The 72,089-nt window shown below is 44.5% G+C and overlaps 1 protein-coding gene across 1 annotated transcript; it reads right to left on the bottom strand.

Moving 5' to 3' along the window:
• Nucleotides 1–8,879: 8,879 nt before the first annotated feature.
• Nucleotides 8,880–39,349, bottom strand: LOC121276329 (anterior gradient protein 3-like). Its single transcript, XM_041184604.1, has 7 exons — nt 39,091–39,349; nt 30,767–30,830; nt 28,260–28,312; nt 27,096–27,172; nt 18,158–18,221; nt 14,516–14,599; nt 8,880–9,453 (listed from the first exon to the last, which is right to left on the bottom strand). The coding sequence occupies exons 1-7, from the start codon at nt 39,188–39,190 to the stop codon at nt 9,404–9,406; spliced, it is 492 nt and encodes a 163-aa protein (XP_041040538.1). The 5' UTR covers nt 39,191–39,349; the 3' UTR covers nt 8,880–9,403.
• Nucleotides 39,350–72,089: the final 32,740 nt, after the last annotated feature.

Consider the following 72,089-nt stretch of genomic DNA (forward strand, 5'->3'; position numbering starts at 1 on the left):
AGCTTGCCTTTGCAGCTCCAGCGACTGGGGTATGACCAAGTCCAGAGGCTCCCCATCTGACTCAGACTCAGCAAATTTTTGGCCTCCAGCAATCCTCCAAGTGCTGGAAACCTGGCAAGTCCCTGCTGCCATCTGCTGGCAGATCGGACAGTGCAATATGCTCACCAGATTGTGACCCCTACTCTAGGCTACTCTAGAACTGGGTCCCACCGAGATGTGCACTGGTGGAGGGTGTGGGTGAGCGTTATGATGGGACTTCAATTAGGGCGTCATCAGATTCCTCTTCTGAGGTGCCTTCAGAGATTGAGTCGAGGACCTGGATCGTGGACCCCCCCCCCCCGCCTCTCGGCTACTTCCCAGATATGCCTGCAAAAGCAAGGAGAGATAATTAGTGCATGGCAGTGGACTACAGAACAGGGGAACTCACTCATGGCATGGTTGTCTGACGGATGTTGTACTGCTGGATCATCACTTGGTTGAGCTCCGTTGACCATACTGTCAGCACATGAACGGTCCAGATCTTCACCTGCCAGCTGGATGACTCTCTTTTCAAAATCTCTGAGGACCTTACATAGAAACATAGAAACTAGGAGCAGGAGTAGGCCATTCGGCCCTTCGAGCCTGCTCTGCCATTCATTATGATCATGGCTGATCATCCAACTCAATAGCCTGCTCCCGCTTTCTCCCCATACCCTTTGATCCCTTTTGCCCCAAGAGCTATATCTAACTCCTTTGTGAAAACATACAATGTTTTGGTCTCAACGACTTTCTGTGGTAACGAATTCCACAGGCTCACCACTCTCTGGGTGAAGAAACTTCTCCTCATCTCAGTCCTAAATGGTCTACCCCATATCCTCAGACTGTGACCCCTGGTTCTGGACTCCCCCACATGTCAGGCATTCCTCCACCAGTCTGTGACCTCCCCCTTTTGTTCTGTGCTAGCTTGTCCTGCATGAAGACAGATAGAGAGAGTGTAAGCAGGATGCCTGCCAGACCAGATAGGAAGGATGCCTGGCATGTGTGGGTGGTGAGTGATGCCATGGACGGGATGAGGACATGATCCACAGAGCAGTAGACGGTGTGTGTGAGAGTGATGGTGATACCCATTGAACTGGCAGTAAGTGAGATACCTTTGGATGTGTGATGGGTTTGTGAGTGTGTGAGTTGAGAGTGATGAGAAGAGTGACTTATCCTGGCAGAATGGAAGAGATCATTCATTCTCTTTCAGCACTGGGTGGCTGTCCACTTGGGTGTTGGCGCTGACCACATAAACATACGTACAAGCATATGAAATAGGAGCAGAAGTAGGCCATTTGAGCCTGTTCCGCCATTCAATAAGATCATGGCTGATCTGTTTGTGTTTCTAGTTCTACATGCCCATCTACCCTCGATAACTTTTGATTCCCTTGCCTAACAACCTTTGCCTTAAAAATAGTCAGTGACCCTGCCGCCTTCTGCCAGCCAGCCAATAATCTTTCCATGCTAATATGTTACCCCATATACCATGAGCTTATATTTTCTGCAATAATCCTTGAAGTGGCACCTTATCAAATGCCTTCTGGAAATCCAAGTACAGTGCGTCAACAGGCTCCCCTTTACCCACAGCACATGTTACTCCTTGGTTAAACATGATTTTCCTTTCGTGAAACCATGCTGATGCAGGATGAAGGCCACCTGGGCCTGGGGAATTGTCATCCCGCAGCTCCAGTGGGGAGGGGCGGGGGGGTGGTTTGCTTAATACCACTTCCACAGTGATTGTAATTTCACCAAGTTCCTCTCTCCACTCCACTTCCTGATTTGGAGCTATTACTGGAATGTTTTTGTATCCTTTGTAGTGAAGACAGAAGGAAAATATTTGTTCATTTTATCCACTATTTCCTGTTATCTACTACTAACTCCCCATTCTCACTCTCTAAAGCACCAACACTCACTTTACTTACTCTTTTCCTCTTTAAATACCTGTAGAAACTCTTGCTATCCATTTTTACATTTTTAGCTAGCTTCCTCTCATGCTCTAATTTCTTCCCCCTGATTAACCTTTTAGTCATTCTCTGCCATTCTTTATATTCTGAATGATCATCTGACCTGCCACACATCTATGCGCAGGTATATGCTTTTTCCTTAAGTCTGATGCTTTCCCAACTTCTTGTGTTAACCATGGATGGTGGGTCCTCCGCTTAGAATTTTTCTCTACAGTAGGAACATACATATTCTGAGTATTCTGAAAAATCCCCTTAAATGCCTGCCACTACTTCTCTATTGATCTATTCCCAGTTTACTTCATCTACCTCAGTTTTCATGCCCACATAGTTACCCTTATTTAAGTTTAAGCACTAGTTTTAGACCTTCTCTTCTCCCTTTCAAACTGGATGTAAAATTCAATCATATTGTGGTTGCTGCTACCTAAGGGTGTCTTCACTCTGAGGTTATTGATTAATCCTGTCATATTAGACAAAACCAAGCCTAATATAACTTGCTCTCTGGTTGGTTCCAGGATGTGGTGCTCTAAGAAACTATCTTGAAAGCATTGTATGAATTCTGCATCCAGGTTACTAATCTAATTTTCTAGTTTCTATGTAGATTAAACTCACCAAATATTATTGCTGTCTCTTTATCACCAGCACCCAATATTTCTTCTTGTATACTTTGTCATACATTGTGTTTACCATTAGGGGGCCTGTAGACCACTCCCTCTAGTGACTTCTTACCCCTACTATTCCTCATCTTCACTACATCCTGACCTCCTGAACCAAGGTCATCTTTTACTATTGCACAAATGCCATGCTTGATTAATAGTGCTATCCCTCCACCTTTACCTAGCTTTCTATTCTTCTTGAATGTCATATACCCCTCAACATTCAGGACCCCATTCTTGTCATCCTGCAGCCACCACTGCCAACATCTTCCATGCTAGATTAGTGACCTTGCTTATTGGTCTTTGCCCAGAGAGGGGGGGTAGAAGATTTCATGCCGGGCCTCCATTGCATCCAGTAGGCACCCGAGGAAGGCGTCACTAAATTTGGGGGCAGCATGTTTCCTCTCTTTGGCAGCCTTGACTTTGCAGCAGCTTCCGATCCCTTAGAATATGCTGGCTCTGTGCAGGATTGGCCTTTAAATATGGTGCCCGTATTACAGAGGTAATGACAGGGCAGGCGAATCAGAGGTTTCCACACCATCAATCTGGTGTGTTCTGCAAAGCGGTCGCCCAGTTTACGTTTGGTCTCTCCAATGTAGAGCAGACTGCATTGGGAGCAATGAATGCAGTAGACTAAGTTAGGGGAAATGCAAGTGAAATGCTGCTTCACTTGAAAGAAGTGTGTGGGCCCTTGGACGGTGAGGAGAGAGGAAGTGAAGGGGCAGGTGTTGCATCTTTTGCGTGGGCATGGGGAGGTACCATAGGTGGGGGTTGAGGAGTAGGGGCTGATGGAGGAGTGGACCAGAGTGTCCTTGAGGGAACGATCCCTACGGAATGCCGCTGGGGGGTGGGGGCGGGGGTGTTGAAGGGAAGATGTGTTTGGTGGTGGCATCATGCTGGAGTTGGCGGAAATGGCAGAGGATGATCCTTTGAATGCGGAGGCTGGTGGGGTGATAAGTGAGGACAAGGGGGACCCTATCATGTTTCTTGGAGAGAGGAGAAGGCGTGAGGGCGGATGCGCAGGAGATGGGCTGGACACAGTTGAGTGCCCTGTCAATGACCGTGGGTGGGAAACCTTTGTTAAGGAAGAAGGAGGACATGTCAGAGGAACTGTTTTTGAAGGTAGCATCATCAGAACAGATGCAACGGAGGCGAAGGAACTGAGAGAATGGGATGGAGTCCTTACAGGAAGCGGGGTGTGAAGAGCTGTAGTCGAGGTAGCTGTGGGAGTCGGTAGGCTTGTAATGGATATTGGTGGACAGTCTATCACCAGAAATTGAGACAGAGAGGTCAAAGAAGGGGAGGAAAGTGTCAGAGATGGACCATGTGAAAATGATGGAGGGGTGGAGATTGGAGCAAAATTAATCAATTTTTCCAAGTCCCGACGAGAGCATGAAGCAACACCGAAGTAATCATCGATGTACCAGAGAACGAGTTGTGGGAGGGGGCCGGAGTAGGACTGGAACAAGGAATGTTCCACATACCCCATAAAGAGACAGGCATAGCTTGGGCCCATGTGGGTACCCATAGCCACACCTTTTATTTGGAGGAAGTGAGAGGAGGTAAAGGAGAAATTGTTCAGTGTGAGAACAAGTTCAGCCAGATGGAGGAGAGAAGTGGTGGATGGGGATTGTTCGGGCCTCTGTTCGAGGAAGAAGCTAAGGGCCCTAAGACCATCCTGGTGGGGGATGGAGGTTAGAGGGATTGGACATTCATGGTGAAGAGGAAGCGGTTGGGGCCAGGGAACTGGAAATTGTTGATATGACTTAAGGTATCAGAGGAATCACTGATGTAGGTGGGAAGGGACTGGACAAGGGGAGAGAGAATGGAGCCAAGATAACAAGAAATGAGTTCTGTGGGGCAGAAACAAGCTGACACGATTGGTCTACCGGGACAGTTCTGTTTGTGGATTTTGGGTAGGAGGTAGAAGCAGGCCGTCCGAGGTTGGGTGACTATCAGGTTGGAAGCTGTGGGAGGAAGATCTCCAGAGGAGATGAGGTCAGTGACAGTCCTGGAAACAATAGCTTGATATTCAGTGGTGGGGTCATGGTCCAGGGAGAGGTAGGAGGAAGTGTCTGCGAGTTGACCCTCAGCCTCCGTGAGGTAGAGGTCAGTGTGCCAGACAACAACAGCACCACCCTTGTTAGCAGGTTTGATGACAATGATGGGGTTGGACCTGAGAGAACGGAGTGCAGTAAGTTCAGAGAGAGACAGATTAGAATGGGTGAGAGGAGCAGAGATTTCGGACGCCCTGCTTCTACCTCCTACCCAAAATCCACAAACAGAACTGCCCCGGTAGACCGATCGTGTCAGCCTGTTCCTGCCCCACGAACTCATTTCTCGTTATCTTGACTCCATTCTCTCTCCCCTTGTCCAGTCCCTTCCCACCTACATCCGTAATTCCTCTGACACCTTACGTCACATCACCAATTTCCAGTTCCCTGGCCCCAACCCCTTCCTTTTCACCATGGACGTCCAATCCCTCTGCACCTCCATCCTCCACCAGGATGGTCTGATGGCCCTTAGCTTTTTCCTCGAACAGAGGCCCGAACAATCCCCATCCACCACTTCCCTCCTCCATCTGGCTGAACTTGTTCTCACACTGAACAATTTCTCCTTTACCTCCTCTCACTTCCTCCAAATAAAAGGTGTGGCTATGGGTACCCGCATGGGCCCAAGCTATGCCTGTCTCTTTATGGGGTATGTGGAACATTCCTTGTTCCAGTCCTACTCCGGCGCCCTCCCACAACTCTTTCTCTGATACATCGATGATTACTTCGGTGCTGCTTCATGCTCGCGTCAGGACTTGGAAAAATTTATTAATTTTGCTTCCAATCTCCACCCCTCCATCATTTTCACATGGTCCATCTCTGACACTTCCCTTACTTTCCTTGACCTCTCTGTCTCAATTTCTGGTAATAGACTGTCCACCAATAACCATTACAAGCCTACCGACTCCCACAGCTACCTCAACTACAGCTCCTCACACCTCGCTTCCTGTAAGGACTCCATCCCATTCTCTCAGTTCCTTCGCCTCCATTGCATCTGTTCTGATGAGGCTACCTTCAAAAACAGTTCCTCTGACATGTCCTCCTTCTTCCTTAACCGAGGTTTTCCACCCACGGTCATTAACAGGGCACTCAACCGTGTCCGGTCCATCTCCCGCGCATCTGCCCTCACGCCTTCTCCTCCCTCCCAGAAACATGATAGGGTCCCCCTTGTCCTCACTTATCACCTCACCAGCCTCCGCATTCAAAGGATCATCCTCTGCCATTTCCGCCAACTCCAGCATGATGCCACCACCAAACACATCTTCTCTTCACCCCGCCCCCACCCCCCCCAGCGGCATTCCGTAGGGATCGTTCCCTCAAGGACACCCTGGTCCACTCCTCCATCACCCCCTACTCCTCAAACCCGCCCATGGCACCTCCTCATGCCCACGCAAAAGATGCAACACCTGCCCCTTCACTTCCTCTCTCCTCACCGTCCAAGGGCCCACACACTCCTTTCAAGTGAAGCAGCATTTCACTTGCATTTCCCCCAACTTAATCTACTGCATTTGTTGCTCCTAATGCGGTCTCCTCTAAATTGGAGAGACCAAACGTAAACTGGGCGACCGCTTTGCAGAACACCTGCGGTCTGTCCACAAGAAAGACCCAAACCTCCCTATTGCTTGCCATTTTAACAATCCACCCTGCTCTCTTGCCCACATGTCTGTCCTTGGCTTGCTGCATTGTTCCAGTGAAGCCCAACGCAAACTGGAGGAACAGCATCTCACCTTCTAGCTAAGCACTTTACAGCCTTCCGGACTGAATATTGAATTCAACAACTTTAGATCTTGAACTCCCTCCTCCTTTTCCAATAATGTATATAGATTTTTCTTTTCCCACCTATTTCCATTATTTTTAAATCTTTTATGCCCTGTTAGTCTTTCCACCCCACCCCCACTAGAGCTGTACCTTGAGTTTCCTCCCATCCATTCTTAATTAGCACATTCATTTAGATAATATCACCACCTTCAACACCTCTTTGTTCTTTTGTCTGTGACATCTTTTGATTATCTGCTCCTATCACTGCTTGCTTGTTCCAACAACCACACCACCCCACTCCTCCCCACTTCTCCCCCCCGCCCTCCCCCCCACCTTAAACCAGCTTATATTTCAACCCTCTCCTAATATTCACTCAGTTCTGTTGAAGGGTGATGAGGACTCGAAACGTCAACTCTTTTCTTCTCCGCCAATGCTGCCAGACCTGCTGAGTTTTTCCACATGAAAAAATTATGTTTTTTCAGCCGAAATGTCGACTTTCTCACAAGTGTATATTTGGGTATATGCATATGAGTGGATATAGTAATCTGATATGTAATATAACTTTAAGACAACTATTGTAATGTAAGGCCACATGATCTTAATATACAATAGCAGAGCAGTCCGGGACACCTCTATGTAGGAGAGTCTTCAGTTTTGAGACACTGATGTGTGAAGACAGAGCGTTATGTTGTGAGCACACAAGTGTAGCTGCTGAGTTTAGTTTTTAAATAAACAGCATGTGTTTATTCTAACAATGATCTCTGGATGTTCCCTGTCTCTGTACCAACTTGGTCACTTTGAAACAAATGTGCAACCCGGATCCTTTAGCCTCAACAAACCAAGGGCACTGGATCCAACAGTGGATTATATCCGCATTGTGCTTTCTTCACAGGGTGCATGAAACAGATTTATTTGCAAATCTTATTTTTGCAGCCTTTCCTTAGCCTCAGTTATATTTTGTGATTGACATTTGTCACTGGCTGACTTTGCAGGCAGCCCAGCAGTGTAATGGAAATGAATATGGGTGTATTCCTTGAATATACTCATCCTAATGTCAATTCAGGGACAACAAGATCCTTTCAAATGCTCCTCCTTGCCTAACAGTATTGTGGCATGAGTCAGAAAGTAAATCAGAGATATCAGTTTCTTTGCAGTGACTGAATTCCCACAAGTGTACCATGTCATTGATGCCAGCATATGGCTATAAAGGCTCCAACTAAACCATAATATCTCCAATATCCTCTTTGTGAGGAGATAGTTAAACACATGAATCACCATGCACCAGGATAACAGGAGGCCATCCTACAAAAAGACAAATATTCCAAATTGCCAGAAATGTATGTTTACTACCACCTAGATTTTCAGGGTCAAAAACCAAAGTATAATCCAGGAGATGTTAATGATTTGATTTCATTATGAATGTATACATACTAATGAAAATGACTTTTGCTAAATAAATGCTTAGAAAATTTGTGGTTGATCAGTGCTTCCCAAACCTTTTCTCAGTGTGACCCATTTTAATGTCTCAGACTTTGTGCGACCCAGCGTTGTTGAGAGGGAAGGGGGCGTGGGGGGGTGGCTGGCAGATTTGTGAGGCACTGTTTTAGCTCCTGAGAGGTTGAGGTGGGGAGGGGGTGGGGATGAAAGGGAGATTGGGGTTTAGCTCCTCAACAGGGAAGGAGAGAAAAGCTCAGCATGGTGGGAATTGTTTAAGCTGCAGTTTTTTTTAAAGAAAAACAAACACCGACATTGTCACAGGCTTTTGTTGCAGCAGCAATCAGGCCTCAAATAAAAAAATGTTAGATAATTATTATGTTTTTTTGGTGTAGCTGGTTTTTACTTTATTCCATTGCGATGGTCTTTTTTGGCATTCACTTGGGCCCAAATCAAGCATGCATGTCAACCCCTCGAAAACATTAGCCTCTTAAAAGTCCACCCCGTGACTTTTAGCTTATAAAATTGGCCTCAAAAACTTGACTATTACATGAGTATATATGGTAACTGTAGCAGCATGCATAATGAACAAGGTGAAGCATTTGGGGAAAGTGTATTAATATTCTGAGATTATGTACTGTTCTCAGTTTTTGATATTCACAACAGGTCACTTCATTTGATTGGTGAAATGAGAATGTTGATGTGCAATAGAGTTACCTTCTGCCCCTTACAGGGTATTTTTGTATTGGGAATGAAGTGCAATTAAATAAGTGAAAGCAATCCATTGTACATTTAACAGCACCACTGTTGTCAAGGACTAGGTAAATGGGGTTTCTGACCTATTTCCAGTGAGATTACTGTAGTAGAGTGAGAGCAGCTCTGAGGATAACTCCAGCTGTAGTTCCAAGAGATTTTTAAAATCCCTTTTCCTGGCTTTACTTTGGAAAAAAGGACCAGCAAATCTTTGGTAGTTTCCATAAGATAAGATAAAAAAGAGAGGCATTTTCATAAAACTTTTATTTTTTGTTATTGATAATTCTAACTGGACATTTTCAGACATGATCCCTGATGCATGGAGAGACGTATGTTAAACTCATAGTGCAAACAAATATATACTATAAAGCAACCCAATACTTTGTAAACATGCTTATTCAGGGTCATTGCAACATGGGCAAGGAGTTTCATTTACTTAATACATTTTTTAAAAAGTGTAGTAAGAGTGCAGTATTAATTCATTGTAAAGAGGATAACATTTCTAGTGTTTTATTATTGCACATTGGACATGAAAAAAATAATCAAACATGATCAAAATTAGATTATTCCAAAATATTTATTTATTAATCCACCATGTAATTGAATATTGATGAAAGCAAAGAAACATGTGGCAAGATTTAGATAATTCCTTGCATATTGATTTTGGGCAGTAGAGGATGTGGATTAAGTCATTAAATGGAAACTGTAAAAGTGAAAAAATTAAATCCCAGTGCCTCTCTCAAGTAAAAACAAGTATCGCTGCTGCACTTCATTATAGCTCAGATGGCAACAAGTGTTTTGATTTCTTCATGTTTTCAATCACTGGAAAAGAAGAAAGACGCTAAGAGATATCTGTCGATTCAATTCAATTCAATTTAAAAATATTACAGCAAGAAATTAAATATTTCTCCACAAATACATAAATTGTTATTTTTATGCAATGTGGTGATTCTATTTTTCTGTATCTTGATAGGTAAATAATCTGATTTTAGCTATGTCCTCGACCTGAAGCGTAAAATGACCAAACCATGACCTTTATATATGAGACCTATAGGTCTTTGTCTTATTAACTATGTCCAGAATTATAATTACGAAATTAACTTCCATGGGTATGAAGTTTGCCACTACATTCCTTTCTCACTAGGACAAATGTTAGCCTGAATGCTGGTCATTTAATCTTTAGAGTATGATAGACTAGCTGGGTAAACTGGGATAATTCCAAATGAATTTGGGATGGAATCATCCCAAATTTGCACTAAATCTGGTAGCAGGCATGAAAAAAGTCATTTTGCCTGTCAAGCACAGTGGCGGGCGACCCCTTCCCAGCGCACCCCACCTCATTGATAATGCATTCACAGGAAACACACCAGATCGCTGGCAGGTGGGCTTGGATTGGCCCACCATGTTGTGACTTCAGCGCTGATTTGAAAATATATCCACTTTCACTGAATAATGTATAATTTCAGCTTCATTGGCAAGCTTCGCAAGTCCTCCCACTGCATCCCTCCACCACTAGTAGTTCGGCTGCACATATCCAGACCATGAATATTTCTGGAGGGAGAAGTGTGTGTATGGATCAGGACACTCTCCCATGCATGTGGAGCCTTCATCCATCACACTCATCTCAGTGCCCTGAGCATTTTCAATGCTGCCCACCGGGGTTCTCTTTCTGTTGACCATCTGAGTTGACCTTCATCTTCGCCCACCCATTGATACACTGCCCTGCAGCTCCTTCATTGAAGAGCTGGAAATAAGCTGAAAATCAATCACAGCGCTTACCCACACCCTCCATCAGCATAGAGACATACACCTCGGTGGGACCTACATCTAGAGCAGGCTCAGGTTAACACTCTGGTAGTCACTGCACAGACAAATGTCTGCAGCAGGAGCAGACAGGTTCAGCTGAGCCCCTGGCCCTCAGAGGACTGCAGAGGCATCTGTGAGGTCCAAGATGATAAGCCTCTGGATTCGGCCTTCCAACTCATCGTGGAGAGTCAGCAGAAGGCAGGGGAACATCATGCAGAGCTGCTGGAAGCCCTCGACAGATTGGCACTTGAGTTGGAGGAATGCGTCAGCCTGTTCTCTGATGAAGGGTGCCCACTTGTGCATGTCTGGAGGTCTCCATGGGAAGGATGGTGGAAACAATGGAGACCCTGGTCCAACAGAACATGGAGATGCACGCAGATCTGCACTCCATTGCAGTAGCCATGGGTGAGATCCTGTAGTGGAGACGTGAGAGGGAAAAGGGCATCTTGATACTCCTCCAGGTGCTCCTTCCCCTCAAGGAGTTAGGGCTGAGGGCCTTGGGCACCTGAAGGGAGGAGGAGTGGCAGCTGGACACCCCTGGGTCATCCACTCAGGAATCTCAGAGACTGTCTGCTCCCTCTGAGTCCCCTTTGCCTGTAACCCTCTCAACCTTGTCCTCTGTCACCGCTGAGGGAGCAGCTGGCCCACAGGAGGACAGCTAAAGGAATCCAAGGCCCTCAAGGCCTTGGATCTCCAGAGGACGCATGCCGAATCATCAGAAGCAACATGGCCAACCATTGCGCAGGCTGTCTCCACCCCTGCTGCGGATGTCTGGGCGGCACCTAGAAAGAGTGGTAGGCCTAGAAAAGTTAAGAAATTCTGATCACAAGTGATTGCACGGGTGAACACATTTTGTCACTTTATAATCTGAAAATATATTCACTTTCATTGAATAATTTTAAATTTCAGTTTCATTGACAAGCTTCGCGAGTCCTCCCACTACATCTCCCCCACTTCTAGTAGTTCCGCTACACACAGCCAGACCATGAGTATTTCTGGAGGGAGAAGTGTGTGTATGGGGCAAGGTCTGTCAGGGCCTCATGTAAGCACTCTCCCATGCACGTGGAGCCTTCATCCATCACACTCATCTCAGTGTCCTGAGCATTTTCAATGCTGCCTGCTGGGGATCTCTTTCTGTTGTCCATCTGAGATGACCTGTATCTCCATCCACCCACTAATCACACTCACATGCAGCACCTGTGCCCGTTCAACACAAGGCTCATGGTCAAGTATATCGTCAGCTCCCCCATCCTTTCCCTTCCCCCAGTCACGCATTTCCTTTCCGCCATCACTGTCGACCCTCATGGCATCACCTTTCTCCTTTCCACCATCACCTATCGACCTGAACCCTTGTATTTCCAGGATGCCTAGATGAATGTGCATGTTCCCTACCTTCCTGACAATCCCACCACCATCTACATTGACCTCCCCGAATGCCTCCTTCCCATTCTCAGGGTCCGTGTCTGCCTCTGAGTCCCGGCCAACCTTCTACCACCACCAATGCACCCTCACCTTCTCACCCTACTGGCTCCCTCTGCCCCTCTTGCACTCACCATTCCCTCCTACCACACCCACCCTCAGTTCGCTCCTCAGGAGGTAGTCATTGACTCCACAGGTTCCCTCCTTGCAAGTTTACCTGGACTTGGGCGATCCCCCCCAATCCCTCCTCCACCTTTACTCCCTCCCTCACCCTTACTCCCTCCTACCTTCAGACACCTTTCCCTTCCAAACTCCCTCCTTTACACCTTCCTCCCCTCTTACACCTACGTTCCTACTTGCTGCATTCTCCCCTTTACACCCTCCTCCTTCTGTACTTGCTCCTCTCCCTCCCAACCTCACACCCTGACATCTTCTTTCCCCCCACCCCCCGCCCACATCAACCCCCTGACACCTTCGTAACCCCCATCCCAACCTCATCCGTGCTGGTACACCTTCTTCACCCAGTCACATTTAGACCTTACGCCCCCACCACTCCCTGGTACATCTTCCACTCCCACTCACAGCTAGACTGTCATCTCCCTCTTCCTCGCCGATCATTTGTAGCAGCCCATGGCTAAGACTGTGATGTTCCAAAGCAGACCCGAAGCATCAGTGAAGACCTCCCACCTTCCGTGAGATTCTTTGCGGTGGAGCTATGTCCATGAGAATCCACCCAGCATGCAATGCACATGTTCCTCTAAGGCCCAGTATCTATAAGGCTGCAGCATCTTCTTTTCCTTGATGTCCATGATCCGAGCAAAGCCCTAAAGGCGAGTCCCGACTTCTGCACATCTCGCTTGTCCAGATGTGTTCTGGGCAATCGCGTAATGGAAAATTGGGCTTGGGGAGATAATTCCGGTCGGGACCTACTTTGCATCGCGTTAGTGGGATGCAAATCAGGTTCTCACCGACTTCCAGCGGGATTGGCATTCTGTTCTGGTGTGAAACCCATGTTTGTGCCTCATGCCAAAATCCCACTCCTGCCCGCCATGGTGCCCATCACCAATGGGACCAGATGATCCTGGCCTTGGTTTTGACAAATGCATGCAAACTGTGTAATATTTAAAATGGACTGTGATAAAATAAATTTGTATAACTCACAAAGATAAAGATTACTGTAGGCAATATTATTGTGTAAAGCGCTTACCAAATGCCTCTGTTATTTTAATGGAGCCATTAAGCATTTGGACATATCTTGGCTGGTATTTCACCGATAGGAGTGAAATCCCAATGCTGGCACTGGGAAAGCGAGCTCTGAGCCTGCATGGGTGAATGATGAATGGCAGCCAGTTAAGAGGCTGAATCTGGGACTGCTGTCCTTCCTGGCAGTACCACTGATAGAGGTAACTGCTGCTGAGGCAGTAGGGATGCCTCCACGGTGAGTCGCCATCAAAAACAGACCAAGGATTCTTTTCAGTGTGCTGGGGTCAGGCAGGCAGGCCCCGCTGATTGAAGGGTGAGCCTTCCTCCGTCAGCATTGGAGCCGCACAGTGGCCATTGCCACCAGGGTGTCCTTCTGTGAAGTGGGCAGAAAGGAAGACACCCTCCCAAGAACTGACTGGAAGGCTGCTACAGTTTCCCCAACAAAATCTGAGCGGTGATGGAAATGGGCCCCTTATTGGCCAATTGATTGAATTAACTGGCTGCTTGCCTCCAGCAAGCAGGCGGCCATGCCTCTACCATGCCCGCTTCTGGGACTATCTTGTGGCAGCGGCGGGAAGACATTTGGCTTCTCTCTTGATGGTTTCTGCTGCCATTTTATCAGCCCTCCCACCTTCCACCTCCCACCCCATCTCCAGAGGGCTAGTCAAATCCAGCATTTAAACTGTTCTATCATCTTTATTGGTTAATTCCAACTGGAATATTTTCAGGGAATATGTCTGATGTACATACGAATTAATGAACTTGGTAATAGTGTGTAAATGTTCAAACAATATATCACTGATAACAATGTGCAGCTGACAGTGGATGCAGGTTTACAAGCTCTTTCAAGAACATAAATTAGAACAGGAGTAGGCTACTGTGGCCTCTGAGTCTCCTTTCTTATTCAATAAGATTATGGCTGATCTTCTACCTCAACTCTACATTCATGCCCGATCTCCTCCTCCCTTGATTTCTTTAATATTCTATAATCTATTGATCTCTATACTCAAGGATTAAGAATCTATCGCCTTCTGGTGTAGAAAATTCCAAAGATTCACAAACCTTAGAGAGAGGAAATGTCCTCATCTTAGTCCTAAATGCCCATATTCTGAGATTTTTATTCTTTGCTTGAGACTCCACAGCTATGGGAAACATCCTCCCAATACCTACTCCATCAGGCCCCTGAAGAATTTTATGTTTCAGTGAAATCCCCTCTCATTCTTCTAAATTCTGTGGGATAAAGGGCTGGGTCTACTCAGTCTCCCCTTTTCTGGCTATGCAAATTTGAAGTTTTCTGTAGTCTATTTGAAAACCTAGAACCATTTTGCAAAATAATTTGCAAATAACCTTTTGTAACAAATTGCAGAGATTTGTCATCAAATTGTCAAAATGTTCTTGAATTGAGACATGAATATTCAATAAATTCAGAAATTCCACCAAGGTGCTTCACACTTACAGAGCTGAATATTTTGTGGTTCATATGCATAGAGCCGATTTGAGTACCTTCCGACGATATCTGCTCTCACAGTCAAAGAAGGATCTGCAGCAACACAAAATAAAGAGCAATAAAACATGAAACCTTCTTAGTTCTGAACTTACTTGGGGTTGTTTGAATATGTTGCCTATGCTTAGTGCTACAAAACCAGGACATTAGTTTTGGTTAAAAATTAAACAGCAAGAAATGTAAAAATGTTGCTGACATTTTGCAATGTGGGGCAAACGGAAAATAATGATAATTTCATAAAAGTAGCTCCTGATGAAAATGGGCAAACACTTGGCAAAATTTTTTCTCTCAGAGGGTTGTGAGTCTTTGGAAATCTCTTCCTCAAAAGGCAGCGGGAAAGCAGTCTTAGAATATTTTTAAGACAGAGCTAGATAGATTCTTGATTAACAAGGGGGTGAAAGGTTATCGGGGATAGGCAGGAATATGGGGTTGAGGTTACATTCAAATCAGCCACGACCTTATTGAATGGCAGAGCAGGCTCGATGGGCCAAGTGGCCTTCTCCTGTTCCCAATTTGTATGTTTCTACGGAAAACATATAATTTGTGCATTATTTCATTTTAGATAGCTCTAGTCAACACATGGTTGTATTGGCATTTTATTCCTGTTTTATAATTCTTTCTGGGTGTTTCTGTTTATTACCACTAATCTTCAGTGACTCTCCTTTTAGATTTCCAATTACCTTAAACTATAAACTGGATCAAAGAATGGGTTTGAAGGTCAACAGGGCAACTGAAGAAAACTCCAGGTACTAACATATAAAAGTTCTGCTGTGTCACTTCAAATGCATGCACAGAATGCATGACAGGAATTTTCTCAATCCTAGCCCGTGGTTTCCCATCCATTAACTTTAATGGATATAAGATCACAGCCTGGGAGTGTGTGGTTTCCTGATATGATCTCTTGGAATGGGCCATGTCCAATACATTGGAAATTTTATCCAAAAGTTGAAAAACTCTGCTACTAAACCTTTCATCAGTGAAAATGCAATGGGGTTAAATTACTTTGGGCAATAGAGCCAACAGTGCTGAGTTAGTTAGTGTCAGGTCATTTGCTACAGCAGCAGCAACAGAACAATGAAAACATTTTTTTTGGCTTGTTAGGAGCTTTCTCAGCATCAATCAAATGCGACTGTTCAAATTTATTTATGTTTGCCTTCAAGTCCACATTGCATTGATAACACTTATTATAAAGGTAGCATTGAGAGTGAGGGGTATGTTGACAGAAATCCAGTAAAGAATAGAGCTGGAGACATTGTAAAGAGTAGTTCTAGTCACATATAAATAAACATGGGTGCAGTAGCAAATCTCATTTCACTGGATATAGTAGATAATAAGGAAATGGCAGATGAAATAAACAAATATTTTGCTTCCCTCTGCACTATAGAAGATACAAAAACATTCCAATAATAGGTGTAAATCAGGAGTTGGGAGGGAGAGAGGAACTTGGTGCAATTACAATCACTATGGAAGCGGTACTGAGCAAACTGATGGAGCTGCAGGCTCACAAGTCCCCAGGTCCTGAGGGACTTCCACCTAGGGTCTTAAAAGAGGTCGCTAATGAGTTAGTGTTAATTTTCCAAAATTCGTTAGATTCTGGAAAGGTCCGATCAGACTGGAAATGAGTAAATATAACCCCTCTATTCAAGAAGGCAACGAGAGAGAAAGCAGGAAGCTATAGGCCTATCTGTTGTGGGGAAGGTGTTAGAATTGATCATTAAGGAGGTTATAGCTGGGCACTTAGAAAAATTCAAGGTACTCGGGAAGAGTCAGCATGGTTTTGTGAAAGGGAAATCATGTTTAACCAATTTATTGGAGTTCTTTGAAGGAGTAACATGAGCAGTGGATAAAGGGGAGCCTGTAGACATTCTGTACTTGGATTTCCAGAAGGCATTTGATAAGGTGCCACATCAAAGGTTATCGAGGAAAATAAAAGCTCAAGGTGCAGAGGGTAAAATTAGCATAGATAGGAGATTGGCTGTTTGGCTGGCAGAAAACAGAGAGTATGCTGAAATGGGCCTTTTTCTGACTGGCAGGTGTGGAGTCCTGCAGGGGTCTGTGCTGGGGCCTCAACTTTTAACAATTTACATCAATGACTTAGACGAGGGGAGTGAAGGCATGGTAGCTAAATTTGCAGATGACACTAAGTTTGATAGGCAAGTATGTCATGAAGAGTACATAAGGCGGTTGCAGATGGATATAGATAGGTTGAATGAGTGGGCAAATGTGAAGTTGTTCACTTTGGCATGAAGAATAAACAAGCAGAGTATTAGTTAAATGGAGAATGGCTGCAGAATTCGGAGGTGCAGAGAGATCTAGGCGTCCAAGTGCATGAGTTACAAAAAGTTAGTTTGCAGGTACAGCAAGTAATTAGTACGGCTAATGGAATGCTATCCTTTATTATGAGAGGAATTGAACATAAAAGTGAGGATGTTATGTTTCAGTTGTATAGGGAATTGGTGAGACCACATCTGGAATGCTGTGTGCAGTTTTGATCTCCTTATTTAAGGAAGGATGTAAATGTGTTGAAGCGGGCTCAGAGGAGGTTTACTAGACTGACACCTGGAATGAGTGGGTTGTCTTATGAGGAAAGGTTGGACAGACTGGGCCTTTTTCTGAAATAGTTTCCAAGTTTCCACTTGGAACCAAGTGGACGTTTCCACTTGTGGGTGAGTCCAGAACTATAGGGGCCACTGTTGTAAAATTAGGGGTCACCCTTTTAGGACAGAGATGAGGAGAAATGTTTCCTCTCAGATGCTTGTGCGATTTTGGAGCTCCCTGCCTCAGAAGGCAATGGAGGTGCGGTCATTGAATATTTTCAAGGCAGAAGTAGATAGGTTCTTGTTAGGCAAGGGAATCAAAGGTTATTGGGATAGATGGGAATGTAGAACTCGAAACACAAACAGATCAGCCATGATCTTATTGAATGGCAGAGCAGGCTTGAGGGGCCGAATGGCCTATTTCTGTTCCTATGTTCATATGGATGTGTCGGAAGAGGAGAAGGAATTCAGTTATCAATAGAAAGGATAGCCAGAAATGTCTGAGCCAAGGGAGAATTTCCAAAATCAATTGCTTTCTCGGACAACATGCTTACACACTGATGATAGATCTTACCCAGGAACAATGGGTGCGAAGTATATCCTTAAGAAGAAAAACATGTTGAATTTTGCCATCTTATGGAACCTGTGCTGCAACCAACAAGCAAGATTGATGCCACAAGCTCATTTTTGGAAATGTTAGGGCACTTGGGAAGGATTAGCTCATTTCCGATTCATTAGCCAAGTCACTAATATCATCTTCCAATATGTAAATCGACACCTGTCCCCAGCTTGAGAATCAGTACAGCACTAAATCTCTGAGCCAACCAATCACTCTTTTTATACTTGAGCTTGGGCTGTTGGTATTATATCTACTTTCATTTCACTGTAGGTTATAAACCACAGAAAATAGAATATCTCCCAACAATTATTCACATAATGAAATAAATAATAATGAACATCATGAAATTATCTAACTGGTGGAAATTGCCATGTAGAACTGGGTGTGATAGATTATTCAGCATGAAATAATGAATCCGCAAAAAGAACAGGCACTTACCCACAAATATTATACGGGGCACATAATGGCCATCAGGTGCAAGGTTCTTGTCAGTGGTTTCATGCTGGTAAAAGAAACAAGATAAATTAAATACCTGGAGTGAAAACTGGGTTGAATCAGAACACACACCACTTCACTGAGATCCAGTGTGGGTTTTTACAATGTGATTATACACTATGAAATAAATAGACAATTTCCCCAATAATTTTGGTGGGGAAACGGAAAAGAGAAATATAATATAATCCTAATCTTGTGGGAGGTGGATTAAGCAACAGTTTTTCTTCATTCTATGCTTATCATGACGAGACATCTTCCTCGGCCCCCAGAATTTATTCCCATACATATGGGTTTAAAATACTTAGGGTGTTTTGGAGCAGAAAAGTCTTAATCTGGGCATGCATGTGGGGTTTAGTTCAGTTGGATTCCTTCCCCTTTTTCTAATTCATCGCCTGGATGGTAACATTGCAGAGAAGATCAACTGCCCAGTATATAACCTAATCCATTGATTGCATTAGGTTCTGTAAGAGGTGGACAATTCACTCAACGATTATGGCCTAGGAGGCTAAGACAAAAACCTACTCCATTATAACAGCACACAAAGTAAGGAAATGTGTCATACGATGTATTTTCTGTCTTTTGCAGCTGATCAATTGCGACTACAAGAGGTGTGTGCAACAAGTGAAGCAGAGGAGGTGAGCGGGCTCTCAGTGTCCTGACTTTAGGTTTCCAACTTCGGAATGTTCTGGGTCCCACCCACAGTGGGGCATTCCCTGCAGGACACTAGGTCCCCACCAGCAGAAGTCGTCAGCCTGGGAGGATCCCAGGCATGGGATTCAGTTGGTCTTGGGGGCTCCCCTCAGCACAAGAGCCAAAGTCCTTGGCAAGCTGGGAGTGAAGATGGAGCTGGGAGTGCAGGCTGGAGGAGAAGGAGGGACCAGAAACCTCATGAAGAAAGAGAGAGAGCAATACAGCAGCCAGGAGCTGAACTAACAGTTCAGGAATGGTGAATCACTGCAATGAGGAGCTGAGACAACCTCTGACAGTGGCTGCAGAGTCAGAAAGTGGCAGCGGAGTAAGTGAACATTTGGAGGAGACCTAGGCGGACTGGCTGGACAGCACCCCTGAGTTTGAGAGGCCGCAAGGAGAGTAAGATCCCCATTGTGTCTAGGGGGCAAGGTAATCGGGTTCACATGGTCACTGGAAGTTAGCAGTAGGAGCTCCACCAATTGAACTCTGCTATCAGGCTGATTATAGATCAAGAGTTAAGCTCTTGATGGTATCCGGGTACATCTGGAATGTCAGCCATTTACTATTAAAGTATATAATTTGTTCCTTTAAATTAAGCTTTTCCTTGAGTGTTTATACAGACTTGATGTCAGTGATCCCTGTTTTATAACATTCATATAGTCTGCATGCCTGAATCTCACATTATACAAGTGTCAGTAAGGGCCTGGTAGAGGCAGGATTTGGGGAAGGATTTTTATTCACCTTTTGTAACATTGCAATTGCTCAATTGCATTAATGAAACTGGCAGACATTTTTTATTCATATCATGGGATATGGGCGTTACTGGCAGGGCCAGCATTTGTTGTCCTTCCTATTTGTCCTTGAGCTTGTGAGCTGTCTTCTTCAATCTGCAGCCCATGTGGTATAGGTTCACCTATAGTCCTCTTATGGAGGGATTTTCATCCAGTGACACTGAGGGAACGGTGATATAGCTTCAAGTCAGGATGGTGTGCAGCTTGGTGGGAACTGAAAAGTGGTGGTGTTCCCATGTACCTGTTGCTCTTGTTCTGCTAGGTGGGAGAAGTCATGGGTTTTGAAGATGCTATCGAAGGAGGCTTGGAGAGTTGCTGCAGTGCATCTTGTATGTGGTAAACGTTGCTGCCACTGTGTGCCAATGGTGGAGGGAATGAATGTTTAAGGTGGTGGATGGCATGCCAGACAAGTGGACTGTTTTATCCTGGATGGTGTTGAGCTTCTTGAGTGTTGTTGGAACTGCACTCATCCAGGCAAGTGGAGATTATTCCACAATGCTTCTGATTTGTTCCTTTTAGATGGTGGACAGATTTTGGGGAGTCAGAAGATGAATTATTCATCACAAAATTCTCAGCCTGTGTCCTGCTCTTGTAGCCACAATATTTATACAATGGGTCCAGTTAATTTCTGGTCAGTTGACCAGTTGACACTCTAAGGGTCCATTCCAGGTCTTGCTGAATGCGGGCATGGACTGCTTCAGTGTGTCAGGTATTGCAAATGGTACTGAACACTGTGTAATCATTGTGAGTATCCCCACTCCTGACCTTATGATGGAGGGTTCATCATTGATGAAGCAGCTGGAAGTAGTAGTCCTAGGAGAGTCCCATGAAGAACTCCCTTAGTAATGTCCCGGGCCTCCAACAAATACAAACCTCTTCCTTTGTAGTAGGTATGAACACCAACAATAGGGAGTTTCTCCCCTGATTCCTATTGACTTAAATTTTACTAGGGCTCCTTGATGCCATACTCAGTCAAATACTGCCTTGATGTCAAGGGCAGTCATTCTCACCTCAACTCTGGATTTTACCTCTTTGACCATGCTTGGACTAAGATTGTAATAGATCTGGAGCTGAGTGGCCCTAGTGAAACCCAAATTTAGCATCGGTGAGCAGTTTGTTCACAGAATCATATTATTTGCAATGCAGGAGGCCATTTGGACCATTGTGTCTACATCAGTTCTCTGAATGAACAATTTACTTTGTGCCATTCTCCAGCCTTTTCCCCATAACCCTGTACACTGTTCCTTTTCAAATAATGGTCTAATTCCCTTTTGAATGCCTTGATTGAACCTGCCTCTACCATACGCTTAGGCAGTGCATTTCAAACCTTAATCACTCGCTACGTGAAAAAGTTTTTCTCATATCTCTTTTGCTGCTATTCCAAAATACTTTAAATCTGTGCCCTCTCGTTCTCGATCCTTTCGCAAGTGGGAACCATTTCTCCCTATGTCCAGGCCCCTCATAATTTTGAATGTCTCTATCAAATCTCCTCTCAGTCTTCTTTTCTCCAAGGAAAACAGTCCGAACTTCTCCAATCTATCTTCATAACTGAAGTTCATCATCCCTAGAACCATTCTTGTCAATCTTTTCTGCACCCTCTCCAATGCCTTCACATCTTTCCCAAAGTGTGACACCCAGATCTGGGCACAATACTCCAGCTGATGCACTTCTAGTGTCTTATATAAGTTCAACATAACCTCCTTGCTCTTATACTCTGTGCCCCTATTAATAAAACCTAGGATACCGTTTGCTTTATTAACTGCTCTCTCAAGTGTCCTGCCACCATCACTGACGTATGCACATATACGCCCAAATACCTCTTGCAACCCCCTTTATATTGTCTCTCCATCTTTTTCCTACCAAAATGAATCATTTCACATTTCTCTGTATTTTCACCTTTCCACCCATTCCACCTATTTGTCAATGTCCTTTTGAAATTCTGTTGTCCTCCTCACAGTTCACAATGCTTCAAAGTTTTGTATCATTCACCGATTTTGAAATTGTGTCCTGTACATCGTGGTCTCAGTCATTAATGTATATCAGGAAAAGCAAGAGTCCTAACACTGACTCCTGAAGAACCCCTCTACAAACTTTCTTCCAGCCCAAAAAACGTCCATTAACCACTACTTGTTGTTTCCTGTCACTCAGCTAATTTTGTATCCATGTTCCTAATAAGCTATAATTTTGCCCAGGTCTGTTGTGTGGCACTGTATCAATTGCCTTTTAGAATTTCATGTACACCACATCATCACCTCATCACAGCATTACCCTCATCAACCATCTCTGTTAACTCCTCAAAAAACTCCAGCAAGTTAGTCAAACATAATTTCTCCCATAAGAAATCCATGCTGATTTTCCTGAATTAACCTGGATATTTCTGTATGATTATTAATTTTGTCCCTAATTATTGTTTCTTGAAATTTCCTCATCACCAAAGTTAAACTGACTGGCCTGTGGTGGCTGAGCTTATCTTTATAGCTTTTTTGAACAAGGTTGAATGTCTGCAATTCTCCAGTCCTCTGACACCACCCCTGAGTCTAAGGAAGACTGAAAAATTATGGCCAGCACTTCCACAATTTCCACTCTCATTTCCCTCAGTATCCTTGGATGCATCTCATATGGTCCTTTTTTTAAATTCTTCCATGAGATGTGGGTGTTGCTGGCTAGGCCAGCATTTATTGCCCATCCCTGATTGCCCCTTGAGAAGGTGCTGGTAAGCTGCCTTTTTGAATTACTGCAGTCCATGTGGTGTAGGTACGGAGTTCCAGGATTTTGACCCAGCGACAGTGAAGGAACGGTGATATACTTCCAAGTCAGGATGGCAAGTAACTTTGGGGGGTGGGGGCAGGGGGGGGGGAGGGGGGGGGGGGGGGGGGGGGGGGGTGAGGGGGGTGCGGGAGATCTTCTAGGTAGTGGTGTTCCCATGCGTGTGCTGCCCTTGACCTTCTAGGTGGTAGAGGTCGCAGGTTTGGAAGGTGCTGTCAAAGCAGCCTTGGTGAGTTCCTGCAGTGCATCTTGTAGATGGTACACACTGCTGCCTCTGCATTGGTGGTGGAGGGAGTCAGTGTCGAAGTTAGTGGATGGCGAATAAAGTTGGCTTCTTTGTCCTGGATGGTTCAAGTTTCTTGGGTGTTGTGGGAGCTGCACTCATCCAGGCAAGTGGAGAGTATTCCATCACACTCCTGACTTGTACCTTGTAGATGGTGGACAGGCTTTGGGGAGTCAGGAGGTGAGTTAATTGCTGCAGAATTCTCAGCTGCTGACCTGCACTGGTAGCACCATATTTATGTTGCTGCTTATGGGCATGGACTACTACAGTATCTGAGGAGTCACAAATGGTCACAAACATTGCACAATCTTCAGTGAACCTCTCCACTTCTGACCTTATGATGGAAGGAAGCCATTGATGAAGCAGCTGAAGATGGTTGGGCCTAGGGCACTACCCTGAGGAACTCCTGCAATGCTGCCCTGGAACTGAGATGATTGACCTCCAACAACCACAACCATCTTACTTTGTACTAGGAATGGCTCCAAGCAGTGGAGCGTTTCCCCCTGATTCCCATTAACTGCAGTTTTGCTAGGGCTCCTTGATGCAACACTTGTTCAAATGCCACCTTGATGTCAAGGGTAGTCAATCTCACCCTGCCTCTTGAGTTCAGCACTTTTGTCCATCTTTGGACCAAGGCAATAACGTGGTAAGGAGCTGGGTAGACCTGGCGAAACCCAAACTGAGCATCAGTGAGCAGGTTATTGCTGAATAATGCCATTTGATAGGACTGTTGAAGACACCTCTCATCACTTTGCTGATGGCTGAGTGTACACAGGTGGGATGGTAATTGGCTTAATTGGTTTTGTCCTGCTTTTGTGGACTGGACATACCTGGGCAATTTTCCACATTGTCAGGTAGATGTCAGTATTGTAGCTGTACTGGAACAACTTGGCTAGGGGCACAGCTAGTTCTGGATCTCAAGTCTTCAGTACCATTGGCAGAAGGTTGTCAGGGCCCATAGCCTTTGCTGTATCCACTGCCATCAGGTGTTTCTCGATATCACGTGGTGTGAATCGAACTAGCATCTGTAATCTTGGAGTCTTATTAACTTTAAGTACAGATAGCCTGTCCAGTACCTCCTCCTTATTAATTTTAAGCCCTTCTATTGTCTGAATTACTCATCTTTCACCACGGCCTGGGTAGCATCTTCTTCCTTGGTAAAGACAGATGCAAAGTCATGCCCACTGCCACCATGTGTAAATCCCCTTTTGGTCCCTAATTGCCCCTAATCCTTCTTTTACCATCCTTTGACTTTTTATATGCCTATAGATGTGCTGAGCAAGTGCCACTTGATAGCACTGTCAAGGACACCCTCCACCACTTTGCTGACGATGGAGAGTAGACTGATGGGGAAGTAACTGGCCAAATTAGATTTGTCTTGGTTATTGTGGACAGGCCATCCTTCCCTGAGCAATATTTCACATCGTTGACTAAATGCCATTGTTGAAACTATACTAAAACAGCTTGGGAATGCAGCTAATTCTGGAGCACAGCTCTTCAATATTACAGCCACAATGTTGTCAGGGCCAATAGCCTTTTGCTGTCTCAAGTGTCTTCGGCCTCTTCTTGATATCAAGTAGACTGAATCAAATTGGCCAAATACTGGCATCTGTGATGCTGGGGGACCTCAGGAGGAAGCCGAGATGGATTATCCACTTGCAGCTTCTGGCTGAAGATTGTTGCAAATGCTTCAGCCTTCTCTCTTGCACTGAGGTGCTGGGCTCCTCTATCATTGGAGATGGGGATATTTGTGGAGCCTCCTCCTTCAGTGAGTTATTTAATTGTCCACCACCATTCAAGACTGGATGTGGCAAGTCTTCAGAGCTCAGATCTGATATGTTGGTTGTGGAACCGCTTAGCTCTGTCATCGCTTGCTTCTTATGCTGTTTGGCACACAAGTAGTCCTGTGTTGTATCTTCACTAGGTTGATACCTAATTTTTAGGTATGCCTGGTGCTGCTTCTGGCATGCCCTCCTGCACCTTTCATTGAACCAGCGTTGAGCTCCTAGCTTGATGGTAATGGTAAAGTGGGGGCTATGCCAGGCCATGAGCTTACAGATTGTAGTTGAATACAATTCTGTTGCTGATGGCTCACAGTGCCTCATGGATCCCCAATCTTGAGTTGCTAGATCCATTTGAAATCTATCCCATTTAGCACGGTGGTGGTGCCACACGACACTATTGCGAGATAATGCCAGTTCAAGGAGCATCTTGTCTGCTTTCTATCATGTTGGTAGTCACATGATAAAATGATCATGTAGTTGTTGACTAATCATAGCAATCGATCTCAATCAATTAATCTACAACAAATTGAGAGAGGACCCAGTGGAAAGCTTTGGGAACAATAGATCAATGGCAATCTTTTCCGCTCAAGCATGCTATACTTACCACATGTCATATTTCAAATATTGTACCCCAAAATGTTATTTTCTGAAAATATCAATCTAGTAGCAATCAGTGACATGAACCCAAGTTGGCTCACCTTTCTCTAATCCAGAACTCTATTCACAGTGTTCAAAATATTGCTTCAACTGAATTCAGCTAACAGCACAGATGGGGAATTTAGCTCAGTTGCATGCTGGCATTGTCAACTGTGATTTCCCTGCAAATTTGCTCCTCTATCTCTCTTTCACTACTTGGAGCTTTTGTGTGATGCCCTCTGGCACATTGGAGCAGGATTCCTCAATGATTCTTGGCAGTGACTGGTGGCTGTCTGGTAGGCCAGCCAATGCACCCAGCATCTCAATGTGCCTGTCCTTCAGTGTGTTCCTGTATGCCATCCCTATCAAGTCCTCATCTGAGTCCGCTGTGGCAGAACTTGTCTGTGACCTTGCCATCCAGTGAGCTGGCAAATCAACTATCCTTTACCCCGGGATTGGCTGCAGCCCACTTGTGCCCAGTGATTCAGGACTTAGAGATCCAACTCAATACCACCCTCGAACGTACGTGCAGTGCCAGTATCTGGGCTGGTGGCTATGAATGTCAGATCGAATGATGGGGCCTCTTGAGCTGCTGCTCTCTCTCCCCCTCTGGGGCTGTTGTGGTTGGACAAGTAGCAGCTGTTGGATGTCTGAAAGGAGGAAACAGAAAAGGAAAAGGGTGTGGGGTAGGAGGACAGGGAGGATGGGAGGGGGAATGCGCCCATGAAAATTTCTTGTCATATCAAATTGCAGGCTGCAGCTGAGCTGGCAGTTGAGAAAGGTTCCTATGGGATTATGCCCTCTCTCCTGTCCAACTGCCTAAGTCTGAATCTTCTGTTTGCCCTGGTGTTTATCTTTCAGGGTTTTCCATTTATCAAACTCTTTTTCCAACTTGCCTTTAAGAGGCAGCCCTGTCTGTAAGAAAGAGCACACTACGTGATCGGTAAAGAACTTTGCCGAGGCCAAATATTGGGGATGGGTTGGAAGGGAGGTCCCAGTGGTGAAGGAAGGTGAGGGGTGGAGTGCCCATCATCATCTTTTCACCATGTCATCATGTTTCACCATGTAACAATGGGGAAAGTAGCAGATGGCCTGCCTGCCCAGAGGCCAATTCAGCCTCTTAAGTGACCAATTACGGGCTTCTTCCTGTGGCCTTGGCATTTTAACAGCAATTACCGTGGCCTCGCATGGGAAGAACATCCAGTGACCCCTGGTGGTCTCCTGGCAGGCTATGGGAGGTGTCTCCTTTTTAAGCACTCTTTGGCTCACCAAAGGCATCCCAGCAGCAATGGCCACCCACATGCAACACCACATCTGCCCTCAGCGGCCACCACCAACCGCCTCCCCCCCCCCCCCACCCCCCCCTCCCCCCCTGGCCCCCGACATTGGTGGAGCCTGCCTGACTGACTCCAGCATCCGCAGACCTAACTTACCAGTTTGTGAGGGTGCAATTCCATCACTGCGCCCATCTCCTGCAGGTAGTGTGCCTGCAGTGGCCACTGTTCCTAATTGGATGTAGCTCTTGGGGGCAAGTTGCCATCCTTAACAGGGGCAGCCATTGACAAGTTGCAGCCCTAGATCTACTGTGAGCAAATCACACCGGCATCATTGTGAAGAGAAGACCAGCACTTGAGGCATACGTTCCTATGCTGGAATCATTGAAATGAGATGGGTGTTTTACCCACCTCGATCTGAACGCAGAAATAGGGCATGTGAACTTCCAGTTTCCGATTCCCAAGTACTCTCTTGATGCAGGACTGATATTGAGTGTGTTGGTACACTACCCTCAATTTACAACCATTAATTTTAATCGGCAGAACGTTATCAGAAGTACAAATTTTGAACATGCATTCCGTGTGAGCAAAACTGCAAGTCTGAAGGGCAAGTTTGTAAAATTTTCCCTTATTGTCAGTAAACAGAATAATGCTTACGATTAGATTTAACATGATGAAATCTTTGTCAGCCATAGCCTGGATTTCTTCATTTTCAGCAAAAGCTTTCTTCAGTGCTGAAAAAGATTGGAAGTATTACATGTTGTGGGTATTATAGTAATAAGAATAAAAAATTTGCATGGATAGAGTGTCTTTCCGAAGGATGTTCCAAAATGCTTTACTGTTGAAATGTAATTGAAGTGTTCATATGGCAAACACGGCAGCCAATGTGGGCACACTAGAATCACACAACCAGAAAAGCAGGCAAAAAGTTTTGCTTGTCATGGATGAGGGATAAATATTGACCTTTGACCTCCAATGCCATGGGATCTAGTAATTTTCTAGCAGTACATGAACAGTTCCATATCTCTTGAATCCCTCCTATACAACTGTAGTGAGTATCCATTAATGGGGATTACAGTTAAGTAATATGTTGGTCTCAAGAAAAGGCAATGAAAACAATGAGAAACCTCTGACTAATGTTATGAAGTTAGATAATTGGATCTTGCACTAGTAAGTGCAACCTCCAAACCCTCCTCCCACAAAAACCTCTTTGCCACCATTCATGGCCATTCCATTGATTTCACAGTCTCTCATTGCCTCTTTACTTCCAAGGCCTCTATCGCAGACAAAGCAACTGCTGGCCACTTCCTTATATTTCCCACCACTTAGATTAACTTACTTTCTTCTTTCTGCATCACCCCCTGAAAGAACGCTCCCTGAAGTTAGTTTCAAGCATATTCTCAAGCACCAAACTGCTTTGCCTTTTGCCCTCTATTCACCATGATAACTCTGCAGCTATTAGCAGAGATTTGGAGAATCTGAGGTTTCCATGTCATTGGTAAAGTTGAGTCTGGAGGTGATAAAGACGTGGATGAATGTTTCAGCAAAAGATGAGCTGAGGTAGGGGTGAAAGTGGGTGAAAGTGGAGTTATGTCACTCACCCTTAATCAAATTCCGAATAATCCTGTAGCCATAACAAGTCAAATAAATCTACGATGCATATGACAAATATTTGTAGTCATGAAATAAATAACTTACTCTGAGAGTTAATCTAAAGATTTAAAAGAAATATAACATTTCCATTATGTGTGTGTTGAAAATGAAACTAAACAATATCTCTGACTATGAAGCTGAAAGAATTACATGGAATAGATCATTTACCAAGGCAGTGCCTGCAGTCTTGCAAGTGATGGATGATCATTAATGGCTTGTTGCTAAAACAACAAATAATGCATAAATCAGAAGAGGTATTCAGAGAATTATCATATTTAAAGCATGGTCTATGTGCCTACTGCTGAATTGACTGCTGAATAGAAGTGCTTCAATGAATTTCCTTCCTGCACCCCACCATACATCTGGTGCCGTGGGTGGTTTTTCTGGCAAGCAGCATCCTTTCTCTGCCACATGTAAATGATGATGAGCTGGGGATGGAGTTTGGCTGTTTGCAGTGATTGAGGGAGGCATAATTCCTGTTATTCAGTGACCACCAACAGACAAAGATACCTTTGCCAAGAAAACATTAGGGTCTGTTTCCTGGAGAATCAGAGCCTCTCCATACCAAAATACAATTAAGGAACCAGGAACAATCTGCAGGCAAGATCAATTATACGTCAAGTTAACGTTTGGTTTCTGAGTTGGTTGGTGAGCAGGGACTTGATGGTATTGACTTGAGCTTGTCAGAATCACAGCTCGCTATCAAATCGAATGCAGCACAGATTTCAGAAGCCCTTTTTTAATAAGGGTGCACTCATTGACTTTCAGTGGCAGAATCATGCCTTTAACTTTTGTCGGACCTAAAAGCTGGATTTTACTTTACTGGATTACAAACAACATCTCAGTTGAAGAATCATTAAATCTGATAAAGCTCCAGCGGAAGAATGTGTGGTGAGTCACATTGCTACAGTCCCAAAATGGCTGACTTGACCCTTTCACCTGCTGCAGCAGAAATGGAGTTTACTCCTCCACCTTCTCTCTAGAGGACCTTTGCCTACAGAAGGCTGAATACATCAGGAGACCACCATGAACAGCTGAGGGTGGGGCCTTGGTCTGTTTACACCTGGGAAACCTGAAGTTAGGGTTGCCCCACATTGTGTGCAGGTTTAACTCAATAGCGTGTGTGTCGAGTCATTGAGGAGTTTCCCTCCTGGAGGTCAAACAGAAATGCTGGAGAAGAGGCCACGGGACAAGGTAGGTCCAAGCCCCGACCTGGAGTGGGATATAGTCAGATCCCAGGGGAAAACTCCAATCTACAGGGTTGGCACAGCTCCAATCATGGTCGAGGAAAGGAATGGGGGTAGGGAGGAGCAAAGTTCTGAGGGGTCAGAGGCCTCTTGGGTGGGAGGGGTAGAATCAGAAGCCTCGAGGACAGATGGGAGGCCTTGGGGGTTGGGAGATGGGTGGTCAGTAGGATCCAGTAGTTCACCTTCCTTCAGCTGCCAGGTTTGCAAAGGTTAAAGTTTAAATGGTAAATATGAGGCTGCCAGCCTCATGAAATTTAAACTACCAACCTGTCTCCTGGGAGTGGATTGGCTGCCTACCTTCATTATTAAATATAAAATGTGTGGGTTGGACACCAGAATCTCAGGGTCAGGATTCATAATTTTTAACACCTCCCTCCTGACCCAAACCCATCCTTAAAATTTCCCTCAAAGTTTCACTGAAGAAAATTGGGTTGAATCTGGAGAAATTAGTTACCAGTGGAAAGTACGTCCAAATAGTGCTAAATTCACCACATAGAAAAATCCAGGCCAAAGCGTTAAGATACAATTCTGGCTTATTCTGTGATCATGAAAAAAGGATAGAAGTCTAAATTAAGTTAACTTTCTAACTCTTGTTATAAAACCCAATGCTGTCTTGCAGAGAGCTGACATGGAAGGTACATCTCTGCAGTACTTTAGTGGTTGGATAGTTGCATTAAATAATTTAACCAACCAATTCAATCATGCTCAAGGCTTTCAATGCTACTTCATGGCCTGAATTGGCGGGCGGGCTCGGCAGGAGTGGGCGGGGGCAGTCGCAGAGCCGATCGCTGCCCGCTAGTGGCACCATGCCACCATTTTATGTGGGTGGGCAAATTAAGGCCTGCCCAGTGTAATGCGCGAGCCATAGCACTGTGTCACATGAGATGGGACATGTTTTTATATTTAGGAATTTTTTATTTACTTATTTAATAAAAGCTTTAGGAAATATCATCCCACTTGTGGTTGGGGTTTCTTAAAAAATGTGAAGGTCGCTTGGCCTTTTCGCTTGCCCACCAACCTTAAGGTTGGAGGGGCAGCATTAACAATTATCTTAATGACTTTCTTAATGATCTTAATAAGCTGGTTACATATCGGCAAGCGTGCAGCTGACTCCGGCGCACACCCGCCGAACGAAATATCGCGGGATTGCGTGATGACGTCGGAGTGCGCTCCAGACATCGTCGTGTGTCATTTTATGCGTCAGCGTGTCAGGCCCGCCCCCACACGTCGACTGAAAAATCCTGCTGCATCTCTGAACAAAAGTTTGGTTTTTTTTCCTGCAGCTTCCAAAGAGAACTATGAAACACCATCCCTTACCAAATTCAAATTTCTAGCCAGATTTATTCTAGCTCCTGTAGCATTTGTTAATTTTCAGTCCTTCAGTGCTTTACTTCAATGCAAAATATTAAAACTGACAGATTTTCTTACCTTTTTTTTGCTTTGTTAAGTCCTTCTTCATAGGATTGAACCCATGTTATATCATCCCCCCAACCTAAAACAAAAATGCACATAACAATATTAGGCAAATGTTTAATAATCTACTATGTTCCAGTTAATTGCAAAGGACCATCATATGAATATGTACTTTCAGAAATTTATTTAATAATAAAAAATTAATTTCAGAACAGTAAAATTAATTCAACCTCTTAAGAGCAAAGACCATAAGAATTAGGAGCAGGAATAGGGCATTTGGCCCTTTGAGCCTGCTCCACCATTCAATCAGGCTGAACTGATTATAGCGATAACTCCACTTTCCTGCTTTCTACCCATAACCCTTGACTCTCTATGGATCAAAAATCTGTCTAATTCCCACTGTCGCTTGTGGAAGAATTCCAAAGACTAAGTAAACTCTGGTAAAAGAAATCCTCATTATCGCTGTCTTAAATGGGAGACCCCTTATTTTTAAATTGTGCCCCCTAGTTCTAGATTCCCCCATGAGGGGAAACATCCTCTCAGCATCCACCCTGTTAAGTGCCCTCAGAATCTTATATGTTTCAATCAGATCTCATTCTTCTAAATTCCAATGAGTACAGGCACAACCCGTTCCACCTTAACCCATAAGGCAATCCCATCATTCCAGGAATCAATCTAGTGAGCTTTCTATGAACGGTTTCCAATGCAATATATCACTCCATAGATAAGGAAACCAAAACTGTACACAGTGCTCTAGGTGCAGTCTCACCAATGTCACCTACAGTTGTAACAAGACTTCACTACTTTTATATCCATGCCCCTTGCAATAAATGCTAAAATTCCATTTGTCTTCCTAATTACTTTATGGGGAGAATTTTCTCCCTGTCGGGGAGGTTGTGCGGGGGTGGGCGCAGGCAGGAGCGCAGTTGAGCAGCTGGGCGCCGCCATATTACTTGGGCGGGCCAATTAAGACCTGCCCAGCGTGACGCACGCCTGGAAGTGCTGAGCAATCCCTGTGCGGGCGGGGGTTGCCTGATTCAGGGAGTGCACTCTTGCCCATGCACGCAAAAGAGTGCAGAAATCTCCCTGAGGCACCTCTGTGCCTCAGGGACATTACTTTCACTTATAAAACATTGAATAAAGGTAAAAAACTAATTTAAGATCATCTACCCTCATATGAAAGTCTCACATGAGCTGGGTCATGTCCATTAATTTTATTAAAAATTTTTCAAACACTTTAAAAACGTTCATGAAACCTTATCCCACCTGTGGATGAGATTCCGTGAAAAATGCGAAGACTGCTTGGGCTCTTCGCCTGCCCGACAACCTTAAGGTTGGACGGGCAGCTCAGCTAACTGCTTTACTGGCTTTTTAAATGGCCTTAATAGGCCTTTGACAGTTTGGCGGGTGCGCAGCTGACTTGGCTGCGCGCCCGCTGAACTGAAAATCTAAATGACGCGCAGTGACGTTGGGATGCACGCCTGACGTGACTGTGCGTCATTTTACGCCTTGGCAAGTGTACCCCGCCCCCCTCGCTGAGCCGAAGATTCTACCCTATGTACCTGCGTGCTAACTTCCAGTGATTCATGTACCAAGGCACACAGATCCACCTGTATTACAGCATTCCACAGTCTCTCCATTTAAGTAATATTCTGCTTTCTTATTCTTTCTGCCAAAGTGGACAGCCTCACATTTCCCATCGTTTATACTCCACATTTATTTTCTTCACATTTATACTCCATCTGCCAAATTTTTCCCCATACACTTAACCTATCTATATCTGTTTGCGGGTTCCTTGTGTCCTCCTCACAACTTGCTTTCCTACCTATCTTTGTATCATCAGCAAATTTGGTTAAATTACATTTGGTCCCTTCATATAAGTCATTTACGTAGACTGTAAATAGTTGAGGCCCCAGCGCTGACTGTGGCACTCCACAAGTTGTTATTTGCCAACTTGAAAATGATGCATTTATCCTGACTCTCTGTTTCCTGTTCAATAGTCAATCCTCTATCCATGCTGATATATTACCTTACGCAGTAACCTTTTATGTGGCACCCTATTGAATGCCTTTTGGAAATCCAAATACATTACGTTTCCTGGCTCTGTTTTATCCGCCCTGGTTGTTACATCCTCAAAAAACTCAAATAAATTTGTCAAACTCGATTTCCCCTTCATAAAACCATGCTGACTCTGCTTGATTGTATTATAATTTTATAAATGTCATTTCCTTAACAATGTATTCCAGCATTTTACTGATGACAGATGTCAGGCTAACTGGCCTATTTTTCTTGCTTTCTGACTCATTTTTTGAATAGTGGCATTACATTTGCAGTTTTCCAATCTGCTGAGACCTTTCCAGAATCTAGGGAATTTTGGAAGATTGTAACCAATGCATCCACTATCTCTGCAGCCACTTTTTTAAAGACCCTAGGATGCAGGCCAGCAGCTCCAGGGACTTATCAGCTTTTAGTCCCTTTACTTTTCCTAGTAGTTTATCTCCAGTGTAGTGATAGTTTTAAGTTCCTCCCTTCCCTTTTGTTTGCAACTTAATGCAATTTAAAAAAAAATTGTTCATGGGATGTGGGTGTCGCTGGCTGGGCCAGCATTTATTGTGCATCCCTAATTGCCCTTGAGAAGGTGGTGATGAGCTGCCTTCTTGAACCTCTGCAGTCCATGTGGTCTAGGTACACCCACAGTGCTGCTAGGAAGGGTTTCAATGATGAGGCAGATAGTAATAGCCACACAGTTATTTTGACAGGAAAATTATTTAAGACACAATGAAATTTTGGGAAGCGTCATGTGAGGATTTAGAGAGGTTGCATCTGTAGGCGAATCTGATCTATTTGTTTTAGTGGTTTTACCCAGATGATATGGCCATGGTAACAAAAATACATTGCCATGGGCCAAGCTTTCTCTGGCACCCCAGCATGGCTTCCTGTCCTTCTGCTTCTATTGCAAACATTTTCTTGGGAGCTCCACAGCTCCTCTCACAGCGACTTTATCAATTAATATGAAATAAAACCGTGCATCTTGTAGAAACTGTATTGCTTTGTTACACTTGTTTACAAAGAAGGTATGTTGAACACAACCTAAAGGGCAGTCAGTCAGGAGTGCGAGTGCAGAGTGCATTGTTGTCACTCTTATTACTTTATCAGCTCAAAATTACCTTTAGAATCCATCAATATATACAATGGACTGAACTATAAGCAAGTTGTAGTAATCTGATGTGTAATATAACTTTACGACAAATGTTGTAATGTAAGATCACATGATCTCGGTACCCAACAGCAGAGTAGCATGGGCTATGTCTGTAGTCAGTAGTATTAAGTTAGAGTCTGAAGAGTAAAGACAGAGTTTTGAGTTCTAAGCATGCAAGTGTAGCTGCTGAGTTCCTTTTGTATATAACAGAATTTGTTTCTTCTAAGAACCGTCTACAGATCTTCTCTGTCTCTGTACCAACACAGTCACCCTGAAACAAGTGTGCAACCCGGATCCTTTAGCCCCAACATATCAGGGCACTGGATCCAACAAACTGGCGATGACAGTAAAAACCAAGAAAAGACATGAAAGGATGAGGTGAAAAACAAGAAAAAATGAAAGAAATCAGAAGAACTGAAATCAGGCTGTACTTCGCACGGTGGTTATAAGTAAAAGAAAAGTTTCCTTCCTGATTGTTGAAGCAGTCCCCTCAGAACATGCCGCAGTTTGGAAGAGTTGAGCCTTTCGATCCAACCTCAGATGACTGGTCTCATTGTGTTGAATTCTCCTTCCAGGTGAATGACATTGCGTGGGAGAAAAAATGTGCGCGATCCTCTTACCCACATGTGGGAATAAGACATATGGATTATTTTGAAATTTGTCAGTATCTAGTACTCCAGGTTTGAAAAGTTTTGATGACGTAGTGAACCTCATAAAGAATCATTACCAGCCCAAGCGGTTGGTGACTATGCAATGGTTCAAATTTAACTCAAGCCACGGGGGAAACAATTGCTTGCTATGTGGCAAGTCTGAAACAATTAATTGAATATTGCAAGTTTGGTACATCTATCAATGACATGCTTAGAGATCGTTTGGTGTGCGGAATAAATGAAGATGCAATTTAGAAGAGATTCTGTCTGAAACAAATTTAGATTTTCAGAAGGCATTGGAAATCGCTCTGGCAATGGAAGGTGCAGTGTGAGACTCAAAAACCATACAGGGAGCACAAAATGGCGCCGTCCTCATGTTGGGCAGGGAGCCTAAACCAAAAAGAGTGCGAATGTACAAAGCTTTAATCAGAAGCAGGAAGCAATCACCACTAGCAGACAAATTAAAAGAGATAACTTTGCAGAAAAAAACATGGCATAATGGTAACTGAGGTGGAGTCAGACAACCTTGTTATGAATCACAGTTTAAAAAGATTGAATTTTATTTTCTGTCATTGAAATGGACACCACATGAGACATTGTAAAGATAGATTCAGGCAGACTTTCAGACAAAAGCAAAAACCCAATGAGATTAATAGTGTTGAAAAGCCTGAAGTAATATGTTCAGATATTTATTCGTTATATAATTTAAAGATAAGATAAACAGAAACGATCTATGTAACCATGAGAGTGAATGAGAGGCCTTTCAGAATGGAGGTGGATTCTGGAGCAGCCACTACAGTGATAGGTGAGCATACTTTTAAATCTGAATCATGGGAAATGTAAACTAAATTTGGAAGGAACTGATGCCAAATTGAAAACTTACATGGGAGAAGGCATACAAGTCAAGAGCATCTGTAAATTCACAGTACACTGTAGAGATCAAACAGTGAGATTACTCTTGATGGTGGTAGCAGGCAAAGGACCAAGCATACTCGGATGAAACTGGCTGAGGGAAATCAACTTTGATTTGGCACAGAGATTCCAAAAGAAAAGTGAAAATCTGCCAAAAGACCTTCACAGACTTCCAGTTTCCCCCTGTCTAAGTATGTATCTCTGGAAAAGTATGAAGAGAAATATAAGGGTTTTGCATTTTTCTAAGTAAAATGAAGGATGAGCTGGCAGAGAAGGCTTGACAATGCTTAATTTCCCAGGAGGCAGTACACCAATGCAAAAAAGAGATGGAAGAGCTGAAAAATCAACTACGTGAAACTAAAAAGGCTTTGGAGGCAAAAGCTGCAGAATTTTCTGAGAAGCAGACAAATGATGAAATTCTGGAAAACTCAACCACTGAGTTCATTCAAGTAAAGCTTACATCTGAGATTAGTCTGGCCAATATGGAAGTTGAAAAGAAGGCCGAGAATAAAGTCAGTGTCAGAAAGAAGAATGCCCATTGAAAGAAGACACAGAAGCACAAATGATCTTGGCAGCATATGAGTATACTTTTACTCATAGACCTAGAAGTCAAATTGCAAACGCAGATGCACTCAGTCATTTGCCCATGTAAGTAAAAGATGAAGATGTTCCAATTCCTCAAGAATTAATTTTGTTATTGAACTTCCTGGATTCATCACCTATATGTGCTGGACAGATTAAAGATTGGACAAATCGAGACCCAGTCTTATCCAAAGTGCGAGATCATGGTTGGTCCCAAGAACAAGAATCTGATGAAATGAAACCTTATTTCCAGAGAACTTACAAAATAACCAGTCAGGAAGGTATCTTATTATGGGGTGCATGAGTGATTGTTCCTCCAAAAGAATTAAAGCCATTGTTATCTGAACCTTATAGTGTACATCCCAGAATTTCCAGAATGAAGACAATAGCACACAGCTATTTATGGTGACTTGGGATGGATGGAGAAATAGAAAACTTACTGACAAGTTGTATACAGTGTCAGAAAATACAAAAATTACCTGCAACAGTCCCATTACACCCCTGGGGTGGCCAGGAAGGCCATGGGTGCAAGTGCACATCGACTATGTGGGACCTTTTATGGGAACAATGTTTCTACTTATTGTCGATGTTCACTCAAAATGGATGGACATATATAAAGTGAAGTCGCCGACATCTGCTACAATTGACAAGCTACGACAAAGTTTCACAATCAATTGATTACCTGAAGTAGTTGTATCAGACAATGGAACAGTATTTACGAGTGCTGAATTTCACCTAGTTATTAGCCTCAACGGTATTACTCTTGTGAAAGCTTCACCATACCACCCTTCTTTAAATGGACTGGCCAAGAGAGCAGTTCAGAAGTTCAAATCTGGAATGAAGAAATTATCTGGCAATTCTTTAGCTACTAAATCAGCACGCTTTCTTTTCCATTATAGAACCACCCCTCATATGATAACATGTGTCACACCTGTGGAATTGTTGATGGAGTGCTGTCTCCGATCGATATTGAGCCTAATTATGCCAAACCTGGGAAGGAAAAGGGGAAGGGAGTCGGTGAAGTCAGAAAATTGGACATGACTGTCACAGTTGGGACAGGATGTTTAATGTAGGAGAGAAAGTATTTGTGAAGAATTTTAGAGAAGGGCCAACATGGTTGTTTGGTGAAATAAGTGCAGTAACAGGACCTCTTTCCTACCACATGAAAGTGGAAGTTTGAGTCATACAGAGACATGTGGATCATATAAAAAGAGGACAAACAAAATACCCAGAAATGATTCCACCAGTGATCATGACTGAATCAACATCTTCTGTTGAAAGAACTCAGCTAAGTATGGACATGTCTGAAGGGCTGACTGTACATGAAAGAGTCAAAGCAACAGATTTGCAGGACCTATTGAAGAACGAGATGCTCAGATGACTACAGTGAGGGAGGTGTCGGATAAAACATCAGAAGTTGTAGAGCTGAGAGACGTTCTATGTGCATAAGGAAACCCCCAGAAAGGCTAACTTTGTAAATTATTGATCTGTGTGAATAATTTGATATTTTGAAAGAAAATGTAAAACATATTTCTGAGTAAAGAGGAGAGGAATGTAGTAATCTGATGTGCAATATACCTTTAAGACAAATGTTGTAATGTAAGATCACATGATCTCGGTACCCAATAGCAGAGTAGCATGGGCAAACTCTGTAGTCAGTAGTCTTGAGTTAGAGTCTGAAGAGTAAAGACGGAGTTTTGAGTTGTAACACACAGGTGTAGCTGCTGAGTTCCTTTTGTAAATAAATAGAATTTGTTTCTTCTAAGAACAGTCTATAGATCTTCTCTGTCTTGGTACCAACACAGTCACCCTGAAACAAGCTTGCAACCCAGATCCTTTAGCCCCAAACCAGGGCATTGGATCCAACACAAATATAACTTGAAATTTCAGCATTAAGAAGAAATAAAAATAGATTTGCTTTGTTCTAACTAATAATTAGGATACAAGTGGTCTTTGAGTGGTGGAGCTGTTAATAGATGAAGACAATAATATATTTTAAATAAACATGGTCAGTAAAACACTGCAAAATCTTTAAAAAAAAACTCCCAAAGATTTCTCACAAGTTTTTTTTTAAATTTATGAATGAAGATTTCTGTCAACTATGCAAGTGTTCACTTCCTACATTCAAGATCATTCAAAGACAAAACTGAGCACTATCTGTTTAATAGCTTTTTCTCGCTGTTGTTGGAGGAAAAATTGTATGTGCTTCAGTCATGCTTATAATTAAATCAGCCTTGAGAAAAAGTCACGATTTCTCAGGCAGTGTGCTGACAGCAGTTTTTATGGAATCAAGTTATACGATCGCAACCTTGCCTGCTTGGTAGGAATAGCATTGGCAAGAGTTTAAAATGGTAATCAAGCACCAGTTGTTGTGGCTCTACACTGTGATTTTACTTTCCTGGTTCTTGGGAGCTTAGATGCCATCTAGCAACATTTGGAGTGTGAAGGTCTGATGATGTAATTCACACTGTGATGCAATTTTAACCATCAAATGCTTGCATCATGCACAATCTTGGAGTTAGCAGCAAAAGATAGCTGCAAGCAGGATAGAGTCAGAAGAAGCCCAGCAAAGCTTTAATTTAAAACAATTCTTGTAAAGTTCCTTGTGGGCCATGAGGAACAGGATTTCCACCCACACCCCACTTCGCGCCTCACCCGCTAGCCATGATTGTCCAAGATCCCTCCCTCCTCACTGACTTTTCTGGATGCTGTTTCCCTATAGGTCCCCAGTGGCGTCCGCAGCTGCATGATTTCCAGCTTCCGCCAGCTGACCTCCATGTCATTCCCATTGGCTTCAGTCAGGAGTTGGTGAGAGGAGGCTAAAACGTGGCCCTTATATTCGATCCATGCAAACTCAGATTCTTTCTGTCACAGCAGGTTGCTTTTGCAATTATGCAAAGTCCAGTCTTCTTTGATGTAACTTTCAATACCAAGTTGGGAGAAATTCAAGAAAAGCAATATTAAATCACAAAATCTGTTAAGTAAATATCACATACCTCTTGACAGTGTTTGAGGTGGCCTTTTTGTGATTGCCGTGCCTATACTGGATGTGACAGCAACCAGGAGCAAAAATAGAGGAGCAAATAACCGCAGCATTGTTGTATAAAAGCTATAATTACACCCTTGATTAAAATTCAAACTCGAAGAACAGGTCAAACATAAAACCCTTTCTGCGTCAGTTCAGTATGAGAAGTACATGTCTTACTCACTATTGAAACTGGATCCTGGTAGGAAAAAGTTTCTGAAGTGAATGATTTATTTAAGTAAGGTGGATATGCAATCACCTCGTCAAATGGCAGTGCCCATGGTAACTGCATGACGTTCACTGAAGCATAGCTGATCAAGATTTCACTCACTTGAATATGTTCACAAACCTTTATTTTGGTACCTTTTGCAAAAATACAAAATTAAATTTTATTGATATTTACATTGCCAATATGAAGTAGAAGAGAGAAAGGGGAGTTCATTTTCATCAAATAGCTTTGACATTTTGCGTTTGATTGTATTTGAGGTGAGTACAGATCAGAACTGGGTGTAATTCACAGAAAGAGAACCTGCCAATAAAAATTTGCACAGTCATTCTAAAACTTATAATGGTGACTGGTCTCAATCCTATTCGTACTGGATGAAAGCCAATGATTGTTTTTTCATTCATTCTGTGGAATGCACTTTATTTTTCACAATAGTAATGTTGGCTTTTAAATTGCAAATGTCCTATGTCTCTCCATGCAGTTCTTTTTATTATCACTTAATTAAATTCTCCAAGCTAAATATATCATGTATAACACCTTCAATGCTTTTACTGTAAAAGTAATGATTGATGGTGATTAATGTTCTTGCCTAGCCAAATACAGAGAAACTAAGTGTGATGGTTTTTATGTTACAGAATAGTTCAAAAATTCAATCCATGCATATGCCTTCAGGGCCAGAAACAGCAGAAAATAAGACTAACAATACATTGTCTATTAATTGTAATACCGTCAACCCTAGAAGCATGAGAAAGGTGCTGGGATAAACCAAGAATTTCTGGTTTAGTGGTACCAATTTTAGGTTTTTAAATCTCCAGATTACAGGAGGGGAGAAAGACCAAGAAACATCATAAGACAAATGTTGTTAGAGTGGAGAGTCTTACAACATATACCATTAGTTAGACTTTTTTCCTGCATCCTTAGCTCGAATATCATTCAAGGTCACCTGAGAGAAGTTCTTTTAATTATAGATGAGCTGAAAAAGATGATCTAGATAAATTCTATAATCTGATAAATGGATCAAAAAGGAGAATAATGGAATGGTCACCATGCAGAAGGAGGACTATCTTGTCTGCTCTGGCTCTCTGCAAGAGCAACACATCTAGTCCCACTCCTCTGCCATTACCCTATAGCCCTGCCAATTTTTTCACATCATTTAACTATCCAATTCTCATTTGAAAGTCACAACTGAATCTGCCTCCACCACACTCAGACAGTGCATTCCAGATCCTAACCACTCGCTGCATGAAGAAGTTTTTTCTCATATTGCCTTTGGTTTTTTTCTCCATTCACCTTCAATCTGTGTCCTTTGGTTCTCAACTGTTCCAACAATAGGAACGGTTTCTCCCCATCCCCTCTGTCCAAACCCCTCATGATTTTGAACACTTCTATCAAATCTCCTCTCAACCTTCTTTTCCTTAGGGAGAATAGTTCCTGCTTCTCCAATCTATCCACACAGCTGAAATCCCTCTGTAACTATTCTTGTAAATATTTTCTGCACCCTCTCTAAAGCCTTTCTAAAGTGCGGTGCCTCGAATTGGATACAATACTCCAACTGAATCCAAACCAGTGTTTTATAAAGGTTATGCCTGTAAATAGAAAGCCCAGGATCCCATCTGCCTTTTTAACAAATTTTTCAACCAGTCCTGCCACCTTGTGACTTGTGCACATGTACCCTCATGAACCTTTGTTCCTGCACCCCCTTTTAGACTTGTACCCTTTGTTTTATATTGTCTGCCTTTGTTCTTCCTACCAAAATGTATCATTTCACACTTCTCTGTACTCAATTTTATCTGCCATGTGTTCACCCATTCCATCATCCTGTCTACCCACGTAACGAGACAAACTATTTCATACACAGGGTAGTTGTCCAATTGATTTGATAAATGGGGAATACCTTTGACGCACATGAGACAAATAGAGCCAAGTAGATATACTCCATGGAGAAAGAGGAGTTGAATATGATAAAAAGCGAAAAAGAGATCTGGACCAACTGGAGAAATGGACCAGAAAATGGCAGATGGAATTTAATGCAGAAAAGTGTGAGGTGTTACATTTTGGAAGGTCAAACCAAGGTATGACATACACAGTAAATGGTAGGGCACTGAGGAGTACGGAGGAACAAAGGGATCTGGGAGTTCAGATACATAGTTCCCTGAAAGTGGCATCACAGGTAGACAAAGTTGTAAAGAAAGCTTTTGGCATACTGGCTTTCATAAATCAAAGTATTGTGTATAGGAGTTGAGATGTTATGGTGAGGTTGTATAAGACATTGGCGAGGCCAACTTTGGAGTATTGTGTGCAGTTCTGGTCACCTAACTACAGGAAGGATATCAGTAAGATTGAGCGAGGGCAGAGAAGATTTACTAGGATGTTGCCGGGTCTTAAGGAGTTGAGTTACAGGGAAAGATTAAAAAGGTTAGGACTTTATTCCTTGGAGCATAGAAGAATGAGGGGAGATATGATAGAAGTTTGCAAAATTATGAGTGGTATAGACAGAGTAAATTTGAGTAGGCTCTTTCCACTTAGATTAGGAGAAATAAATACGAGAGGACATGGCTTTTGGATGAAAGGGGAAAGGTTTAGGGGGAACATTAGGGGGAACTTCTTCACTCAGAGAGTGGTGAGATTGTGGAACGAGCTATCATCTGACGTGGTAAATGCAGGCTCACGCTTAAGTTTTAAGAATAAATTAGATAGGTACATGGATGGGAGAGGTCTGGAGGGTATGGACTAGGTGCAGTTCAATGGGACTAGCGGAATAATATTTTGGCACAGACAAGAAGGGCCGAATGGCCTGTTTTCTGTGCTGTAGTATTCTATGGTTCTATGGTTCTAGGTGAGGTTGATTTGTCTAAGTAAGCACCAGTTTGCTGCAAAAGAGTTTAGGCAGTAATTTTAAAACCTAAATTTGCTTAAAGAAATCTTTAGAGGGTTGTGTAATGCAATGGTAAACAGTCTGCAAATCCAGTCTCATGAGCATATGAAAGTCTGCACCCTACTGGCCAAAAACACAATACGCCAGTTAAATTTGAGTAATCTCAACATAATTCCAAATGAATGTGGGCCACGGGCCAAAACTAGACACAACTGATCAAAAATTCAGAGAGGATTTAATTGTTGTGAAAGTGGCAAGATTCATACTGTAGCAACTAGCAGGGCTATTTTCTATATCTGAGGTAGGGAACATCATTGGGAATGTAGAGGGAAGAGATCTTTACTGTACTTCTGGTCAATGCTGTACTTGGTGTGGATATATTGAGGCTAATAGTGGTTGCTAAAGTTGAAAAATAGCAGCAACAATAACGTTCATAACATAGCACCTTAAATGTAGAAATAATTACAAAGCTGTAGAGGTACAATAAAAAAAACTGAACCAAAGAAGGAGATATTAAAAGTGATCGAAAGCTTGGTCAAAGAAGACGATTCTAAAAGTAGGAGATTTAAGTAAAGACATAAAGTTGTTTAGGGTGAAGATTCCAGGGCAGTAGGTCAAAACTCCTGAAGTGGGGGGAGAAAGATACTGCATATGCAGTGGGAGAGGTGAGTGCACCCTCGGCATCCTGAATTCCAGTTTCCAACTTTGGAATGGGGCTAGAGGCCAGGCCCCGCCCACTGCGGGGCACTAGGTTCTCACCAGCAGAGGTCGTCAGCCCAGGAGGATGCTGGGAAGGGGCTTCAGTTAGCCTGGGGAGCTCCTTTCAGGAAAGAACCAGAAATCCTGAAGAAATCTGGAGGCAAGGTCTCAGCCAGGAGCATGGGCTGAAGACGACGGAGGCAGCAGAAGCCTTATGGAGAAGGAGAAAGAGAAAGACAACAGCCAGGAGCTAGAGCAGCAGAACCAGCCTGTTGAGTCACCGCATTGAGGAGCCAAGGCCCTGAATAGGCCTGAGATCTGGAGCATTGGCAGTGAATATTCTCTGTAAATATTTGTTCCTTAAAGTTACACTTACCCTTTAGAGATTATACAGTTTTGATGCCTGTCAAACTGGCAAAAGGAAACTTTATTTTTCTGTGATAGAGCAGGTGGTGGAAGAGTTGAAACAGGCGATGTCCATGAGGGTGGCAGAAGCTGCTCCAGTATCTTTGGGGGCTCAAGCGTCAGCAGAGGAAACCAAGCCTTCAGGCCAAAAACAGACAGACATTCCCCACGTGAATTCCCTTAATGCTGCAAAGGAACGATATGGTAGCCCTGGTCAGATATTCTACCTGTCAATGGGTAAGAAGCTGGACAGATTCAATGGATGACTAGAGACACCCAACAAGCCAACAGTTGATGACTGGATCAAGGACGTGCAATTGGTCATGGTGTTTAGGGGTCTCAATGAGAGCGAGCAGGTGGCGTTTGTGATGAAGCACCTGTGTGGGAAAGCCCATTGGGCAACACTAAGAAAAGGTACAGATGTCCAAAGATGCCCCTAGAGGATCTTTGAGGTGCTGGCACGGGTTTTGGGGAATAGCAGTAGCCTGCCAGAGCCACTACAGAAGTTTTATGAATAGAACCAAAATGAGTAAGAGGACCTGGCGTCTCTGTATCCCTGGAGCTGGTGAAGTTGTTCTACCACATCTTCCTCCTGGATCAATCCCTCAAATCGTCTATGGACGCTCAGCTAAAGGACCAACTAACTGAAGTGGTGAAGGATGGAACCATCTGGATGGAGTTGAGAAGGCTTAATAGTGACAATTCCCAATTGTCCTCCTTTGACATGTAGGACCCCATAATCAGATCCTGGGGAAAGAGGCCACTATCAGGGAGGTGACTGTCAGTGGGGACAGGGACGTTGCCCTCAGGCTGAGGAGGCAAGCGAGCTGATTGCTGCACAATTAGCACAAATCCAGGCCTTGCTGTCCTATCTCCACAGCAAACTAATAGCTGAACCCACCCAAGGGATAATCCAAAATGGTGCTAAATTACAATGAGGCTGGACACTTCAAACGAGACTGCCCTCAACAACCACAGCCACCACGGATGTCAGGCACAGAGACCCCATCCAATCCCCTTCCCAATAGATGTTAAACTAGTTGTAAAGCGATAGGGACTTGCTGCACAGTGAGATTTGGTACAGTGGAAGCATCATGCCTAATTGACACCAGAGCGGAGGCATCAACCATTACTCACCAGCTTTTACGAGAGCATCTTACTGAAGGGTGTGAGCTGATCGACATCTCTTCCCTCCTCCAAGTCTCCACTTTGCAAGGGTCAGGCATCCCTTATCTGGTCTACATCGAGCTCTCCCTATCAGTCCTCCATCACACTTTTCATAACCTGGGATTTCTGGTGTTCCATGATCCAGTGGATACTCTAGTGGAGGTGCGGAAGTTGAGAATACTTGTGGTGTTAGGGTCGAACAAGTTAAAAGACATCTGGTTGTCTGTGGAATGCATGTATGGTGACCAGTAGGAGCAGCAGGTTACGAAGTTGGCTGGAGGGGTTCAAGAGTCCTCAGCCTTGCTCTGTACATTCCAGGTGTATCAGCCTACACTGAACCTTAGAACTATTTGAGTAGCAAGGAATCGGGCTATTCATTTACCCACCCATACCATCACTGTTCTTGAAGGCTCATACCAGCTGTCCCCAATTGGTGGCCAGCAGGCCTTGCTAGAGCATCACATTTTGCATGTAGTGGAGCTACCACTTGGTGCAACTCTGGGAACTGCCTTTGTCACTGTGGGAGCAAGGGATAGGGTACCCATATAGATCGCCAATTTCAGCGACAAAAATGTTTACCTCCAACCAAGATGTGTCCTTAATCCCACCAGTGTTGTGGAGAATGGATCGACTGAGGAAGATACCTCTAACCTCATTTCAAAGATGGATATTGACGTATTGGCAGAGACCCACTAGAGACAGCTCTTTTCTACTCTTACCAAGTATGGGGCAACTTTCAGTAAGGATGATGATGACATTGGGTATTGTGACCTGGTGAGACACAGGATTGCGATGGCAGCTGAACCCCCTGTAAAGATTCCTCACCACTGTATCCCACCGCATCACTGGAAGGAAGACAGAAAGTACCTGCAGAAGTCTTTGGAATGAGGTGTCATTGGGAGTTGTCAAGTCCGTACGCCTCTCCCATAGTCCTAGTGAGAAAGAAAGATGAAAATCTGTGTTGATTACTGGACACTCAATGTACAGACTCATAAGGATGTTTACCCTCAACCTAGGATTCAGGGAGCATTATAAGTCCCCAAAGGTGCAAAGTATTTCTACAGTTTTGAGTTGGTCCATTGTTATAACCAGCTACTCATTGCTGAAGAAGACATTGAAAAGATGACATTCTGAAGAGGCACCAGAGGACCCTATGAATACACATAATGACAATTTGGTTTTGTAATGCCCCGGTCACCTTTGTGTATATGATAAATACGGCTTTTAGCAGCCTTCATTTCCAGTCCCTTTTAGTGTATCTGGACGATATACATGTCTTTGGCTCAACACATGAAGAGACCCTCAAAAGACTAGACACTGTCTTAGCTCGCTTGTAGAAGCTTAACTTGAAAGTCAAACCAGAGAAGTGCCAACTTTTCCGGATAAATATACAGTATCTTGGGCACCTCGTCACGAGAGAAGGCATCATGCCTGACGATGAGAAAATCCGAGCTGCACGGGAATGGCTCCAGCCTAAGACGGGAGGGAATTGTGCTGGTTTCTTGGTCTCGCTGTATACTATAGGAGGTTTGTGCAAGGCAATGCACAGTTGGCCGCCATGCTCCACAACTTGCTGAGGAAAGCTGAGAATGACAAGGGAGTGGGGATGGGGTAAGGACACATGAGGCATGATACTTCATGAACCATCACAGGGAGATGGAACCCAGCATCTGAAGACTCCTTTTGCACTGTCAAGCACAAGTGCATCTCATCACCTTTCCTTGGCTACCCAGATTTTCATCTCTTTTTCATACTGGAAACCGATGCCAGGTTCCTTGGCCTAGGAGCTGTGCTATTGCAGCTTCACAGGCGGGAAAGAGTGGTTATCACTTCTATCAGTTGGAGCTTCAAGCCACATGATAGGAATGTGCAGAATTATCCCAGCATGAAGCTTGGATTGCTTGTTTTGAGGTGGGCATTTTTCCAGAAGTTCAGAGACAATCTGATTGGTGCAGACTTTGAAGAGTTTACAGACAACACTTTCAGCTACTTTCAAACGTCCGCCAAACTTGGAGCAACAGAAACTGGATGAGCCACTGAACTTGATCTGTTCTGATTCCAGATCAGGTACAGGTCAAATAAAAAGTAATATGAATGCTGATGTCCTTAGTTGGAAAACTGACCATGGGAGTGAACTCACCCCTGCCCGGTTAGCAGAGGTTATAGATGATGCAATGCCTGTGCCTCAAGCCAAAGGCAGTATTATAACCCTAATTCCTTATGACATCCAGGCTAGGACTCAGCAGAGTGTCACCAATGGGCTTATGAGATCTAAACCAGGTCCAGAGAGGTGGAACCACATGTGGTTTCACCTTTGCCATTCCATCTCAAAAGAGGACTTCAGGAGCTTCAGCTGGTCGATGCAGACATCAGGAAACTTCACCACTACTGGAAAGCCCAACATCCATCAACTCATCACCTGGGGGAGGACTCCAGACAGGCACAGAAACTGTTAAGGTGCTGGAAGAGGATCAGGGAGGAGGATGGAGTTCTCTATCGGCTGGTTCATGAGAGGTGAGAGAGGTGAAGCAACTCATTCTTCCCGGCAGTCTCCAGTGTCAAGTGTTGATGGTGGTTCGTAATCAGGCAGAAAATACAACAGCGCTGTTCCCCACCAGAGAACAGTATTACTAAAATAAAAACAGATAATGCTGGAAAAACTCAGCAGGCCCGACAGCATTTGTGGAGAGAGAAAAAGAGTTAACATTTCAAATCCATATCACTCTTCTTCAGAGCAGGGTTACTGGTCTGGGATGGCTGTTGATTTTGAGGACTACTGTTGGAACTGTGAGAGGTATGTTTTGGCCAAAGCAGGGAAGTGGCTTCGCTCCAACATGGGACCCCTAGCTGACACTAGGCTTCTGGAGATCCTCAACAATGGATTTTAAAGTCATCAACCCCAGTAGTAATGGGACTGAACACTTTCTGGTACTCAAAAATGTCTTCAGCAACTTTACACAGCCTATTCCCATAGAGTGTGGGGGAGGTGGTGGCATAGTGGTATTGTTACTGGCCTGGTATTCTAGAGACCCAGGGTAGTTTTCTGGTGAACTGGGTTCAAGTCCCATTATGGCAGATGGTGGAACTTGAATTCAATAAGTCTATTGATAACAGTGAAACCATTGCTGATTGTTATAAAAACCCAAAACAGAAAATATTCGAAAAACTCAGCAGGTCTGACAGCATCTGTAGAGATAGAAACAGTGTTGATGTTTCAAGTCTGTAACACCCTTCTTCAGAGTCATATGGACTCAAAATGTCAACTCTGTTTCTCTCCCCACAAATGCTGTCAGACCTGCTGAGTTTGCCCAGCATTTTCTGTTTTTGTTTCAGATTTCCAGAATCCGCAGTAAAATACCATCTGGGTTCACTAATTCCTTTAGGGAAGGAAATCTGCTGACCTTAACAGGTCTGCTGTACAAGTGACCAGGCCCACAGCAATGTGCTTGCCTCTTAAATGCCCTCTGAATGAGGGCAATTAGGGATGGGCAATAAATGCTGGCCTAGCCAACCTCATATCCCTTGAACAAATATTTAAAAAATGACCAAATGCGTTCAACTCTTGCCAGAGTGTTAGTATGTGATTGGTTTGTCCATTTTGGTGTCCTCTGCTGGATCCACAGTGACCAAAGGTGCAATTTTGAGAGTGAGATTCTATAGGAGCTGTGCAAGGTGTATGTCATTGATAAAAGCAGCACTACCCCTATCACCCGGAGAGTAATGGACAGAGCAAACTATTCAACTGTAATATGCATGACCAATTGCTCACTTCACCTCCTGAGAGTAAGTGGTCTGATTATCTTCAAATAGTACCCCACATTGCTCCATGGGTTATTCTCCACACTATCTCTTCTTTGGAAGAGACTAAGTCATTATAATGGATCATCTCCTTGGGCTCACCACATATTCAGATGGAGAAGGCCAAGTTAACAAGTGGATTGCGAGGCTAAACCAGGTATTTGATATAGTATCCAAAAGAACCGAGAAAGAAACAATGGGAAAAAAAATCTACACGATCACAAAGCTGACGAGGTGGACCCTCCTATTGGCACAAGAATATTCCTCCAGAAGAGGAATATCAGGGATTGGATTAAGATACAGGATGTCTGGGATGCTGAACCCCACAAAGTCATCAAGCAGCTTGACACTAGCGGGCACACCTATGAGGTCAGCCTCTGAAAATGATTCATAGAGGGGAGTCACTTGAGGCCAGAAGTCTGGCAGATGATGTGGGAGCAGCTCACTCAACAGCATTGCTGAAACTGAAGTGCCAGCGGGCAGCAGCTCGAACAAAGGAGACTTGGATAGCCACACAGAATCCTGCAATGACCTGTGTGTTGTGAATCCAGGGAGTGTATCTGGTGTGAGGAGGCCTACTCCAAACTGGAAGAGAATGCAGAGATGACCTGCAGTGAGGTTGCAGCTGAAGTGACAAGTACTGTCAATCATATGATCCTGAGAGACATGACCGACCTAGACCTCTACATGACTGATCCTTTCCAAAGTCTGGATCCCATTAAAAGTGCCAGTATGGAGGAGAGGCTGGGAAGATGGGGCAGAATATTGCTGCCGGCGAGCAGGGGGCGGGGCCCGCTCGCCGACACATAAAATGACACGGGATGATGTCGGTTGGAACCCCCAACATCATCCTGCCCCATTTAAATTTTCAGGAAGGCGGGGGCTCAGCAAAATCAGCTGTGCGCCCGCTGACCTGTCAATGGCCAATTGAGGCCATTGACAGAGTCACTTAAACAATTAAAGGACCAGGAGCCCCGATGGGCAATAGTAAAATACATGAAACCTCATCCACCAGCAGGATGAGGTTTCATGTACGGTTTTAAACAGTTTAATAAAATTTTGGTGCAATTTATGAACATGTCCCATCTCATGTGGTCACATGAGGGGGACATGAAAAGGATTTTTTTTTACTTTTTAAAATCTTTTTCAAAGTGTCAGCGATCTCCCTGAGGCAGCACTTAGTCTCAGGGAGATGTGCGCTCTTTCGCGCACATGTGTGAAAGACTGCACTCGCGCTTTTGGGGAATCCCCCCACCTGCATAGCGCTTCCCGCTATGGCCCACCCTTAATTGGCCCATCCACGTAAAACGGCAGCAGGTCCCGCTTCTCCAGTGGAGATCGGCTCCCTGCCCACCGGAGACTGGGTCGGGCCCACCTGCCCGATAGGCAGAAAATTCTGCCCATGGTCTAGTCAAATGCCGAATGCACCCTAGCCCTTACGATTTTCTCCCCAATCAGTGCTGCATGAAATAAATGCAGCCACCAATGTGGATTTGAACATGCAAGCTATCATAGCTCAATTGAACCTGCTGATCACGTGATTGCTTAGCCACTCCTTGTCACTATGTGATGTGTGTAGTTGCTAGGGTGACAACTCTCAAGTGGGGAAGTATGTAGCAGGAGAGTTGTCCTGACCTCCAGCTTCCAAATTCGGAGTGAGGCCAGAGGCTGGGCTCCACCAACTGTGGGGAGTTCATTGCGGAGCACTAGGTCTCTGCCAGTAGAGGTTGTTGGTCCAGGAGGAAGCTGGGCAGGGGGATTCAATTGGCACATGGGGGCTCCCTCAGAATAGGAGCCGAAGACCTGAAGAAAACTAGAGGCTGTGTCTAAGCCCAGAGCGCGGACTGAAGAAAGCTGGATGCAGGGCCTGAGCTAGGTGCACAGGCTGGATGGGAAGGAGCAAAAGCCTCATGGAGAATGGGAGAGAGCAAGAATTCAGCCAGAAGATGAGATACAGAACCAACCTGATGAGTCCCTGCATTGAGGTGCCGAGACATTGGATAGGACAGAGCCCTGGAGCATCAGCAGTGAATATTCTCTTTAAATAAAAATAAAAATACCTGGAAAAACTCAGCAGGTCTGGCAACATCTGCGGAGAGGAACACAGTTAACGTTTCGAGTCCGTATGACTCTTCAACAGAACTAAGGAAAAATAGAAAAGAGGTGAAATATAAGCTGGTTTAAGGGGGGGTGGGACAGGTAGAGCTGGATAGAGGGCAAGTGATAGATGGAGATAGCCAAAAGATGTCATAGACAAAAGGGCAAAGAGGTGTTGAAGGTGGTGATATTATCTAAGGAATGTGCTAATTAAGGGACAAACAAAGTACAAATAGCCCTAGTGGGGGTGGGGTGCGGTGAAGGGAAGGGATTGAAATAGGCTAAAAGGTAGAGATAAAACAATGGATGGAAATACATTTAAAAATAATGGAAATAGGTGGGAAAAGAAAAATCTATATAAATTATTGGAAAAAATGGGGGGGAGCGGAAAGGGGGGTGGGGATGGAGGAGAGAGTTCATGATCTAAAATTGTTGAACTCAATATTCAGTCCCGAAGGCTGTAAAGTGCCTAGTCAGAAGATGAGGTGCTGTTCCTCCAGTTTGCGTTGAGCTTCACTGGAACAATGCAGCAGGCCAAGGACGGACATGTGGGCATGAGAGCAGGGTGGGGTGTTGAAATGACAAGCGACAGGGAGGCCTGAGTCATGCTTGTGGACAGAGCGAAGGTGTTCTGCAAAGCGGTCACCCAGTCTGTGTTTGGTCTCTCCAATGTAGAGGAAACCGCATTGGGAGCAACGAATGCAGTAGGCTAAATTGAGGGAAGTGCAAATTATACCTTTTAGCCTATTTCGATCCCTTCCCTTCACCCCACCCATCCCCACTAGGGCTATCTATACCTTGCTTGTCCTGCTTTCTATCCTTAATTAACACATTCCTTAGATAATATCACCACCTTCAACACCTCTTTGTCCTTTTGTCTATGACATCTTTTGGCTATCTCCACCTATCACTGGCCCTCTAACCAGCTCTACCTGTACCACCCCCCCACCCCCCTTAAACCAGCTTATATTTCACCTCTTTTCTATTTTTACTTAGTTCTGTTGAAGAGTCATATGGACCCGAAACATTAACTGTGCTTCTCTCTGCAGATGCTGCCAGACCAGCTGAGTTTTTCCAGGTATTTTTATTTTTTTTTGGATTTCCAGCATCTGCAGTTTTTTTGTTTTTTTGCTTTCATTCTCTTTAAATAGTTTATTTCTTAAAGTTACGTTTTCCCTTGAGAGTTTATACAGTTTTTTCATGGCGGAATAACAAAACTTTGTTTGTTTTACCTTCATGCAGTCCGTGTGCTTAAATCCCACATTACACGTAAGAGATCAGAGTCCAAGAGTGGAGAGGTCCTGGCTTTTAGTAGGGCTAGAAGAAATTACAGAGCTACAGAGAAATGAGACCATGGAGGGTTTAAACACAAGGATAAGAATTTTAAATTTGAGGCATTAGAGTTGGTGAAAAGGATATGGAGCTGAAGAAAATGGCTTCAGTCTTCTAGTGTTTATCTGGAGAAAATTGCACATGCACAAGATTGATTTTTTTTGTCAGACAAGCATTCTGATAGCATAGAGATGATAGCAAAGGATGTGATAGCAGAGCATAATCAAGCAGAGTCAGCATGGCATCATGAAGGTGAAATCATGCCTGATGAGAGGTTGAGCAGGTTGGGCCTGTAATCATTGGAGTTTAGAAGAATGAGAGGCGACCTTATTGAAATATGTAAGATCCTTCGGGGGCTTGACAGAGTAGATGCTGAAAGGTTATTTCCTCTTGTGGGAGAGTCTAGGACCAGAGGGCATAATCTCAGAGTAAAGGGGCACCCATTTAAAACAGAGATGAGGAGGAATTTTATCTCTCAGAGGGTAGTGTATCTGTGGAAGTCTTTACCACAAAGGGCTATAGAGGCTGGGTCATTAAGTATATTCAAGGCTGAGATAGATTTTTAATCAGTAAGGGAATCAAGGATTATGGGGAATAGGCAGAAAAGTGGAGTTGAGGAGTATCAGGTCAGTCATGATCTCATTGAATGGCGGAGCAGACTCGATGGGCTGAATGGCCTACTTTTGCTCCTATGTCTTATGGTTTTATGATCTTATACAGATAGTCAAGGAGTTAAGCAAGGTGGTAGAAAACTAGAGCTTGGTATATAGAAGATATAGATGTGGAAGTTGTCCACAGGTTTCTGTATGCTGTTACCAAATGGTACCAAGTGTTGAAGAAGAGGAAAGGGCCATGGATGAATCTAAAGGCAATGGTGCAACAATTGGAAGAAAAAAATATTGCCAGAGATGTCCTCGTAGTTATTAGATTGGTATGTGCAGAGCCAAGCAAGCAGAGTTCTATTGAACTGGACAACGGAAGAGAAGTGCTGGAAAAGGATAATGCGATTAACCTTATCAAAGGCTGCAGGGAGATTGAGGAAGCTGAGAGAGATAATGCATGATGGTCATTTGTGACCTTGGTTAGGGTCATTATGGGGCTCTGGTATGGATGGACACCTGACTGGAGATTCAGAACAGAGCTGAGTGCAGATTTGAGAGGTGACAATATGTTCAGGAACCTTTTGATAGGAAAGGAAAGTTAAATTTGGGGTTTATAGAATATAGAGATGACCATTTTTATATAAAGATGGAGTGACTGATGATGACAACAATTTAGGAAGGGCGAGGGTCTACAAATAGAAAGGTATGCCATGAGGAAAGGTGCAATTTCAGTTAGCACTCCGGCTGGGAAGGGAGATTGGGTGGTCAGCAGTTTTGTAGGAATGGGATCAAGAGAGCAGGATGCAGGTCTCATGGATGAGATGATCTTGGAGATGTTAAGGGATAGGGAGAAACTGACGAGAGAAAGAGAGAAACAATGAGAGGCAATGATGCAGGTCTTGTGCCAGGAGAGGGCCTAAGGGGAGTTTTGGCTTGGTTGACAAGAGGATGTGAGGAAGCAGCAGAGGCAGCTGATTGAATGGTCTTTGTATTGGCGATAAAAAAGACAATGAGTCCCCCAACACTTGTTGTTAGAGATATATTCTTTGCACTGTATGCCATCAAAGAATACATGTCAAGAGGATCAGCAGACAGAAAGTTTGATTGTTTTCACTTTCCTAGATGCTACCAACCATATTTGCAGGCATTTTTTTTTGTCTAGTTAGCTAAAACATTAAGTATCCTCAGCAGGTCGAACAGCATCTGTGGAGAGAAAAACAGAGTTAACGTTTAGAGTCCATGTGACTTTTCTTCATAGCTAAAGAAAAATAAAAATGTGATGAAATTTATAATGTTTAAAGGGGTGGAGCAGGTGAAGCTGGATAGAAGGTAACAATAGATGGGGGCAAGGGAGAGATTGCCAAAGATGTCATGAACAAAAGGACAAAGGGGTGTTAATGGTAGTAGTGCTGGTTAAAGGAGGTGCTGATGGTGGCATTAATGCAAAGCTAAGCCACTCACTGTACATCAGGTGCTTACATGCACCAGAGAGATGGTATGGTCAATGATGGAACTGATTATTGGCAGCTTCAATCCTGCATTTCGGATTTCCTTGTTTTGCATTTCTGTCTATAATTTCTTTACCACTGTCTCTTCAGCCTTGCAAGGGCTATTAATGGATTGAAATGTCCTTGAACCTTCTGAAGGGTTTCCTGGGCTTTTGTCCTCACACTCCGACTTACCTCTTTAATTGTCTGCATTCCTTTAAATCAACCTTACTTGCAATTTACTGTTCCCACCACTAATGTGTTCCTTAGACTAGCCCAGGTCAATCCCTGAATATCTGATTTTGATACAAATGAACTGACCAAGGAAATGTACGTGTTATTTAGCATATTATTGCCCAGGTGTGATTAGGACCAGTTCTTAACTTCATAAACATGATTGGCAATTTGAAAGGAAATTGTGCACTTAGATGTTTTTTGCCTCTTAGAACCACTTTACTTTTCTTAAACATCATAGAAGGGTAGGGGAAGGAATTTAACTCTGTGTGCATTTTACACATGTAAAACTGGCATAAAAAGGATCAACTTTGGGCATAATATCCTGCTTGAAAAATGTCTGATCCAAAATTAGGTTGGGCTATTTTTCAGGCTTTCAAGGCAACTGCCTAAAGGCCCCTTGCATATGCTAATAAAGTGCCAAACACCTGTTTAAGGTATTCTCCAGCCAACCATCACCGATAAAGTAAATATAATTATTATCTTAGGCAAGCATATTGAGAGAATGGATGGAGTTAAGAGATAGATGGAGTTAAGATTCAGTTCAATCTAAGTTGACTGAATGGCGAAACAAGCTCTAGGGGCTGAATGACCAGTCATATTCCTAAACAAAAACAGAAATAGCTGGAAAAACTCAGCAGGTCTGACAGCATCTGCGGGGAGGAACACAGTTAACGTTTCGAGCGCATATGAGTCTTCATCAGAACTAAAGAATTATAGAAATGTGGTGAAATATAAGCTGATAGAGGGGGTTTGGGACAGGTAGAGCTGGATAGAGGGCCAGTGATAGGTGGAGGCAAAGAAGAGATTGCCAAAGATGTCTTAGACAAAAGGACAAAGGGCTGTTGACGGTGGTGATATTATCTAAGGAATATGCTAATGGTGACATTACGGGTAGAAAGCAGGACAAACAAGTGGCAGATGGCCCTAGTGGGGGTGGGGTGGGGGGAAGGGATTGAAATGAGCTAAAAGATCAAGATAAAATGATAGATTTAAAAATAGGTGGGAAAAGAAAAATATATTTAAAAAATATAATTTATTGGGAAAAAAGGGAATCGGAAAGGGGGTGGGAAAGGAGGAGAGAGTTCATGATCTGAAGTTGTTGAACTCAATGTTAAGTCCGGAATTCTGTAGAGTGCCTAGTCGGAAGATGAGATGTGGTTCCTCCAGTTTGTGTTGAGCTTCACTGGAACATTGCAGCAGGCCAAGGATGGACATGAGGGCTTGACACCAGGATGGTGTATTGAAATGGCAAATGACAGGGAGGTCTAGGTCATGCTTGCAGACAGACCGAAGGTGTTCCGTGAAACGGTTACCCAGTCTGCGTTTGGTCTCTCCAATGTAAAGGAAATCGCATTAGGAGCAGCGAATGCGGTAGACTAAATTGAAGGAAGTGCAAGTGAAATGCTGCTTCACTTGAAAGGAGTGTTTGTGCCTTGGCTGGTGAGGAGGGGGGAAGTAAAGGGGCAGGTGTAACACCTTCTGTCGTTGCATGGGAAGGTACCATGGGAGGGGGTTGACGTGCAGGGTGTGATGGAGGAGTGGACCAGGGTGTACCAGAGGGAACGATCTCTGCGGAATGCTACCGGGGGGTGAAGGGAAGATGTGTTTGGTGGTGGCATCATGCTGGAGTTGGTGGAAATGGTGGAGGATGATTCTTTGAATGTGGAGGGTGGCGGGGTGATAAGTGAGGACAAGGCAGGCCCTATTGTGGTTCTGGGTGGGAGAGGAAGGAATGAGGGCAGATGCGTGGGAGATGAGCCGGTCATGGTTGAGGACACTGTCAACCACCGTGGGTGGAAAATCTCAGTTAAGGAAGAAGGAAAACATGTCAGAGGAACTGTTTTGGAAAGTGAAATCATCAGAACAGATGCGATGGAGGCGAAGGAACTGGGACAATGGGATAGAGTCCTTACAGGAAGCGGGGTGTGAGGAGCTGTAGTCGAGGTAGCTGTGGGAGTCAGTAGACAGTCTTTCACCAGAAATTGAGACAGAAATGTCAAGGAAGGGAAGGGAAGTGTCAGAGATGGACCATGTGAAAATGATGGAGGGGTGGAGGTTGGAAGCAAAATTAATACATTTTTCCAGGTCCAGACGAGAGCATGAAGCAGCACCGAAGCAGTCATCGAAGTACCGGAGAAAGAGTTGTGGGAGGGGGCCTGAGTAGGACTGGAACAAGGAATGTTCCACATACTCCATAAAGAGGCAGGCATAACTGGGGCCCATGTGGGTACTCATAGCCACACCTTTTATCTGGAGGAAGTGAGACGAGTCTAAGGAGAAATTGTTTAGTCAGAGAACAGGTTCAGCCAGATGGAGGAGAGTAGTGGTGGATGTGGATTGGAAAATTGACAATTTCTCCTTAAACTCGTCTCATTTCGTCTAAATAAAAGGTGTGGTTATGGGTACCTGTATGGTCCCCAGATATGCCTGCCTCTTTATGGGGTATGTGGAACATTCCTTGTTCCATTCCTACTCAGGCCCCCTCCCACAAATCTTGGGAGAGTACATCAATGACTGCTTCGGTGCTGCTTCATGCTCTCATCTGGACCTGGAAAAATTTGTTAATTTTGCTTCCAATTTCCACCCCTCCATCATTTTCACATGGTCCATCACTGACACTTCCCTCCCCTTCCTTGACTTCTCTGTCTCAGTTGTCCACCAATATTCATTCCAAGCCTACCGACTCCCACAGCTACCTCAACTACAGCTCCTCACACCCCACTTCCTGTAAGGACTCCATCCCATTCTCTCAGTTCCTTCGCCTCCGTCGCATCTGTTCCGATGATGCCACTTTCCAAAACAGTTCCTCTGACATGTCCTCCTTCTTCCTTAACCGAGATTTTCCACCCATGGTGGTTGACAGGGCCCTCAACCATGTCCGGCCCATCTCCCGTGCATCCGCCCTCATTCCTTCCTCTTCCTCCCAGAACCATGATAGGGTCCCCCTTGTCCTCACTTATCACCCCGCCAGCCTCCACATTCAAAGGATCATCCTCCGCCATTTCCGCCAATTCCAGCATGATGCCACCACCAAACACATCTTCTCTTCACCCCCCCGGTGGCATTCCACAGGGATTGTTCCCTCCGGGACACCCTGGTCCACTCCTCCATCACCCCCTATACCTCAACCCCCCTCCTATGCAACTACAGAAGGTGTTATACCTGCCCCTTTACTTCCCCCCTCCTCACCAGCCAAGGGCCCAAACACTCCTTTCAAGTGAAGCTACGCTTCACTTGCACTTCCCTCAATTTAGTCTACCGCATTCGCTGCTCCTAATGCAATCTCCTTTACATTGGAGAGACCAAACGCAGACTGGGTGACCGTTTTGAGGAACACCTTCGGTCTGTCTGCAAGCATGACCTAGACCTCCCTGTCATTTGCCATTTCAACACACCACCCTGCTCTCAAGCCCACATGTCCATCCTTGGCCTGCTGCAATGTTCCAGTGAAGCTCAATGCAAACTGGAGGAACTGCATCTCATCTTCCTACTAGGCACTCTACAGACTTCCGGACTTAACATTGAGTTCAACAACTGTAGATCATGAACTCTCTCCTCCATCCCCACCCTCTTTCCGATCCCCCTTTTTCCAATAATTTATATTTTTTAAATATATTTTTCTTTTCCCGCCTATTTTTAAATCTATCATTTTATTTCGACCTTTTAGCTCATTTCGATCCCCCCACCCCACCCCCACTAGGGCCATCTGCCACTTGTTTGTCCTTCTTTCTACCTGTAATGTCACCATTAGCACAAGATTTCCAGCAACTGCAGTACTTTGCTTTTATTTTACTTGTATTCCTATGTTGCTATGTTTCTGAACTCAGTATTATCCAAAACGATGTGCATGTGGGAATATGGGACATATCTAATTGCATCCCAGTATAAGTTCCTTTAGTGTTACTGTATTCCTGACCACCATAATGGTCAATTTGTGAGACAATAAGGGTCTCCAGCTTTTTCCTGCTGTTGTATCAAACAATGTAGTAGAAAAAATATTTTGAGTATTGCTGAAAGCAGAGACATGCTGTCAAAACTTTTGTTTTGCACTCATTAGGACATATTCAAGAGTGCCAAATTCCACAGGGAGCAATAGTTTATAGTGTATGAGAAAAGGATGCTGATTTGTTGGCAAGCCAATTCTGACAACATAACAAGAACAGAATTACCTGGAAAAACTCAGCAGGTCAGGCAGCTCTTTTCTTCTCTGCCGATGCTGCCAGACCTGCTGAGTTTTTGCAGGTAATTCTGTTTTTGTTTTGGATTTCCAGCATCCGCAGTTTTTGTTTTTATCTCAGACAACATATCTCTTTTTAGCAATACTCAAAAAAATTATTTAATCAAATAAGGAGACAGATATGAGGTTACATTTTGAGGGCAGTGCCCTTGTGTTGCTTAAAATTGTTACATCTCCTAATTTACAACCAATTACAGCTTGGTGGTGAAACTCCCTACCAGGAGTTAAATTTTTGTCTCAAAACTGGAGAAGAGCGCCCTCTACTGTCACTGACAGCAAACACCCTGTCCTTGAATAGGTGGATTTTCGAAGAAGAAGGGCAGGGTTGGTTGTGGGGATGTATATATTCATCACAAAAAGTTAGATCAAAATGGTGAACTCAACCTTCAGTTCATTGGCATGTGAATATTAGTAATTAACTTGTGAGACATGTTTGTTTATGGGGGAGATGATGGTGTAGTGGTAATGTCACTGGGCTGGTGATCCAGATGTCCAGGCTAATATGCTGGGAACATGAGTTCAAGTCGCACCACAGCAGTTGCTGAAAACTAAATTCAAATAACTAAATCTGGAATTGAAAGCTACTCTCATTAAAATGACAATTGTAAAAACCAATCCAGTTTACTAATGTCCTTTAGGAAAGAAAATCTGCCATTCTTCCCTGGCTTAGCCCACATGTAACTCCAGACCCACAACAATGTGATTGGCTCTGAAATGGCCAATTCTTCCAAAGCCACTCAGTTCAAGGGCAATTTGGGATGGGCAGCAAATTCTGGCCTTGCCAGCAATGCCCACATTCCAATAAGGAAACAAAACATTCATGATTAGTTGTAAAGCACTGGACACTGTGCTTACTGTATTATTTAATTCAAAATGTACAAAATTGAAACGCAAATCAAAAATAATGGCTTGAATTTTCCGGCCTCTTTGGTGCTGGGCATCATGGCAGGCATGAGCGGACAGTATAGTGGGAAGGCCAAAAATTGCTGTTGTGAAACCAGCTTGCTATTGCCCACTCCACCCATCAATGGCAGGCGCAATTCCCACCACCGCACATCAGGAACATCATTTTAATACACCTGAATCAAATTCTAAGTACTGCCCTTGGGCAACAGTTGCAATCATTGGCCATATAGTGCAAAGGGTTTACCACTCCAAGATGATGGCCTGACAGTTTTGACCTTTTGTAAAAAGCTTTAAAAATCTCATCAGCTTGAGGTGCCTTTTCTTTCTTACCTGCCTTGACAACCCCCATTCGGCTGCTAATGCGACATTGTTGGAGGCCCTCCAGACTCAGGACCCATTTGTTGTCTTAATTGAATTGTGAGTCCACATCCTGGCCTGCTGGTCAAAGATGACATTAGGGGTGAGGCGTTAGCGCAGGATCAGGACCTGAAAACTCACTCGGTTTGACCCCAGAACAAAAATTCAACTCATTGGCTGGAATATTCCACCACCATTGGTGTTGGGCACCATGGTGGACGTGAGCGGACAATTTGGTATCTTAAAAGCAGTTTGCAATCGTCTACTCTTCCCATCAGTGAAGGGCTGCCTTTCCCACCATCCAATGTTGGGAACATAATTGCGATGCATTTGCCTGTCCGCTGGAACCATCCCCCCACATTGAATTTACCGCCCTACGTCAGTGGGAAAACACGTGGCCCAGAGCATGTCTTGACAAGTGTGACATGCAGAAATCAGGGCTTACAGTTAGGACCTTACTCATATCGCGGACATCCGATGAGCAGAAGATGCTGGAGCCCGACAGCTTCCAGACCCCAGAGGAATATATGCACCGCATGCTGGTTGGATTCTCATGGACATGGCTCCACTGCAAAGCAGCTCACGGAAGGTGGGAGATCTCCGTTGATGTCTGGGATCTGCTTTGGGGCATCACGGTCTTGGCTACAGATGATCGTCAAGGTGGGGAGAGGAGGGTCCAGCTGTGAGTGGGAAAGGAAGGTGTACCAGGGTCGGGGAGTGGGTGGGAGAGGAAGGTCCAGGTTTGACTAGGAGAGGAAGGTGAAAAGGGGGAGGGTGAAGTTGCGAAGTGGGTAACGAAGGTGTTAGGTATGTGAGGTTGGGAGCGAGAATGAGTATGGGAGGAGGCAATAAGGGTAGAGGAGGGAGTAAACGTGGAGGAGGGAGAAAGGGGGCTGTCTTATGAGGATAGGTTTGATAGTCTGGGCTCATTTCCACTGGTGTTTAGAAGAGTGAGGGGTGACTTGATTGAAGTATATAAGATCCTGAAGGGTCTTGACAAGGTGGATGTGGAAAGGATGTTTCCACTTGTGGGTGAGTCCAGAACTAAGGGGCACTGTTTTAAAATTAGGGGTCACCCTTTTAGGACAGAGATGAGGTGAATTTTTTCCTCTCAGAGGGTTGTGCAACTCTGGAATTCTCTGCCTCAGAAAGGGGTGGAGGTGAGGCACTGAATATTTTTAAGGCAGAGGTGGATAGACTCTTGTTAGGCAAGGGAATCAAAAGCTATCTGGGGTAGATGGAATGTGGAACTTGAAACACAAACAGATCAGCCATGATCTTATTGAATAGCGGAGCAGGCTCGAAGGGCTGAACGGCCTACTTTTGCTCCCATTTCATACGTTTGTACATATGTCTGTATGTATGTTCAGGTGAACATGCATGGGACTGGTCTGTGGAATCAATGACTGCCTCTTGGGGAGCAAATTGAGGGTGGACATGGTAGGAGGGAATGATGAGTATGAGAGGAGGCAGAGTGAGCTGGAAGGGTGGGAGGGTGAGAGTGTGACAGTAACAGTTGAAGGGATGATGAGGGTGGTTGGTGGGGACTTGGAGACAGACACGAATCCTGGGTGTGGGAAGGCGGAAGGCGTGGAGGTTATCCTGGATTGGGGTGGGATTCTCAGGAATATAGGGAACTTGCACATTCACCTGGGCATCCTGGAAAGAAAGGGGTTCTTGTTGATAGGTGATGGTGGGGAGGCAGAAGATGATGCCAGGGTGGTCAACAATGATGGGGGAAAGGGTATGGGTGACTGGGGGAAGCTGAGAAGAAACCTTACTACAACCATGTTTTTGAAATTGAAAGTGGGCAGAGCCTTGGTTTGGGTGGCTACAGGTGCTGCATGGCAGTACGATCAGTGGGTGGGCAGAGGTGCAGCTCAGCTCAGATGGACAATTGAAAGAGAACCCCAGCAGTCAGCATTGAAAATGCTCAGGACATTAAGATGAGTGTGATGGAGGAAGGCTCCATGTGAGTGGGAGAGTGCTTGCCACAGACTCCAAGAGGTCCTTACACGTACACTTCTTCCACCAGAATCACTCCTGGGCTGGCTGCGTGCAGCTGAATTGCTAATGGGGGGGAAGGTCTCACAAAGAATTCACTGCAAATTAAGCTGAAGGACACCATTACACATTACTCAGTGAAAGTGGATATACTTTCAGATTATAAAGTGACAAAATGTGTTCACCAGTCCAACCATTTATGATCAGAAATTCTTAACATTTCTAGGCCTACCACTTCTTCTAGGTGTTGCCCTGACATTGTGGGGACAGCCTGTGCAATGGTTGCCTCTGATGACTACGGTGTGGATCCTCTGCAGAGCCAAGGCCTTGAGGACCCCAGCTTCCTTTGGCTGTCCTCCTGTGGGCCGGCTGCTCTCTCTGCGGTAACAGAGGACAAGGTTGAAGGGGTCACAGTCAATGGGCAGACAGAGGGAGAGGACAGTTTCTGAGATCCTTGAGTGGATGACTCCTCTTCCCTTCGGGTGCCCGAGGGCCTCGGCCTGACACCTTGAGGGGAAGGAGCACCTGGAGGGACATTGAGGTGGCCTGTTTCCCTCTCGCGCTGCCACTGCAGGAACTCACCCATGGCCACTGTGACAGAGTGCAGGTCTGCACACATACCCGCATTCTGCTGGACCAGGGTCTCCATGGCATCTACCACCGTTTCCTTGGAGAGTTCCGTACACATACATGTGGGCAGCACTTCATCAGTGAGCAGGTGGACTTACTTCAACTCGTTTGCCACTCTGCTGAAGGCTTCCAACAGCTTTGCGTGATTATCCCCTGCCTCCTGCTGACTCTCCACATTGAGTTGGAAGACTGAATCCAGAGGTTTGACATCTGGCTCGGACCTCACAGACGCCTCTTCCCCAGGAGTGCTCTAAGTGCTGGGGAGCTTGGCCGAACCTGCCTCCACCTGCTGTGAACACGTGTCCATGCGGTGACCACCAGATTGTGAACCTGAGCCTGTTCTAGATCTAGGTCCCACCGAGGCGCATGTCTATGCACTGGTGCAGGGTTTGGTAAGCGCTGTGACAGGTCTTCCAGGCTGCTTATTTCTAGCTTTTCAATGGAGGACTTGCCCTCTTAGCTGGAAGTGAGGGCCTGGGTGGAGCTGAGGGATTGGCTGGCTGAGGATGTCGGTTGCTTGGCAGAGCTCCCTGTGAACCAAAGTAGAGCTAATTAGTTAAAAGCAAAAAATTGCAGATGCTGGAAATCCAAAACAAAAACAAAAATACCTGGAAAAACTCAGCAGGTCTGACAGCATCTGCAGAGAGGAACACAGTTAACGTTTCGAGTCCGAATGACCCTTCAACAGAACTAAGGAAAAATAGAAAAGAGGTGAAATATAAACTGGTTTAAGGGGGGGTGGGACAGGTAGAGCTGGATAGAGGGCCAGTGATAGGTGGAGATAACCAAAAGATGTCATAGGCAAAAGGACAAAGAGGAGTTGAAGGTGGTGATATTATCTAAGGAATGTGATAATAGGTGACATTAAGGGTAGAAAGCAGAACAAGCAAGGCACAGATTGCCCTAGCTGCGGGGTGGGGTGGGGGGAAGGGATCGAAATAGGCTAAAAGGTAGAGATAAAACAAAGGATGGAAATACATTTAAAAATAATGGAAATAGGTGGGTCCCTCTGGAACACCCTGGTCCACTCCTCCATCACCCCCTACACCTCAAATCCCTCCCACGGCACCTTCCCATGCAACCGCAGAAGGTGCAACACCTGCCTCTTTATTTCCCCTCTCCTCATGGTCCAAGGGGCCAAACACTCCTATCAAGTGAAGCAGCATTTCACTTGCATTTCCCGCAATTTAGTCTATTACATTCATTGCTCCCAATGCGGTTTCCTCTACATTGGAGCGACCAGACACCGGCTGGGTGACCGCTTTGTGGAACACCTTCAGTCTGTCCGCAAGCATGGCCCAGGCCTCCCTGTCGCTTGCCATTTCAATACTCCACCCTGCTCTCATGCCCACATGTCCGTCCTTGGCCTGCTGCATTGTTCCAGTGAAGCTCAGCGTAAACTGGAGGAACAGCACCTCATCTTCTGATTAGGCACTTTATAGCCTTCCGGACTGAATATTGAGTTCAACAATTTTAGATCATGAACTCTCTCCTCCATCCCCACCCCCTTTCCGATTCCCCTTTTTTCCAATAAATTATATAGATTTTTCTTTCCCACCTATTTCCATTATTTTTAAATGCATTTCCATCCATTGTTTTATCTCTACCTTTTAGCCTATTTCAATCCGTTCCCCCCACCCCACCCCCCGGCTAGGGCAATCTGTACCTTGCTCATCCTGCTTTCTACCTTTAATGTCACCTATTATCACATTCCTTAGATAATATCACCACCTTCAACACCTCTTTGTCCTTTTGTCCGTGACATCTTTTGGTTATCTTCACCTATCACTGGCCCTCTAACCAGCTCTACCTGTTCCAAACCCACCCCCTCCTTAAACCAGCTTATATTTCACCTCTTTTCTATTTTTCCTTAGTTCTGTTGAAGCATCATACGGACTCGAAATATTAACTGTGTTTCTCTCCGCAGATGCTGTCAGACCTGCTGAGTTTTTCCAGGTATTTTTGTTTTTGTGTTAGAGAAAATTAGTGCATAGCAGCAGAGGCAAAAGCAGGAGAGAGAGCACTCATGGTTGCATTGAGAGAGAGGTGATGTGATGAAGGATCCAACTTGAGGGTGTTTGCTACCAACCTCACCATCGCCACAGGCATGGTCCACGTCCTCACTGGTCAACGCAGTGGCACACACTTCAAAGTGAATGAGTAGTCTAATGTGGGCCACTGCACCCCTGGCCTGGGACCCTGTCCCTCCTGTTGTGAGCCAGCTTCTCCTGCATGAAAACGGATGGAGAGAGTGTGAGTAGGACACATGGCACTGCGTGGAATGTTTGCATGGTGAGCGGAGCCATGGACAGGATGAGGACACAAGCTCTTGAGGATAAGAGCATGATGGAGATGTGAGGGTGTGTGAGAGTTAGTGGTGTTGTCCCTTGAGGTGTGAGATCCCTGTGGATGTGTGATAGGTTTATGAGTGTGTGAGTTGAGAGTGATGAGAAGAGTGACATCCTTGTGGAATGTATGAGATCTTTCATTCTCTTCCTTCACTGTCCTCTTTTGCAGGGCATTGGCACTGATTACCACTACCACTGCCTCCCATGCTGGATTGGTGATCTTGCTTGTTGGTCTTTGCCCAGAGTGAGGGTAGAGGATTTCATGGCAGGTCTCCACTGCATTAAAGTAGGTACTTGAGGGAGGCTTTGCTAAATTTGGGAGCAGCATGTTTCTTCCCTTTGGCTGACATGACTTTGTAACCGTTTCCTATCCCTTAGAGAGTGCTAGCTCTGTGCAGGGCACCCTTTCAGTATGGCGCCCAGATTACTGAAGACCTGAGGTGATGCCGGATTGGGTACATCAGAGGCTACCCCATCAATGACCATATGTGTTTCCCAGGAACACATAATTAATGAGACAGGTTGGGTGGGGAGTGGTAGGATAAAAGGGTAGAAAAGCCACCATTGTGCCCGGCAGGTAAAACATCCTTTTTCCCACCACTTCGTGCAAATCTGGGACAATTCCACCCAATATGTATGCCCTGTGTTATGATCCCTATAGACACCAATAATATTTTGGAAAACAAAATTGCCTGGCAACCAACGGAAGTAAACCGATGGACAAGATTTCATGTTTTAAGATTTTGACTATAACATTCAAACTAAAATCGACTTAATCAATCATTGCTTATCAGGCAACTAATACATTGAAATAATAATAAGTTACTTTAGCATTAACTAACCTAACTCAATAGGTCTTAAAATTCCTTTCACTGTGCACTACACTATTGGCAGAACAAGTCTCGAGTTACTCCCAGATTTCCAGCAGACTAATTTTTCCAAGCCATTCCAGGTTGTAATTTCCAGTGCCCTTCGAAATTCACTTCACTCAGGCTGATTCTCCCAGATCTGGCTTTCACTAGCAAGGCCCACCTTGGCAACTCTTCATTCCTTAAATCTCCAAAAGTACAATCCATTCTGCTCCTTTCCTTCAAACAGAAAAATAGATTGTTCCCAACATCCTGCTTCCACACAGGATTATCGTCCTTGTTTCTCTCTGCCTGTGTCTCACAAAAGAAGCTGCTGCTACACTGTCAAGGTGTGAAAATGTCACTTGATGTTCAATAGGTTTCAGTTTGGGTTTCCTTCTCCATGGCAGCAGATCCTATGGGCCTGTCTCCAGGCAGAGGTTTAATATGACCACCATCCAGAACATTCTGTTTCACCTCAAGTTAAAGGAGACATCTTAAACCGTAACTGTCTTGTAAAGTCCCGCATTCATAATACTTGTTTTGGCACAGAAACAATATTTTGCACTCTGGCTGAAAAACAAAACTACTTTGCTAGTGCAACTATTCTGCAATGCTGCTGATGGGTGTTAGTGCCTCCAAAATTTAATCGATCAGAGAGCATAAGGACTTGGTAACAGGGATAGAAAACAGTTTGAGTTGGTCCTATACATTGGACTAACAGTTGGATTGACAAAATGATGGTTTTATTTTTCTTGTTTTTTCTTTTCCCCTCTCCTAAAGTTTCACACTGAGATATGGTTGCATAATTGACAGATACTCTCCAGTATCTCACTAGATGATTAACCTGTTCATGAGAAGTGAGTCAGCAATTTAATATGCTAATGGATTGTGTGCCTCACATTTTTGCAGTCTTTTAGTTTTAACATCTTCAAGGTGTTCTACCCAGGGCTTGGGAAGTGAGAATGACCAGATCCATCAGATAAGTACTTTTTAATACCACAGCTTGTAGATTAGGAGGAGCAGGGGTACTTCCCCCTCTCCAAACTAACCTGCTATGACAGATCCCATTCACCACTCCACCCTGCGATCTACCAACATCCCCCCCGCACCCCACCCCCGCCCCCACCGAGTCTCCATGCCTGTAAATGAAGAAAAAAATTTAAAATGAGGTAGGACTTCTGTGTTCCTCTTCTGCCCATAAATATTGGGATTTTTTTCTCTGAGCCATAACATTGTAGGTATAATAGGTTGTTTTACCATGGTGATGTCAGATTAAGATTCATTCTTTTCTTATCCACATGAAAAGGCATGAAGCTTGTAAATGTTGATGTTCAGAGAGACTTGGGTGTGCCTGCAGAAGGAATGCAAAAAGTTAGTATGCAGATACAACAAGCAATTATGAAGACAATGGCATGATGGACTTTATCATAAGGGGATTGGAGTATAGGAATAAAGAAGTATTGCTACTATTGTATAGAGCTTTGGTGAAACCACACCTGGAGTTCAGTATGCAATTCTGGTCTCCCTATTTAAGGACGGATATACTTGCATTAGAGGCAGTGCAGTGAAGGTTCACTAGATTGGTCTCTGAGATGAGAGGGTTGTCTTATGATGAGAAGCTGTGTAAATTGTGTAAAGCTGTGTATATTCTCTGGGTTTTAAAAGAATGAGAGGAGATCTCATTGAAACATAAAATATTTGGAAGGGGCTTGACAGGATTGACCTGGGGGCACAGTTCCAGGATAGGGGTTGGCCATTTAGGACTGAGGCAAGGAGACATTTTTCCACTCTTAGGGCTGTGAATCTTTGGAATTCTCGACTGCAGAGGGTTGTGGATACCCCATCATTGAATATATTTAAGGCTAGGATAGACAGATTTGTGGTCTTTCAGGGACTCAAGGGATAGGGGAACAGGTGGGAAAGTGGAGTTGAAGCCCAAGATCAGACACGATTGTATTGGATGGCGGAGCAGGCTTGACAGATCGTATCTGCTCCTTTCTCTTGTGTTCTTGTGTATTCATGCATTTCCCATTGGGGGTTACTGGTAGCTGTCATCAGCAGGTTCAGGCTGATATTTCTCTTCATAGCCCAGGACCACTGATCTCATTGAAGTCGTAGGTGCAATCAACTATCATGCCCGTTGAGAGAAGCTAACTTGGCAAGGACAAGAGGGCTGAATTTTGCGGAATGCTTTTCGGGCAGAACTTCCATCATCATCGGTTGTCCCTTCATTCAAGGATGATGTCTATTCAGGGTCATGAGTTTCTGCCATGGGCCTTCATGTGACTGAACAGGTTGATTCTTGACCTGCAGATCTTTGGGCAGGATGTCCCCGAAGGTAGTGGGATCTGGACTTCAGGATTTTCTTCCTTTCTTTCCTTCTCTGCTGCCACTCTGCCTCATCATTAACACATTTTTGACTGAAGGCATGATGTAGCTTGATGACAAGCTGTCACCATATTGAACAATTTGTAGCAAGCTCCTCCTGGTCATTAATATCAATGCTGCTGTGCTTCATGAAAAGCTTCAGGCTGTCTTTGAAACTTTTCTTTGTCCTCCCCTGGAATGTTGACAATTTTAGAGCTGACAAAACAAGACTTGGCAGGGGAGATGGCTTTTGGCCGTTTGGACACAGTGTCCAGTCCACCCAAGTTGATTTTGTAGTTTTGCTTGAGTGCTTGTGGAGCTGGCTTCAAGACGGACGCTAACATTTGATCAATGGCCCTCCCATTGAATCCAGAAGATGCAGCAGAGGCATTGCTGATGGAATTTTTCTAGCACTGATATACAGTCCAGGTCTCACTGCAGTGTAGGGGTATGGTGATGACAATTGCTCTGTATACTAGAACTTTTGTTGACTTTCAGAGATCCTCATTATCAAACACTCATTGTCGAAGTTTGTAGAAGGCGAAACTGGTGCAGCTGATCCAGTGTTGGACGACCTCAGCAATGGTGGCCTTTTGTGAAATATAGTTGCCAAGATATGGCAAATGCTCAACATATTCAAGAGTCTCTTCTTCAACATATATGGGAGGTGGAATATTTGACTGACCAGATATTGGTTGATATATGAAATTTGTTTTGACAACATTCAAGGACAGGATGAGTTTCTTGCTTGCAGAATTAAAGAGATTGAAAGTGCTTTGCAAGCCTGGTGCAGAATGACACTGCAGTCATCTGCAAACTGTGGATCATTTATGCCAATGATGTCAGTTTAGTTTTGGCACAGCGGAGACTGAGGTTAAAGAGAGTTCCATCTAGATGGCATTTAAAATTGACAGCAGAGAGCTGTTGATCTTTGATGAGGTGAATAATCACTGTCAAGTAGATTGTAAAAATGGGAGCTTTGACCCTGGTCTGGATTTTAAAGGCTTCTGTTTCAGGTCTTTCACTCGAGATTGTTGCAGCCATATCATCATGAAGCAATTGCAGGATTGTGCTGAAGTTTCTTGGACATCCTCAGTTTTGAAGCACAACACAGAGAACCTTGCAATTTACTGAGTCACTGCTTTGGTCAGGTCGATGAGTGCAATGAAGCGTATCAGATGCTGTTCTCAACATTTTTCTTAGGTTTGGCTGGCAACAAAGACCATGTTGGAGGTTCCTCTGGAAGGCCTAAAGCCACACCATGAGTGGAATTTTCCATGCCTATTAGCATCGGGCATCATGGCAGGCATGAGCGGACAATATTGTGGGAAGGCCAAAAATTGGTTTCACACCATTGTGAAACCAGTTTGCAAATGCCCTCTCTGCCCGTCACTCCGACTGGATGTCGGAAATTAATTTTCATATATTTGCATATTATTATAAGCCCTGCCTGTGGCACCATGCTGATGAGTTTCATAACTGTACATAATAGACATGCATCTAGTGAGCTGGACTTTGCTCAGGACTTTTGAGGCCTATTTGCCTACTTTGCTTCAGGCAGCAATTACAGTCATCAGCACCAGGCTTCACAGGCAGCACCACATCACTTGTAGGAGGACTCACAGGCAGGCCTCTACCTACCAGACCAGCAGTAAGGCGGGGTAGCTTTTCAATGGCTGCTGGACTAGGGCTTCTTTGGGGAAGGGGGAAGAAGAGGTCTCAGGCATGGAAAGAGGCTGCAGGGCAAGGGCTGTACTGGGGAAGGATATCCCAGGATATGGGTGGGGGCACATGTTGATCTATGCAAGTGGCCTCAAGATGGTAAGGGATGAGGAGGCACTCTCCAGAGGAGATGAGGCCAGATGGAGATGTGAGGGCTTTTCTTATTTATTGACAGGGTGTGGGCTTTGCTGGCTAGGCCAGCATTTATTGCCCATCCCTAATTGCTTTTGAGAAGATGGTGGTGAGCTGCCTTCTTGAACCATTGCAGTCCCTGTGATGTAGGTACACTCACAGTACTGTTAGGAAGGGAGTTCTAGGATTTTGATCCAGTGACAGTGAAGGAACGACGATATATTTCCAAGTCAGGATGGTGAGTGACTTAGAGGGGAACTTCTAAGTGGTGGTGTTCCCATCTAACTGCTGCCCTTGTCCTTCTAGATGGTAGTGGTCGTGGGTTTGGAAGGTGCTGTCGAAGGACTCTTGGTGATACACACTGCTGCTATTGTGCATTGGTAGTGGGGTGAATGAATGTTTGTGGATATGGTGCCAATCAAACGGACTGCTTTGCCCTGGATGCTGTCAAGCTTCTTGTGTGCTGTGGGAGCTGCACTCATCCAGGAAAGTGGGGAGTATTCCACCACACTCCTGGCTTGTACCCTGTGGATGGTGGACAGGCTTTGGGGAGCCAGGAGGTGAGTTACTCATTGCACGATTCCTAACCTCTGACTTGCTCATAGCCACAGTATTTATATGGCTGGTCCAGTTCAGTTTCTGGTCAATAGTAACCCCCAGGATGTTGAAAGTTGTGGATTCAGTGATGGTAATGCCATTAAACATTAAGGGGTGATGGCTGGATTCTCTCTTGTTGGAGATGGTCATTGCCTGACACTTGTGTGGCATGAATGTTACTTGCCACTTGTCAGCCCAAGTCTGGATATTGTCCAGGTCTTGCTGTATTTGGACATCAACTGCTTCAGTATCTGAGATATCACAAATGGTGCTGAACATTGTGCAATCATCAGCAAACATCCCCACTCTGACCTTATGATGGAATGAAGGTCATTGATGAAGCATCTGTAGATGGTTGGGCCGAGGACACTACCCTGAGGAACTCCTGCAGTAATGTCCTGGAGCTGAGATGACTGACCTCCAACAGCCACAACCATCTTCCTTTGTGCTTGGTATGACACCAGTGTGTGTGAGAGCGAGTGGTGATGTCCCTTGAGCTGGCAGTGAGTGAGATGCCAGTGAATGTGTGATGGCCTTGTGAGAGTGTGAGTTTAGAGTGATGAGATGGTTGCCTTACCCTGGCGGCATGGATGAAATCTTTCATCCTCTTTCTGTACTGGATAGCCAACTCTTCTGTGCAACGTTGGCATTGGCCATCACTGCCTCCACCTCCCAAGCCGGAGTAGTGAGGTTACTGGACTTCCTGCGGCCAGAGCAGGGGTAGAGGACATCACGGCAGGCCTCCAAAAGGCTCAGTGATGGGTCACTGAACTCTTTCTGGCTTTCAGGGCCATGTCTTCACTGGAGCAGTCCTGAGCTGCAAGCATTGAGAACAGTTTGCACCTACAGTTTAGATATGGCACCTGGAATGAGGAAACAGTGAGGTAATGGAATGGCAGGCAATTCAGAGGCTGCCCCCCTGCAACACAGCATGTTTCCTGTGGCTGCATAATTAATGAGGCGGGAAGTGGACAATACGGTGTAAAAACCTGCCATTGCAGCTGGCGAGTAAAAGGCCCTTTTTCCAGCCCACTACCGTGTTTAGTGCAAATCTGGGATGATTTCAACCTATGTCTCTGGGAGGATTTCCTCAGCCATAGGAAGTAAGCGATTCAGGAGAACGCATGTCCGGAATTTCCCTGCTATGGACAAGAGGGAAATACCTTGATAGTTTCCAGACATGATTCATCTCCCTTCTTGACGTTCACCAAATGCTAATGTCCACCCTGAAGCTAGCTCCACAAGCATACAAGCATATATTGAAGATAGTTACAATTGTCCTAAAGTCAGGGGTCATTCATTTTCCTCCCAAATCTGTAGGATGAGTTCATGGAGTCTTGATGTGAGCAAAAGTCAGCCAGCTTTGAAGGCTTCGTCTGGAATATCATCAGGGATGCAGGCTTTGGTGTTTTTCGTCAACTTCTATCAGCCTCATGGATGCACACTTTCTCTCACTCTACAGGCCTTCAAGGAGCACTTAGATACAGCATTAGTATAGGAGATTGGAAGGTACGTTTACGCATTATGGAAAAACATAGTGCTATGATAGAGTAGGAAACTCTATAACGTAGACACATATTAGTTTTTAATAATCCAAAGAAATGTTTTGTTTAAAATACACTGTGTAGTTATCAGACAGAACTTTGTCAGAGCTGTGGGGACCCTGACAAAGGAGTCGAAGGTTGGGGTATCCCCACCTTAGACGTTTGTGGGATCCTCAGCTACATTTTCTGTTTGTCCAGAAAATAGTAGTTGCCATCATGCCATTTGGAGTGCCAGCACCTCTTCAGTCTCAGCAGTGAGTTTGCACCAGCAGAGAGGCTGCTGTGGGAGCAGGCCACCCTTGCTACTGGTAAATTAGATCTGTGGTCCCAGGGGCAGTTAGGCAGGCCCT

This window comes from Carcharodon carcharias, chromosome 3, assembly GCF_017639515.1.
Source record: "Carcharodon carcharias isolate sCarCar2 chromosome 3, sCarCar2.pri, whole genome shotgun sequence".
NCBI lineage: Eukaryota > Metazoa > Chordata > Chondrichthyes > Lamniformes > Lamnidae > Carcharodon > Carcharodon carcharias.

Excerpts from the sequence above, each read along its gene's own strand:
- LOC121276329 (XM_041184604.1), bottom strand. The coding sequence starts at position 39,190 with ATGCTGCGGTTATTTGCTCCTCTATTTTTGCTCCTGGTTGCTGTCACA. Across the intron at positions 30,831-39,090 it reads ACCTCAAACACTGTCAAGAG|GTTGGGGGGATGATATAACA; the intron begins GTATGTGATATT and ends TTTTTGTTTTAG. Across the intron at positions 28,313-30,766 it reads CTTAACAAAGCAAAAAAAAG|CAACAAGCCATTAATGATCA; the intron begins GTAAGAAAATCT and ends TTGTTGTTTTAG.